The sequence below is a fragment of the Rhinolophus hipposideros genome, assembly GCF_964194185.1.
Source record: "Rhinolophus hipposideros genome assembly, chromosome: 9".
NCBI lineage: Eukaryota > Metazoa > Chordata > Mammalia > Chiroptera > Rhinolophidae > Rhinolophus > Rhinolophus hipposideros.
This window is the reverse complement of record NC_138055.1, coordinates 37,415,991-37,476,938: the sequence shown is the minus strand read 5'-3', so window position 1 is coordinate 37,476,938 and position 60,948 is coordinate 37,415,991. Positions and strand designations below refer to the sequence as shown.

The following is a 60,948-nucleotide window of genomic DNA, read 5'->3' as shown; positions in this document are numbered from 1 at the left end:
TTTATCCACAGGTACAATTTTTGAGTCCCTTCCTTGACAGAAATTCATATAATTAAATCCAAACTACAAAATAAATGTACCAATTATCTTAGAATCCCTTGGCCATTTCTATTTTATGAAATGAAGCATTTACTTCATTACATAAAATTAAGATGTATTTAATTTTGTATCCAAAAAGTTGTTTTACACACAATGTTTCTAAAAAGAAGATTCTATCACTGCAAAAACAGAGGTATGAACATGCACCTTGTGGCCGCAGATACCTTTTGAGAGCCTTGTATTGCCTTCAAACTACATCAACCTTAACCACCTACCCATAGGGCCTATGGCTCTGCAAAAATTCACCTGACAATGGAAAGGGACAGATAACTGAAAAGCAAGCACTTGCTCCCTAAAAGACTTCCATTGCAAGGCTGCTCAGGAAGAGTGGGGAGAAAAAAAAAAGTGCATGAAGTTTATGAAACAGTATTTGAATAGCACCTCCATGCCTTTTTGTCATGTGTAAATATCACTGTAATTTATTTTTTTCATATCCTAGCTACCTTGTTTATTGCTTTATATGTTGTTACAGGATGTCTTGGCTGAGCCAAGGGTCAGATGTGGGTAGTTCCAGAAAGCGAAATTAAGCAACAGCCCTATCCCCACCTCCCCAGTTGTATTTATTAATTTACTTATGTGTTGAAGGGCATCTTGGGGAAAAGAGTTGAACTCTACGAACCTAAAATTTTTGTTCAAGTACATTAATCCTCATTATCCATCACTTTTTAAAATTTGTGGGATAAATTTGCACTGTACATTTAAGTTTTATTCTTGTATATTACTTAGATTTGTATGCTTATAAGTAAAAGTATGCATTTTAAATACTACTTTTTAGGTTGAATCAATCAAATCTTAAAAGTTTAAAGTTTATTGAGTTTATTGCCAGTAAATAAAGATTATGATTCCATATGCCTCACTTTGACATTTATCATGTCTTCTGTTAAAACATCCTTTATGATGTGGAGAAATTGGAACACTCATACACTCTGGTGGGAATGCAAAATGGTGCAGCCACTTTGGAAAGCAGTTTGGCAATTTAGTCACCATATCACCCTGCAATTCAACTCCTACGTATATACCCAAGAGAGCTGAAAGCATTTGTCTAAACAAAAACTTATACATGAATGTTCACAGAAGATTATTCGTAACAGCTAAAAATAGAAATAACCCATGTTTATCAACTGATGAACAGATAAACTATGGCATATCCACACAATGGAATATTACTCAGCAATAAAAATAATGAAGTGCCAATACATTTTACAATACGGATGAGTCCTGAAAACATTATGTTAAGTGAAAGAAGCCAGTCACAAAAGACAACATATTGTATGATCACATTTATATGAGATGTTCAGAACAAGCAAATCCATAGAGACAGAAACCAGATAGGTGTTTGCCTAAAGCTGGGGAAAGGGAAGTGTGGGAGGGAATTGGGAGTGACTGATAATGTGTAAGGGGTTTCTTTTTTAGGTGATAAAAATGGTCTAAAACTGATTGTGGTGATGGTTGCACAATTCTGTGAATATACTAAAAACTAATCATACACTTTAAATGGTTGGATTTTATAATATGTGAGTTATATCTCAGTAAAACTATTATAAAAAAACTTACAAACTGTAAGTAAGAGAGTGAGTCTTAACTCACTCTCTGCATGGTTTTAAAAGTTAATAGTATGTATGGAGAGGGTGAGGTTCTTATTAGTACAGGTGAATTGCATTTCCAGGAATCATGCAGGTAACTAAATTGATACCAAAGAATCACTCCTGGTGGTACAATTTAACAGCATGTGTCCCTTACACCTCTTAAATTGAAATGGCCCCAACACAGGTTGGAATGAGGGTGAGATGGAGGGTGCTCCATGAATTCATTCTAAGAATGAAGGTCACTAGCACAATCCTATACCTGCAAGTCACTTGGAAAGTGATACCAGAATCCATTCCATCTCAGTACACCCACCACGGTTCTGGAGGAGTTTACAGATATGGTTTGGAAACCAGCACCCCTAAAACCTACTGCATTTTGTTATGCAAGTGGAAAGGTACCATCCATTCTTCTCATGTCTCACTTGGGGGGTGGCAAGTGCCTCTCTGGATTTAGGCTACCACCACTCTAATTTAGCTAACATCAGGAGAGGCTGACTTCCAGCTCCACAAGCAGTAAAAATGCCAATGTCCCCAAAGATACATGGCAGCAGCTGACAGAGTAACAGGAACGGAGTCCCAGCCTCAGAGTGGCAAATGGGTGAACCATGTGCATGTGGGTCTACAAAGTCCTGGCTCAGCCATCTGAGCACTGAGCCAATGAACTGTGCCATGAGATCGTGGGCACATGGAATCTTGTGCATTCCTTCTCCCCACTCTTAGGAAAAGCACTAGTTAGAAGGAACTAATTCATGACAACAGTGACAACTGTGGACTCCTGGTATAGGGACATGGGGGTAACATTCCAGCTTTGTCTTCATGGAGAGTGAACTCACCTCCATCACTGTGCAATCTAAGCCTGTGGCAATGGTGCCATTCTTGCCTCATATGAGGCGTTTCATGTCCAGGAGTGTGGGATCCACAGTAGAGAGTGAAAGCCAAGACTGAGTCTTGGATACTTGTGGGCATCCTAAGGATTCCCAGAAGTATTAGTGGACAGAGCCTCTGTACAGGAGGTCCTCAAATAATATTGTTTCATTCAACATCATTTCATTATAACGCTGATGAGAAAAAAAAAATCAATTCCCTGCCAAGGCCACTGTCTGTATGGAGTTTGCATGTTCTCTCCATGTCTATGTTGCTTTGCTTTGGGACTCCGGTTTCCTCCCACATCCCAAAGATGTGCACATTAGGTGAATTTGCTGTCTACATTGTCCCCGTCTAAGTACGGGTATGTGTGAGTGTGCCCTGCAATGGAAGGGTGTCCTGGCCAGGGTGGGGCCTCACCTTTTACCCTCAGCTGCCAGGATATGCTCTGGCCACTTGTAACCCTGAACTAGAATGGTGGGCTGGAAAATCATGATCTTACTTGTTTTTATTGCTTTTTAAAAAGTGATATATATATATATATATATATATATATATATATATATATATATCACATTTACTTAAATATTTAATCTCAGAAGTGTTTTGGGTCTTTATTTAGAAGTTTGGTGAGGTTTTTGTGACCAGAAATATGCCATAGGAACTTTAACTCTTGTTTATATCAATTAGCCTATGGTAAAACTGGTTTCCTTATACATCATTTCACTTAAAGTTTCAGTTTCCGAGAACCTGTGGAGACATTAAGTGAGGACTAATTGTATAAGACAGAACTTCCTGCTGTCTACTCTATGGGAGCTCACAGCCATCTGGGTATGAATGCCAATGTCCTGAGTGTGGTGCACACCACGGTTTTTCTCCTGTCCTGCCCTCCTCCCCACTCTTTAATACAGATCCCATCTCACCACCAACCATAAAGGCAGACCTGTTATCGAGGCTAGTGGATCAGAGCCTCCCACCAGTACTTCTAGGACACAAAGATTGATCAAGTGCCCCAAGAGGAGCCAGTCAGAGTCCTTTCCCAGCCTTTCCTGAACTGAAACCGGAAGCGTTAACCTTTCTTCTCTCTGGTTACACGTCATGAAGATGTGCCTTTAAACTGCAGCCCCCACCCCCCACCCCTCACCACCACCACCACCACCGCCTCAGTTTTAGCCGTGTGGAAGAAACTGGCTTGAGAGGTTAAAGCTAATTTGCCGAGAGAACTCAAAGGTGCAGAAAAGGAGGTGTAGTCATGTTCACGTCTGTAGTTCTGTCACCTTCCCCTCCCGCTCATAGATTACAGACCAATAATCTCCTTCACTAATTCAGTTCATTTCTGTTTGTTCCCTGCCACTTGCTTTGGGGTGAATACTGAATAATACAACGGTGCTGTCTGGTTGGTGAAGTCTAAGATACTCTGATTACACAGATATAGATGTTTGACAGATGTGTCAATTCTAGTTTTTCTTAAACCGAACAACAGACAGACTATATACATTCATGGAATATGGGTTAGAGTTGGTGGTGAATTCATTATGAATTCATTATTAGAATTCATTTTTTTCTCCAATAACATAGCAAAATAGTCAATCGTTTAAATTTTTTCTATTATTCAAATAGAATAATGATGGATTTAGGGCAGAAGGTGGACTTTAAGATGTATCAGGCTGAAATGACCAAGTCAAGTTTAAGACAACTGTAAGATATCCAAGGGAAGTCCTCAAGTAGGCTTTTGGATTTATGAGTCTAGAGCTTGCAGTAGAAAAAGAGAGGTAGAAACACACATTTGGGAGTCATCAGCATACAGATGATGTTAAAGCTATGAGCCTAGATGACACCATACAGGGAGGAAAAGCAGGTACAGAACAGGGGAAGAGCACATCCTGAAAGGCACAAATATGACAGACTTATTCAAATGTATAGCCTTATCACTTAGTCCTGGCAAAGAGTAGCCCTTCAATAAATTGTTGATGAATATAGGACTGATCCTAGAACTACCCATTATTAGAAATTATATTATATCAACTTGTAACTAAATAAATTATATTAAGAACAAAAATTATAAATAATCACAACTCATTGCTTCTGAATTATTTTACTACATTGTACTATAACCTATGCTGTTGAGGTTAGTTATGTCTATTTTAGCTTCTCAACTCCATTTATGTTGCATTGGCAGCTTGAAATTGGTCATGGTGAGAATATTTACACCGTGGAAATTGGCAAATGTTACATATTAGGACTTGATTTGTTATTTTGTCATGTGTTAGACTCAAGAAAGTGATAATGTTAATCATGTGAATTAGACTTAAAAGTATCATGTCTCTAGTCATTATATTGTTAATAGCACAAAAATTGAGGAATTTTTTTTCCAGTTGTGTGAAAACTATTATCTGATTTAGTAAAAAAGTTGCTCATATCATTGATGCGTAAGTAGGATCTAACAAATGACTTCTTTGCTTCACTGCCACCTTATTTGTTAATATAAACAAAGATATCACTCAACACTTACGTCAGAATTACACTTGTGAATTAATTGTAACCACAGGTTGGCAAGAAATAAGAGTTTGGTAAAAATCAACAAAAGCATTAATTGAGAATCAATTGGGTATATGGACTTTACAGGAGTAATGTGTATTTTATTATTATGTGTGCTGTGCTACATATACTTCATAATAGGGAAATATAAACTACACACACACACACACACACACACACACACACACACACAAACTCACATGTATTTTTCTCAGGGGACCAGTTAAACATTTACCAGCATACCACAGCCTACATCCAAACCTAATAGACATATGGTATTTTATATACAGTATTAAAATTATTATATTACTATCTATTTATGGGAAGTGACTAAAATATTCATAGAAAATTCATGATCAGTATTTTAGAATGCTGATAACTTATGTCATTTGGGTTCCAGTAAAATTTAAATGGATCTGTCAAATATCATAAAACTTAGAGAGGTTGATGGCTATAGTTTCTCTTTATTTGCCTGAATTTATGCTTGATAATTGCTTCCTACACAGATACTCAGCATCATAGACATCTTAGAAAAAGAATAAGCTAAGAAACTTTTTTGGTTTTCTTAAAAGAATTATCTGCTGATCAGCAAGTATTTGCATCTGATTAAAGCATCTAGGCTTTATCTGTGTAATAGGATAGCCACTAACTTCATGTGGCTATTTAAAGTTAAATTTAAATTAGTTAAAATTAAATAAAATTAAAGATCCAAGATGGTGGAGTAGATAAATGCTGTTCTTGCCTCAGCTTGTGAACACATCAAAATTACAACTAAATTACAGAACAATCAGCCTGGATAACCATCTGAAGTCTAGCTGAACGGAAGTTTTTTAACTAAGGATATAAAGAAGAAGCCACGTAATGATTGGTAGGAGGAGCGGAGAAGCGAAACAGGCTGGTCCCAAACCCACATATGGTGATTGAAAATCAGGAGAGATATCCCAGCCACAGAGGTTCTCCATGAAGGAGCAAGAGACACCAGCCACCCACAACAGGCTTCCCAGCCTGGAGTACTATTGCCAGGAAGAGGAGCCTCCACAACTTCTGGCTGTGGAAAACAGTGGGGATTCCAACCATCTGGGTGGGGTGGAAGGCTGTGGGAAAACCAGACATCCTCTTAAAGAGCCCGTGCAGGCACTCACCTTGGGCTCCAGAAGAGGGATGATGATTCTGGGGGCATCTGAGACTGAGTTGTGTAACTTCAGGGCGAGAACTGGAGGGACAATCCCCATTTTTCCTGTGTGGGGCCTTTCTCCTGTGCCGCCAGCAGGCAGGCACCATCTTTCCTGTGTTGAACCCACCCGCACAGGCCAAATCTGAATCTGATTGGCCTTGGTGAGCTCTGCTGCTCTACCTTGCTGACTCACTGAGACTCCACCCAACTTATATACTGCATGAGTCTTTATCAGTGACTGACCCTTATGGGAGCTGGGAGGCTGCAGCAGGCCTCAGAGTGTCCTGGCTTTTTGTGGAGCTACCCCAGACCCAGTACTGGTGGCAGCTGTCCTCAGTTCACAGAGTGGCCTCTCCCAGATACCTCCAGGTACAACACAGGCAGCAACCAACCATAGGTCACTTTGTAGCTCCTGCCAGGTACTCCCTGGTCAGTTGCAGGCAGTGGCTGACCTGGGCCTCCACCTGAAACTTTCTCAAGAGGCCTCAGACCAACATACTTGGAGGTTGGCTCAAACCACAGCAGATCACTACCCAATTAGGCCTACAAGAAGTACATCCAAAGGAAAATCTCAACAGGCACCGTAGTCCACTAGGGCAAATCCCACTCAGTGGGGTAAGCCTCCCACAGAGCAGCCTATAAACTGTGGATGTGGCCAAACCCCACAGCCAGTCAGCCTGAGGGCCAATACCACCCACTGACATGCCAACAGCAATCAAGGCTCAACTATGACCAGGGGGCACACACATCCTACACAAGGGACACTCCTGGAGCACCCTGCTCAGGGAGACTGCGCCACTGGGCCCCACAGGGCACCTACTACATAAGGTCACTGGCAAGACTAGGAGACATAACAGCCCTACCTAACACATAGAAACAAACACAGAGAGGCAGCCAAAATGAGGACACAAAGAAATACATCCCAAATGAAAGAACAGTAGAAAACTCCAGAAAAGAACTAAGCAAAATGGAGGCAAGCAACCTACCAGATATAGAGTTCAAAACAATGGTTATAAGGATGCTCAAGGAATTTAATGAGAACTTCAACAAAGAGATAGAAAGCATTAAAAAGACACAAAACCATGCAAAAGAACCAGTCAGAAGTGAAGAATATAATAACTGAAATGAAGAATGCAGTAGACAGAATCACCAGCAGACTAGATTTGGAAGACAGGGTAGCAGAAAACACTTAATCACAACAGCAAAAGGAATCCAAAAAAAATGAGGATAATTTAAAAGACCTCTGCAACAACATCAAGTATAACAACATTTGCACCACAGGGGTACCAGAAGGAGAAGAGAGAAAGCCAGGGATTGAGAACCTATTTGAAGAAATAGTGACTGAAAACTTGCTTAATCTGGCAAAGGAAATAAACACACAAATCTAGGAAGCACAGAGTGTTTCAAACAAGATGAACCCAAACAGGTCCACACCAAGACACTTTATAATTAAAGACAGAGAGAATCCTAAAAGCAGTAAGAGAAAAGCAGTTAGTTACCTACAAAGGAGCTCCCATGAGACTGTCTGCTGATTTCTCAACAGAATTTTGCAGGCCAGAAGGGATTGGCACGAAATATTCCAAGTGATGAAAAACAAGGACCTACAACCAAGGGTACTCTTCTCAGCAAAGCTATCATTTAAAAAAATCAAAGGACCGATTAAGAGCTTCCCAGACAAGAAAAAGCAAAAGGAGTTTCTCATCATCAAACCAGTATTACAAGGAATGTTAGAGGGACTTATTTAAGATGGAAAAAGAAAAAAAAAGATAAAAAATATGAATAGTAAAATGGCAATAACTACATACCTATCAACAATTGCTTTCAGTGTAAGTGGATTAAATGTCCCAATCAAAAACATAGAGGTGGCTGAATAGATAAGAAATCAAAACCCTGACATATGCTGCCTGGAAGATTGAGAGACACACACAGACTGAAAGTAAAGGAATGGAAAAAGTTATTTCATGAAAATAGAAACAAACAAACAAAAAAACTGGACTAGCAATACTTATGCCAGACAAAACAGACTTTAAAACAAAGGCTATGACAAGAGACATGGACGAACCCAGTAATCCCACTTCCTAGTATTTATCCAAAGAAACCCAAAATGCTACTTCGAGGGGACATGTGCAGCCATATATTCATTGCAGCACTGTTTACAATGGCCAAGATGTGGAGACAGCCTGGGTGTCTGTCGATAGAAGAATAGATAAAGAGGAGGTGGAGTATTACTCGGCCAGGAAAGGAAATGGGTTCTTTCCATCTGCAGTGGCATGGATGGACCTGGAGGGTTTTGTGCTGAATGGAGTATGTCAGACAGTGAAAACTAGATGCAATGTGATTTCGCTTATGTGTGGAATCTAAAGAACAAAATAAACAAACAAAACAAAAACAGACTCATAGATACAGAGAATATTTTGATGGTTGCCAGGAAGGGGTTTGGGGGTGGGTGAAAAGGGTGAAGGGATTAAGAAGTACGAATTGGTTGTTACAAAGTAGTCATGGAAATGTAGGGTATGGCATAATGATTATAGTCAATAATATTGTAATAACTACGTATGATGTCAGGTGGGTACTAAATTTATTGGGGTGATAGATGGGAGGAGGACTGGGGGCAGGGTGAAAAGGTAAAGAGATTAGGAAGTAAAAATTGGTAATTACAAAATAGTCATGGGGATGTAAAGTAAGGCATAGGGAATATAGTCAGTAGCATGGTAATAACTGTGTATAGTGCCAGATGGGGACTAGACGACTCTAGTCAGGGGAATCACTTCTTCAATTATATACATGTCTAACCATATGAGGTACACCTGAAATTAAAATAATATTTAATGTCAACTATAACTGAAAAATTAAAAGGGGGGGAAGGTAAAGGGGAGTGACAGTTCCAAATTTCCACATATAAAACAAATAAGTCAGGGGGATGTAATGTACAGCATAGGGAATATAGTCAATAATATTGTGACAGCGTGATACAGTGTCAGATGGTGGCTGGGATTATCATAGTGATCACTTGTTTAGGTGTATAAATGTTGACTAACTATTGTGTACATCTAAAACTAACATAATATTGTATGCTAACTATATTTTTAATAAAAATCTTTTAAAAATTAAATACAATTAAAAATTCCGTGCTTTAGTTAAACTAACCACATTCCAAGTGCTCAATAACTACATGCAGCTAACAGCTACCATGTTAGACAGTACAGATTATAAAACTTTTGCATCACCAAAAAAAGTTCTGTTGGACAGCACCCACCTAGAACATGCCTTCCACATAGAAGATGTTCTACAATTATTAACTTAGTGATGAAATTCACCCTATTTTTTTTAAACAGCTGAAAAGAAAAGAAATCAAAAATGTTATTTTTCAGGAGAAATGAAACCACCAATAATTGCATATTTGGATATTTTTAGATATCTACTATTCAGGGTAGGTACTAATATTTCTTGGGCATCTCCTGTGCGTCAAACATAATACTAGTCCCCGTCACAACAGGTGTATTAGTTCCCCTCACAACAGGTATATACTGTCTTCACTTTCTAACTGAGAATGCTGAGGTCTGCAGAAGTTCAATACTTGCCTCTCATGGTCAGGCAAGCAGGCTGTGGCGGAGCTTAGCTTTGTGCTCAGAGTTTCAGATGTTCCCTCTAGCACCATGGACCCTCACTTCTCTAAACATAATCACAGATGGTGAATAGAAATGGTCCATTTTTGTCTGGATATTGAGGATGTCATTACAGTAGAGAGGCAGTAAATTGAGAGCTGTGGGCACTGGCTCTGCAGTCACAGTGCTTGGCTTGGAATCCTGGCTCTGCCACTTACTAGCTGTGTGACATGGACAAATTACTTCATCGTGTGCCTCAGTTTCCTCACTTTATAAATGACATTATCCCAGTACACATCTCAAAGGGTTGTTAAGCAATTAAATGAGTGAAGACACTAAAACTGCTATAAAAGTGCTTGCAATTATTGTTAGAATAACTGGCATAAAGAAGCAACAAGTCAGTATATCTCCCATGGCCAACTAAAAAAGTGTGAAACTTAATTCACGCATGCCTTTCACCCGAATAAGGCTTGGATTTGTGACAAAGCATGGCCTGAGAGCATGTCCCCTCATTCGTGCACAATTATGGAACTGTGTGACCTCTCAAAAGAGCTGTCTGAAGAGTATGATTTAAAAGCATAAAGTTGTGGCCAGTATTGCCCATTTCTAACTAGCACATGAAATAAAATTATATCTCACACTGACAGGTCTGACCCTCTGTTTTATTATTATTCACCTATTAGTTGGTAAAAGAAAAGATAATTGAAAGCAATGGGTTTACCTCTTGAGTTTAAAATATGTTACTTAATCTACCAATTATTTTCAAACCGTATTTTGTGACACTCATAATTTTGAACAGGCAACTCAAATGAGGAAAACAATAGTAACCATTTACTGCTCGCTCACCTGCTATATTGCAAGTGTTCTCTACGATTGTCACCAAGCCGCACAACAACCAGTCAGAGGTAGGCACTGCTACCTCTGTGTTGCAATTGAGAAAAAAATCAACACTAATAACTTGGCCAAGGCCACACAGCTAGTCAGGGGGAAACAGCATTTGAACCCAGGTCTGCTTGACCTTAAAGCCAGAGCCCACATCATTCTGCTGCCATATACAGGAACATGAAATGCTATGAAACAGGACAGAAATAGGTAATGTGTCTATTTCATTACCTGCAGTGCATTTGAAGCAGAATTTCTAAAACATAATAAAAAGCAGAGGTTACAGAAAAATCGTTAGTATCGCTATCCTAAATCACAATAGACTCACAATGTTTTCTGCTTGATCACCACAAACAATGCAGGACGGTTGAACAAATGCAAACTCAGACCCAGGTCTGAGGAAGAAGGCTCGCCATCACCAGGACTGCATTTGGTAAGCGCAGCCTTATTTTGGAACCTCATTATCAGGAAAATCAACAGTCTGTCTGAACACACAATTAGGGAAATAGGAACTCTGGTTTTGCAAGTATAAGTGCCAGGAGCAAATGTAAAGCTGGTTTGGGGATGAGAGCTGAAGTGGTCCTGACCCCGTTTTCGGCCTATCAGGAGCATGACTGACTGACTACCCCAAGCAGAATTCCTGCGCAGCAGCAGCGTCTCATCCAGATCAGGTTCCTGCCGCCCACGTCTTGCTCCAGCTCTCTGCTGTCTGCACTGACCACTCATTTGTTTCCTCCGTGCCTATCAGTTTGGCATTCTGATGGATTGGCTTCATTGGCTCTCAACCATCCTCCTTTGTGCCACAGTCTGAGGCTTGACTCGTACACCCTGGCACAGTATTCATTTCTTGCTGCACTCCTGGTAACCGCGCTCTTTGGCACTGCCCCAGGACTCCCTCTTGTGATGCACTGAGCCTAGCAGACGTGTAAACACAGCTTGCCATGACGAACTCTGCACCCCTCCCCACGTCTGGCCTTTGAGAGACGTGCCCTGGGTGTCACCTCACCAACCCATGGTCTCTAGAGCACCTGTGGAATTCAGCTGGACGACCTCCAGCCCTGAATTCCCTTTGCCTTGCTTATGCACGCTGTGAAAGACAGTAAAATTCTGTGAGTGAGAAATGCCAACTTACCAAGACTGTTAGGGAGCACACTGGTGGATTTCACTGCCTTCTGGGCACAGAACATGTCCATCCTAGCGCAGTGACCCACAGCAATTCCAGAGGCACAGGTCCTACCCCCATACCCCAACAGAACTGCCCACCACTTCAAAAAGACCCTGTCAGCCTCCTGGGTTTCCTGCTATACCAGGAGCACTTAACAATCCCTCATGCTATCTGCTGCCTGATTGTCCCATGCCAGGTGAGGCCAGGGTAGAAGTACGCAGTACCCTAAGAGCATGAGGCACACGAGTATAAGAAAGACATAGCAGCAGGATGGGAGGGTATCAGCCAACATCACATTCCGCACCTCAGGCACGTACGAAGGCCTTCAAACACTATGTGGCAGGGTTAGGACTTGTCATTTAAGCCTTTTCCTGAAACAAGGCGTCAGTTCATAGGTGATTTGGTGGAGCACCTCCAGGAGACATTCAGAAAAACAGCTAGGTGTCTGTTCTGTGCTCAGCACTCCTGGGCACTAGGGATATGGCAGTAAATAATTCAGGCGTCTGTCCTCATGGGGCTTACAAACTAGCATGAATACAGACACTGAAAAGTCTAATGAATCTTTCAAACAGTATAAATGTTATGAAAGAATGACAAGGAACAAAGGAGCTTGTAGAAGGAGACAAACCTGGTCTAGGAACTCTCCTGAAAAGTTTCAGGAGAAAGTACTGTAGAGGACACCTGAAGGAAGCGTAGAAGGAAGAGAGTTGACGGGAGTTGGGAAAGTGGGGGGGACATGGGGGGGAAAGCATTCCGATCAGTTGGGACAGCGTTTGTGAAGTCCCTAAAAGAGCAAACTATATTTAAAAAAGAAAAACTGGAAGAAAGCTAGTATGTTAGAGTGTAGAAATAGGAAGAGAAATGAGAGATGAGATGAAAGATGTAGGCAAGGGCCAAATCACATACAATGTCTTTCAGGCCACTGAAGAGGTTTTATTTTAACCTAATGGAAATGGGAAACAAATGATTTTGATCAAGGGATTGCATGGGCAGAAAGATTTCTCTGGTCATAATATAGGACTGAATTAGGTGTGGTGCAGGGAGAGGGTAGGCGTACACAGTAGATATGGGGTGTGAGATGTCTGTTGTCAACTCAGCCCCAGCTCCACTGCCTTCTACACTCCACTCTCACTGCAGGCGAGAAGCTAGGGAGTGACATTTTCTATTCTCCCTTGCCCACAGGGTTCCAGCTCAGATTGTGCCAATAAGAAGCCCTGGTGCAAGATGTGGAAAGTGGAAGAAACACCCCAAATCTCTGCAGTGGCAGCCGTAGCTGTGTGCCGATGTGAGGTTTACAGTGGCTTCCAGGCAAGTCAGCCTTTTCAGCAAGGCAGGCAGCTGAGCTCACTGGCCTTCAGGCTTCCCTGGAACTCGTCAAAATATCCTGAAAAGCAGCAGCAGTTCTTCCCAACCTTGTTATGCCAGCTTATGCATGCTTTTAATTCCCTCTGTTAAATCCCTATTACTGATATATCTACAGTGGTTCCTGTTTTCCTTACTGAACCCCAACTGCTAAAGGCAGTTAAGAAGTTCTTACAGTAGTCTGGTGAGAAGTTACAGGGGCTTGGTCTGGAGTGTAGGCAATGAGGAAGGGGAAAAAAGAGAGAATGAATGTGATGTATATTTAAGAAGTGGAATCTACAGGACATTGTTATTCATTGGAGGAGGTGAAGGGGTCAAGAATGACATCCACGTTTTTTATTTATTTATTTATTTATTTATTTTTTGCATTTAAGGCATCTTTAAGTTGAATTACTGTCTTTTTTAAATTTATTGGGGTGACAATTGTTAGTAAAATTACATAGATTTCAAGTGTACAATTCTGTATTACATCATCTATAAATCCCATTGTGTGTTCACCACCCAGAGTCAGTTCTCCTTCCATCACCATATCTTTGATCCCCCTTACCCTCATCTCCCACCCCCCTCCTCCCTTGCCCTCCACGTTTTTTATTTTAAGGTGAGGCAATCTTGATAAATTCGCCATCAGTCCATGTAGCTGGAAGGGATGTGACCATCAGGCTGTTCCATGCTGCCAGCTCTGCCAGGCCTCTTTCCAGACGAAGAACTGAAGCCAAAGAAAAACTAAGGAAGTCAGTGTTGTTATAGACGTGTCCTTTTACAGAATGTGAAATTCTGTACCCTACAGTTTATGGGCCATTTTAATGAGCTATTATCTTTTTCAAAACTATGCCAGCCTGCTCTGGAGCAGAGAAAATTAGTTAAGCCAACTTCTGTCCAAATCTAAAAGAAACCTGGTAGGGCAATAACCTAGCAGCTGGGGTGAGGGTGAGGGCTGAGGGCTGGGGTGGATCAGGAGCTTCTTACTAGAGACTACAGAGGACATATTGCTAAAAGGAGGTAAACCAGCTTATAATCCACAGGGCAGAGTATAGATTCAAACACCGAAGAGACCAAGTTCAAACACTAAGTCATAAGGAGAGAAGATCGCGATATGTGTCACAGGAGATGGCAGAATCAGAGTCAGAGAAGATCAAGAGCATATAAAATGAAGTTGTATATATGTAGAGGGGGTGGGTGTTGAAGGGGCATTCCCACAAACCTCAGGGAATTAGGGCAAATTGGGGGAGGGTAGACAGCCTATGGGAGCAGGGCACACAGCATTTTCTTTGCCCATCTTTCCATCCAGGGATGCTTTGATTACAGCAGGACAAAGCTTACCCACAGACTGAGGTCACTGACTGTACTTTCTGGAATAATGTCTAAAGTGCATTACTACAGAAGCAAAGCTGTAAGTGTATCTCAAATGCACCAAAGAGGAGACATCTGAGTACTACCTTTGGAACATGGAATGGCATTAGAATAACTGTTCAGCTTTCTTAATGACCTCTCCTCTTTGAGAAATTATGATCCATTATATTGTAAGGTCATTGAAGGCAAGCTTCAGAACTGGACAACATCTATAAGGACAGTAAATACCCATTTAATAGATGAGGCCTGGATAGCAGATGCCAAGACATTGGGCAGCTTTATGCAGTGATCTAACTGCAACCTTTATCCATGTGTCCAGCTGTGAGAAAATGCACCCAGAATTCCAACTCAAATGTCAGGAACACAACTCCGAAACTAGAATGGTATCAAGAATGCCCCGTCCCACCATCTTCCTCATCTTGGAACAATTCCTCTAAACAGCGCCTGGTGATGGCTCCCATATCCTGGAGGGACTCCTCGAAGGGAGATGAAAGGCTTGGATGGGGGATCACCTCTGGGACTGAGAGGAGAAGGGGTTTGTTGGAACCCTAGACTCTGCAGGTGACAACACCCAGCAACACACCTCACTCTCTTCCAGAGTTCACCGCCTTAGGGATTGGCCCCTCTGCTCCCATGCCACTGCACTCACCTACCTCTTCTCTCCTTCCTCATTTAGTACAGAATCCAACTCAATAACAAAGCTCTTCTCCTAATCTTCTGACGCTAATGCTATTGGATCCTACATCAATGTGGCTCCAAATAGAACAAAATAGTAGCTACAGGTGGGAACAATCAGAGTGCATTTTTGCTGGAAGTTGCTCTCTGCAACCCAAATGCCAGGGGCAGAAGGCATAGCTACAGACACAGAACTACCAGAGGACAGATGCCGCTACATAAAAAGGAAGACAATCATTTCCCAGAAAACATGCAGTTGTAATTTGCATCCTACAGGAAGAAGAGCAAACTCTGTTAAATCCCCTCCCTAAGCAGATTCCTGCAATTATTGGAACTTAAAAATACAGATGTTAAAGAGCATGTGCTTAAGGAGTTAGTTAAAGTTTGTGCAATTGCAGATGGAAAGACTGAAAAATTTCTGAAATTGGTATTAAATACTCTCATAAAATAAAGGGGCACTGCCAACACATATGGCATAGCAAAGAAGAAAGACACAGGGATGAAGAAGAGGACCTGAACAAGCCATTTTCTTTCATCAGACCACCACAGAGATGGCTAGTGCCAACCCAATATCTATTATCTTCTCCCTCTTTACTGAAAGAACCCCTACATTGTTGAGGGAGCCTCGGCTAGAATACTATTTTTAGCTCCCTCGTAATAGGATTGGAGACAAGATGTAAGCAAAAGTCATTGAGTAGAACTTAGAAGAAAAGCTCTTTATAGGAGACTTGTTCAGCTAGTAGGTACTCTTTTAACCTTTCCTACAGAAGCTCCAGCAGCCATCTTACGACCATGAAGCAATCTTGAGGATGAATGGAAACTAGTGGCGAGTGGATCAGAAAAGCAGAAGTCTGAGACACTGACAGCATTATTATTACTTCACATTACCTCTGGACTCCTTTCCTCCAGACTAATGTGACTGAAAAAGAAATGCCTACGATATTGACATGCAGGGTCTCTGGTCCCACTCCCTGCAAAAGAACACAGGATGTGGTGAGGCCAAAAAGGAACACCCACGGAGCCACAGATAGGGGAGTCACACCACAATATTCTCTCTGGCGGCTGGGTTGGAGACACAGGAAACAGGAGCCACACAATCCGCAACCTGTCGTCCACTTCTCTGCCAACCAACAAACTCAACCACCTAGCCTAGCTACGGCAGTTATATCAGTGGCCAATGGCTAACTGGTTACAGCTGATGGCCATCTACTATCCGAGCCAGCACCTTTACATGTGAGATCGAAAGCCTGGAAATTGCTCTCTTGGCTCTGTCCCCACAGATGTTTAAGCTGCTATTACTTTGGCTCAAATGCAGTTCCTAACTAATACTTACATCTACCCTAGATTTCCATCAGTTTCCTTGTGAAAGAGGATCATGAGTTAGTATCAGAACCATAGTACCTTTCTTGGTAATTATATTTCAACTCTTGCTTTAAGTTAGCTGTTAAATAAAATTTATACCAATAGTTCTAAGTGTTGGTTAAATCCTCCTTAACTAGTCTTTTCATTGCCTGTATAAATTACTAGACTCTGTTATAGATATATTATAGATAACTCTCTGCACTGGGTGGATACCATCTGAAAATTGATTCAAGGACCATGCCCATGATGAGCAAGTGAGGTAAGTGGCTGTTTAGCATGTCTTTTTCCTATTTGTGTTTCACAATCCATAAATATGTATCTTTTTGAAGACTTTCTAAGGATTTTCATCAGCAGTAACAAGAGAAACACAGGAGTTAAAAGACCCCCTCTTTATGCAGCCTTTCTGGATTCCAGTATCCAGCTAGTCTGGGAGAATTCAAAAAAAGGTAGGAGTCGTTTTGTGGAAATCCTTATGGATTTGTCATGTGCTGCTCACTCTACTTTTCCAGTCTTTCTGGATCACCCTCAGTCTGTATGAGAATCACATGGGCACTAGGAGGGACCAGGCATAACTTAAGGAGAGAGGAGCCAGGGGAAACCCCTCGTAGCGGTCTTCGGCTTGACTCTCTCCCACTTGTATTTTGTATGTAAGAACTCCAGGAACTTTGAGCATGTGTTATATTCAGGACCACCCATGTGAGTGGTTTTGATAATCACATAAATACAAAAACACAATGATTTCAGCAGTAATAAAATGCGTTCCCTATACCTAATATCACCTGCTCCTTGGTGCTATGCAAAGGCAAGTAATTGTATAAACTTCTTGAGCAGTGGTACATAAACATAAAATGTGATTTATATGTATGTTCAAACCACAAAGACACATTAACTGGTAGTCTACAGAAAGACTTAAGTTCTTTTCCAAATTAAATAGGGACACCTGTACTATTCCTGCTAATTCGCTGATAACGCAACTGGAAAACCCAACCTTCTATGTTGGGTTTTCAATCTAGTACTGTCAGCAAATAGCATTATCAATATTTTCAAGTCATATTTGGCTTCTGTTGAGTAGCAGGGGGTTTCCCTCCCTCCGAAGATCCTTCTATGAGGTAGCCTTCTTTCAGTGCTGTGCCTGACAACATTAACCTTTCTCCTCTGAGAGCAGTGCGCGTGCCCAGAGAAAGGATTCCAAAGGAAGCTTCCATACATCCCGGATCTGTCATCCCACTCTGCTGAGCCTCCACCCCGCCTTGATTTTAGTGTCAACCCTAAACTTCTTTTAGATTTTTATAAAATACGCTTAATGGGGTACATTCCCCTTTTTGATGTAAAATGATGTAGAAAGACTGTAAATTCTTGTCCACCCCCACAGAGGTGATTAAGACAGGCATCTGCCCATCTGATGGGCATTTTCACAGCAGTACAGGCAGGAGGCTCCACACCCACGGGTAGATGGATCGAAGCCTTTAAGGCCATTGGAAATGCACAGTTAGTATGAATCAGACCAGACCAGGGATCCCAAAACACACTAGTCACCTCACTGCTCCAGGACAGCAGTAGGGCTTGCAGAACCCTAAAGAGGCAAAAAAAAAAAGAATGAAAGAAAGAAAAGAAAACTTTTCTCTGTGGAAACTTTAATCCTCTCAGGAGAGTTCCATTTCTGTTAGAAATCCAAGACTTTGCAAGCAAACATGATAAGACTTTCCAAAGTCACTAGGTGAATATAATGAGCATAGGGCTTAGAATACTTAGATGGGGTGAGAGGAGGGAGGTGGGAACTGGGATAAGTATTCCCTTTCATTAGAGTCTCTATTGGTAATGATTTCCCTACTTAACCAAAGAAAAGCAATGGAAGTTGCTTCCCCCTCACCTATTAAAAGAAGAACGATGGGTATCTTTAATTAAAAAGCAAGGCATCACAAAATTCTTTAATTATAGGATCAAAGGGGCTTTGAGCTCATCTGATATCTCCTTGGCTTTCAGTTGGACGGCGTTAAACCTTCCTAAAAAGACTCAACCTACTTTTAAACATACCCAAAGAGGGCATTCTAGTCTTCTGTTCCTTTGTGAGACGAGAGAATTTTTTCCCTTTCTAACCTCACCACATGTGAACTTTTCCTATTACTAACCTGAGCCTTCACTTTAGAGTTTGGCTTGGTTTGCTCAGTAGAAACGGTGACCAGCGTCACCATTAGCCTTTTCTAAACTGCACTTCTGTCTGTCCCTCTATATGAAATTATAATACTTAATTAGGAGATTTGAGTTTAAATCAATAAATATGGAGCTAGATGCCAACTGAATCACTCACTGATGAAAGACTACCACCCTTCTTTTTTCTCATACCTTTTTATCTGCCATCACCTCCAATGCAAACATCTCTCCTTCCCCGTCTCTCTTCCAAATCGCTCACACACACATGCACACTACAACACATGTGCACATTCATACTGGTAAATTAAAAAACAAAACAAAACAACAACAAAAAAACCCTTAAACAGCAAGTTAACTTTTAGCTCTTGGCCCTCACTGTTCACAATGGGTAGTAGTTAAAGGCACAGAATCTGGGACCCTAAAGGCACAGACTCTGGGGCCCACTGTTAGTACTTAAATCCTGGCTCTGGGACCATGGACACATTTTGTTATCTCCCTATATATCTATTTTCTCATCTGTAGAATGGGCACAATAATCGTATCTACCTTAAAGGGTTGTAGAAAGGATTAATGAGATAATATAATACATGAAAAGCCCTTAGAATGGTGTTTGGTGCTCTAACTGTAAATGCTATATAGTTAGCTGTTGTTATACCCTTCTTGTAGCAAAGGGAAATTTGGAGGCATTAAAGTATGCCTGATGTTCCAGACGGCATGAGTTTAAGAAAGAAAAGGAGGAGGATTCAAATTGAAAGGAAGTGGATAAGCAAGGAGAGTCATCAAGGTGAAAGATTAAAGAAAAAAGACAAAAAGCAAGTAAGAGATAGAACAAAAGGGGAAGAGTAACAGCAGACATTTAAGAGGGAAAAGCAGGAAGAGAAAAGCCATAGGGTAAAGAGAAGAAAGGAGAAAACAGAAGAGTAAAAATGTGGCCATAAAAATTGAAGAAGAAAAGGATTGAGAGTAACAAAGGAGACCAAACGTTAGAAAAGACTCCATTTACAGCTTGGTATCAGAAAAAGGAGTGGAAGAGAAAATATGTTGGATATAAAAGTAGGGAGGATCAGACAGAAGAGATAGAAGTGATAACATACAAGGCTTCATTCGCAGCAACAGGCCTTTGTGTTTTTAAATTATGGGAAGTTTACATCCAAAATTAACACATCTATGAAGCGATAGACTTCTTTCCCTATTTCTCTTATTTTAACTTGCTTCAGTCTGTCCCAAACTTAGCCCCTAAGGTTTGCCCTGATCAGATGTCTGCCATGTCTCGTCTGCTCTACCTGACAAGGCCCAGAAGCAGTGATCCAGTCATCATTTCATTTTCACTCAATACTCCAGCCATCCTTTTCAAGGGAAAATTTAGCCCTGGAGAAAACATTTGCACCCTATTCCTTTTCCAAACATTCAGAAATCTCTAAGGTAAGCTGGTATTTTAATTTTTTATTCACCTTATAGGCATTCTCTTCACCCCGTTTGTTTGTTTTGTTTTATTGTCAATTTTGTACTGTGGAGATACGTTGCTTTTAAGGCTCCAAATTGTCCTCCCTACCGAAAGGAATTCATCACCCAATTACTTGGAAATGAGAGAGAGAATGCATCGAGGTTTACAATAAAATCAGTATTGCAAAAATACTTTTTAAGTATTATCATTATTAAACTGCCTGTTTGGTGCAAAATAAATCCCTCTATTTGAGGTAGTCGAGTGACCTTAAGGAGCCCTCTAAACAGACGAAGTGAACGGACCGCGAGCGTCTCCTCACGCGGGGGTGAGCTTGGGCCGCCGCCGCTGCCGCCAGAGTCACGAAGCCAGACGCGGCGCGCGTCTCCGCCCCGGACTCGGGAGACTGCGGCAGCGCGCACCGCAGCCGCGGCCGGGCGGCTCCCGGAGGCCGGACGGAGACGCGACTCCTGCAGACACGTGACCGCCTCTTAGCCGCCGCTTCCCGCGACCCAGATCCGTCCCCGGAACCCGCGTTCGGCGGGGAGGGCCAGGAGACACGTAGCGACAGCCCCAGTCCCTACTGCGTCCCGGTGCGTGTGCATTCGGTGTACTTCTCCCCTTGCTTCACGTACCACTGGCAATAATGAATGTTTCGGAGCTTACGCAGGAGAATGTAGATCTTCCTCTCGGTGCCAGAAAGAAAAACCTTGTGTTTCCTATCTACCTATGATACAGAGAGTTTAATGTATATTCTTTCCATCCCACTCCCCGCAAGCCCCAGTAGCGGCAGCGGGGTGGGAGACTGGGGGAGTCCCGCAGGACATGCTTGCTCCTCCCTGGCCTCCAAGGTCCCTTGCCGCCGGCTGTGACAGATGACTGCGCATCTCTGGGCACCTCCCGGTAACTCTCACTACCAATGAGTCATGCTCCCGGGATGGTTCTAGGGAAAAGGTAGCCCGGCAGCCGCTGGCCTGTGCTTCCCCGCGCGGGTCGCAGTGGCTGCAGGGCGAGCGCGCGCAGGCGCGCGCACGGATTCCCCCGCGCAGTGATGTGGCAGCAGCGGCAGGTCGGATCACGTTGCTGGCCCTGTGCTGGTACCCGTTTGAGACAGGATTAAGGAGGGAGGCTTTGGAGGTGCCAGCGGTAGTAAACGTGGGCTCTGCACACTCCCGGTGTCGCTTATCGCATGAGGGGGGGAGGGGAAAGGAAGCACGCAGCGCCACCCCAGGCGTTGAGGGGCGGCGGAGTTTAGCAGGCGAGTGACAATACTGCATTGCTTTTCTGCGGTAGCCCCTATCGTGCCACCCCCTCTTCTACCCCTCCTTCCCCGCCGAGTTCCTCCAGGAGCACCAGAGGCCCCAAACGTCGTCATCTGCTGCTGTGATTAGTGATACCGCAATTCCGGCTGCTGCGGGAAGTTTGGGTGGCCCAGGGACACTGTCTCCAAAAGACACTTAGATTGCGACATTCTGACCCAGTGACATTTTCATTTATCTTAAATCGTTCAAGGAGAGGATTTCAAGTTGCCCCTTTTCGGGGGCAACCTCCAACCAGGGCCTAGGGGTTCCCCCAGGCCAGTGAGCAAACAAGTCTGCAAATTTTCCTTCAAGAGTGAAGTTTACCCACCGCGAATTCTCTTTCTCTTTCCTTTCTCTGGTCCAAACCAACAACATAGTCCGTGGTAAAGCAAAAAGCCACGTTCACGTTCCTGCACCGTAATGACGGACAGACTGAGGGAGTCACATTTCGGAGCCGAGGAAGCCCTGGCTGCCCCGCACCCCCGGCACCCCCTCCTCCTCCCCCAGCTGACTGCATTGCCTTTGGGAAGATGAATAGCTTGGCTGAAGTTGTTTTTCCTTTCCGGTGGCCCCGATCAGGTGCCCCCGCCCCCTCCCGCCGTTCGCTTTCCCTCTCAGCCTTCTCCCGACGCCCCCTCCCGGCCCGGCCCCTCCTCCCCCGCCCCCCTCCGGGCTGGACCGCGGATGGTACGTTCCGCACGTGAGCTGGGTGCTGGTCTGGCCGGCGACGCGCGTGCCCTGTGGCCAAACACTGCCCGGAGTGAGAGCAAACTACCAGCGCAGTGGGGCTGGCGCGAGTGTGCGTGCGTGTGTGTGCGTGTGTGTGCGAGAAAGCGAGCGCGGTGGGAGGGGGGGACCAACTGCTTCACACTTTCAACACTGCACTGAAGAGGGAGAGACTGGAGACGCACAGATTCCCCCCAAGATCTCCCAAAGCTACCGTCCCACAGATTTTAAAACAGAACCCCAAAAATCGAAACAGAGGAAACGGACAGCGATTGAACATGGACGAAGGAATTCCTCATTTGCAAGAGAGACAGTTACTGGAACACAGAGATTTTATAGGGTAAGGTGCACGCACCCTTGCGAATATCTGCCTGGGCTTCAGTTTGATTTTTTTTTCTTTTCCCAAAAGTGGTATGGAGCGGCTGAGGGCAGAGCCCTTCACGAATGGGTGCCTGATGCTGATTTCTGTTTTGCAGACTGGACTATTCTTCTTTGTATATGTGCAAACCCAAAAGGAGCATGAAGCGAGATGATAGCAAGGTAAGAGTAAGTTTCCGATGTTCCCCATAACCTGCCTGGATAGTTAATTAGGGCCATTGGTTTCACAGCGAAGCTCTGCCCGCAAATATATTCCAGCTCTTAAGCTTCCCCAACTGTGAATTTTAAGTGGTTTGCTGGATACTCTCAGGGGGAGATTAAACATCATACCTGAATTTAAATTGCATTTCAGAACAGCCCAGAGGAAAAAGGTTTCATGGGCATAGTTTATCGCATAATATGTTTTGGGGGCTTTTGGGGGCATAGTTTATCACATAATATGTTTTGGGGGCGGGTGGGGGATATTGTTCTATCCAGTAAATGAATGCTTATCTTATTGTTTTCTCTCTTCCATGACTCTCATATATTAAGGATACCTACAAATTACCGCACAGATTAATAGAAAAGAAAAGAAGAGACCGAATTAATGAATGCATTGCTCAGCTGAAAGATTTATTGCCTGAACATCTGAAGTTGACAGTAAGATGCACATTTTCCTTCTTTGCTGCTCTCCAAGGGAGCGTTAATAGCCTGGTACTACTCCCAGAGATATAAGAATAAATGTAAATATCAGATACCTTACAACTTGTGGTATAGTGTAGAGTTTCTCACAAACTCAAGAGTAGGTGCTCACAACTGAAGGCAAGAAATCATTATAACCTGTCTTGTGGAAAGCTCAAGAAGTATAGGAATAATACTTCTTTCAAAGTGTTTGCTTAAGTTGTTGTGCTGAATGGAGAGCCAGTCAAGCCAAATGTGTGTGTTTAAATAACCAATTGCCCCCATTCTCTTTTGCACCACTGCAGACTCTGGGGCATCTGGAGAAAGCGGTAGTCTTGGAATTAACTTTGAAACACTTAAAAGCTTTAACAGCCTTAACCGAGCAGCAGCATCAGAAGATAATTGCTTTACAGAATGGTAAGTCGGTTCAGGAAGGCCAACCCACCCTGTTGAAGCCCTGCAGCCCACAGAGGAGCAGTGTTAGGACTCTAACCCCGCCCCCACCTCCTTCCGTGGGCCCACGGGTTCACTCTCATTTGTGAAATTGCTTATAGTTCCCCTTCATTGGAAAGTGCCCGTTTCCCGAAGCATCCTAGAAGCTTTCAGCAGAACTCAGAGGAATCAGATTTTTTATTTAAAGTGGCGGTTGCACCCTCTCTACTTTAGTTCTTCAGCTGGGAGCACAGCGCCCCCCTGCTCCCCACCCCCGCCGCCACCACCACCACCACCACCCCCGCAACCGGTGGATTATATCACTCGAATACAGAGGAAAAACCGAGATCACTTTAGTCAATGCAGGGCCCACGTGATAAGCAGATGTTTTAACGTCGGTTTTTTTTCCCCTTGCCTCCATTCCTCTGTCCCCCACCCCCCTCCTCATCCTAGGGGAGCGATCTCTGAAATCGCCCATTCAGTCAGAATTGGATGTGTTCCACTCGGGATTTCAAACATGCGCCAAAGAAGTCTTGCAATACCTCTCCCGGTTTGAGAGCTGGACGCCCAGGGAGCCGCGGTGTGTCCAGCTGATCAACCACTTGCACGCTGTGGCCACTCAGTTCTTGCCTAACCCCCAGCTGTTGACTCAACAGGTCCCTCTGAGCAAAGGCACGGGCGCGCCCTCCGCCGCGGCCCCCACTGGGTCCGCGGCCGCCCCCTGCCTGGAGCGCGCTGGGCAGAAGCTGGAGCCCCTCGCCCACTGCGTGCCGGTCATTCAGCGGACTCAGCCCAGCGCGGAGCTCACCGCCGAGAACGACACGGACACTGACAGCGGCTACGGCGGCGAGGCCGAGGCCCGGCCGGACCGCGAGAAGGGCAAAGGTGCGGGCGCGAACCGCGTCACCATCAAGCAGGAGCCCCCCGGGGAGGACTCGCCGGCGCCCAAGAGGATGAGGCTGGATTCCCGAGGAGGCCCAGGGGGTGGCGCGGCGGCGGCGGCCGCCGCACTCCTGGGGCCCGACCCTGCTGCCGCGGCCGCTCTGCTGAGACCAGACGCTGCCCTGCTCAGTTCGCTGGTGGCGTTTGGCGGAGGCGCGCCCTTTGCGCAGCCGGCGGCCGCCGCGGCCCCCTTCTGCCTGCCGTTCTACTTCCTGTCGCCTTCGGCGGCCGCAGCCTACGTGCAGCCCTTCCTGGACAAAAGCGGCCTGGAGAAGTACCTGTACCCGGCGGCGGCCGCCGCCCCGTTCCCGCTGCTGTACCCCGGCATCCCCACCCCGGCTGCCGCCGCCGCCGCTGCCGCCGCCGCCGCCGCCGCCTTCCCCTGCCTGTCCTCCGTGTTGTCGCCCCCTCCCGAGAAGGCTGGCTCCGCCGCCGCCGCGACCCTCCTGCCGCCCGAAGTGGCGCCCCCTGGGGCCCTGCACCCGCCTCACCCGCACGGCCGCACCCACCTTCCCTTCGCCGGCCCCCGTGAGCACGCGAACCCGGAGAGTTCTGCTCAGGAAGATGCCTTGCAGCCAGGAAAGGAAACCCCCTGAATCCTTGCGCCCCTTTCTTAGGAGGAAGGTTCACGAGGAATAATATTTATAAAATACCCTTAACGTTTTTTAAGGGGGGAAGTGTAATAGATGCACGACAGGCTTTAAAAAAAAACAAAACAAAACAGGTGTTTTGTGTACATTTGGAGTTCCTGTTTTGCTCATCCCTCACCACCCCAACCGCCAACACACTAGCCTCCCTTTCTTCCCACACCAGCTGTAAAAGAACCTCCGCGCTAGATATTGATTCTTTTTTCTTTAAAGAGCTCCCCAAAATTAAGTTTTGCCGTCCTTTAGGCCATGTTCCATTATCTTTTAAAATGCAGAACCTAATTCTCGAGGAAGTAAGAAGGCTCTGGTCTGTGGGTGAGCTAATTGAACCAGGGTAGAGGAAAGGTGGCGGAGGAGTTGACGTCGAACAGCAGGTCAAGTCAATGACTCAAAGCTGTCCTGCCTGCTTCAGGAGGCTTTCCTCGAACAGAATGAGGATCTTTCAGAATTGAATTTACTCTTCAGTATTTTATAATGTTCAGCTCCTTAAAAGGCCTATGTTTTTCAGAGGAAGAGAGGATGCGGTGGCTGTCGTTGCAACCTATTCTGAAGATGGGATTGAATGGTATCTCTTAGTTGCACTTGTTTAAAGAGACACTGAGTTAGGCCCTCATCAGAACTAAGTGGGGGAAAGAAATGGATGAGGAAGGCCAGAATCATTCTTAGTACATTTGCTGGCACTTTATTGAGAAATTGACCATGAATCAATTTCATTACATATATATATATGTTATATATGTATGTATGTATTGCATCTATTCCCACCCTGCCATTTAATCCTCATGTTCCTACGTTTTTATAATCTTGCTGTAAAAAACATAAAGAATGTGCACTGAACTTAAAACAAAAAAAAGAAAACAAGTCCAAACTGATTTATCATACATTCTGTTAAATCACAAAAGTGGAGGAAAGCATTACTCAGTTTTGATTGGAAATTCTGTAAAGATGTGGAATGAAGCCCTGCGAGGCCTTCCCATCTCCAAGTCTATGTATTTTCTGGAGACCAAAACAGATACGAGATAATCACAAAGAAAGCTTTTTTTTTTTTTTTTTAATAAGGCTTAAACCAAGACCTTGTCTAGATATTTTTAGTTTGTTGCCAAGGTAGCACTGTGAGAAATCTCACTTGAATGTTATGTAAGGGGTGAGACACAACAGTCTGACTATGAGTGAAGAAAATATCTGGGTCTTTTAGTCAGTTTGGTGCATTTGCTGCTGCTGTTGCTACTGTTTGCCTCAAACGCTGTGTTTAAACAACGTTAAACTCTTAGCCTACAAGGTGGCTCTTATGTACATAGTTGTTAATACATCCAATTAATGATGTCTGACATGCTATTTTTGTAGGGAGAAAATATGTGCTAATGATATTTTGAGTTCAAATATCTTTTGGGGAGGATTTGCTGAAAAGTTGCACTTTTGTTACAATGCTTAATGCTTGGTACAAGCTTATGCTGTTTTAAATTATTTTAAAAAATAAATAAATACTGTCTGCAAGAAGCCAGCTGGTTTAGAAAAGTTTAGTATGTGAAGATAAACTAGAAATTATCTTTATATTCTAGTATTTTCAACACTCCATAAATTCTATTACTTAAATATTGCCACATTATTTTGTGATCTTAAAATTCTTACTAAGGAATAAAAACTTTAATACATGATATGAAATTGTCTAATAATTAAAAAGGCAGAATGGGTGCTCCATTAATTTTAAAAGATCTCTGACTATAGGGATGAAAGTCATGCAGGTTCTCAGATATATGACTTTATTTGTCATTGGCTTGCTATCACACATTTCTAGTCTCTTGCAAGCCTCCAGGCTCTGGCTGTTTACCTGCTTGTTCCCAACGTAGCTTAATGAAAAATGGAAAACCTACCAATCACTTGTGTGGTTTGTTTATATTAGACCCAATTTGGTAATGTTCTTATGATTGATGCATTTTTCACTTTTGATCTTTGACACTGGATAGCCTCTGTTGTGTGGTCTGGTGTGTTTCTCTTTCACTGGGTCCCGTATAAATATACTTAGGGGTGCTCAGTTTCTCAGCATATTTTAGCTCCTTAATGTTCATAAAATAATTCTCTTGTGAGAATTATTTATGGGACTTTATCATGGGATTCAAGAAACAAATCATTTCTAGACTTTTCTCAGATTTATAATCCAATTTGTGTTCTTATACAAACTGAAGGATTATCAGTTTTTTAGTTTCAATAATTTCTTCACAAACCCCTTAATTTTTGAAAGGTGTTGAAATAATAGTCAAAATTTATGAGATGTAGATAAAGTGCTCCCTCTGCTGACTTTATGGCAACAGAACTGCAAGTCATAGAAAGTGGAGCCAGAAGGAACCTCAGCTATCAGCTTGTCCAGACCCCTGCATTTTACATTATGAGGGAAATTAAACATCTTCCCAAGGTCACACAACTACCTGGAGGCAGCACTAGAGGCCAGATCTATTGTACGCCCCAGTCAGTGAACTACTTCCTACTGCAGCATCTTGAACCAAGTAAACTGAATTTGATTGGGTAGTATTCATGAAATGTCATGAATAAACCACAGGAACAAAGGAAAATTAATGTTAGAAAATCATGTAGAATTTTTGAGGGTTGTAGTTTATTAAACTTTAGAAAAATATTTTATCCACCTAAATCAGAATAATGAGAAAAAAATTGCATTTTAAATATTTTGAGCTACATTTTAATGCCATATTATAATATTAGTTTCATAACCAAAAAAGATTCAAAGTAAATCAGAGGATAATGAAATGTTTTAGTGTTTGTATAATTTTGATACAATAAAAACCTTAGGGTTGGACCAGAGGTATAGATCAGTTATTCAGTCCAAATGCCTACATACTAACATGGTAATAAGATAAAGTTAGGACAGAATTGCAAAACAATATTATATCTTAAACAATATTATATCAATATTGCTTTATTTTAATTAATTAAAAGACGAGTCATTATAATTCACTAAGGAGGGTTCTATACCTGCAGTGGTAAAATTTTAGCCAAAATCATTTGTAGTATGTGTGATTTTTCAATTTAAGACAAATATGAATCTTGAGTCAATAATGCTTTTTACATATAGTATTACACCAATTAATTTTACATCCATATATTTCTCAGGAAACCTCATATTGAATTGATAAATGGCCTTTTCCCCCCAAAGAGCTAAGCACATTTTTAAGGCACTAACAACTACAATTTAAGAGCTATTTAAATATGACTGGAGTTTTAGTTCCTGTCTCTGTGAAAAATATTTTTCATTTAGTTATTTGTTGTTGGTCATACAGGCCATAACTTTGGTTATTGCCCATCACTTGAAATTTGTTCAAAAATACACAAAAGAAGCCTCAGCCTCTTTCAGTCTTTGTCACAGGTCAATTCTGAACCTCTCCATGGGAAGTGATTGGCAATTGAGATCCTGGGGAGACAAGGTTGAACAAACAGACTAAGGCCTTTTAATTTAGATAGAAATGAACAGAGACTTCATGAACCAGTTAAAACCATTATAATGCCAAAAGCTGGCTGTACTATTGTGAAAATAGTATTTTACTTCAGATAAACAATCTGATGTTTTTCTTTAAACAATAATTCTTAATCTGTTGGACCTTCAGATCAATATATTTAGGCTCACCCATTGTTCTTTGTTGTTTTAAGTAACTTTGAAATGGATATACAGTGCATGCTAAAGTCCAGTAAAGGTTCCAGTTTTTCACAGGATTTAATAGGGGATTGACATGGAAAATTATCACACGTTTTCTGTGATTAAGATGGGATTTATACTAAAACGTGTAGCATGTACTTTTAAAATATGCTCCTAGAAAAGAGTTGGACATTTGTTTTAAATTGGGTTTTTTGTACTTGTTCAGTGATTCCACATTGAAATCTCCAAACCAATGTAAAACTATACCTTTTTTAAAATTGGTATTTAAAAATTCTCAACTCAGTGACCCCTATTTATCTGGCCTCAGGGAATGAATGATATGTGCCCCATGAAACAATGGTTCAGAACACTAAAGCTTCTATATTCGAGTGCCAACATTGTTTATCTTTTCTTTTTTTTTTCCTTCTTATTTTGTTGGAAAGCTTACTAAAATGTGTTACACATGTCCTCGAAGATGTCTTACAGATGTCTTAGGGAAAAAAAAAAAAGCCCTATACATAGTTAACCTTGCTCAATTCAGGGTCATCTTTATAAACATCACTTTTGCACTATGCATGTCATCTGGGAGTATTGGCACCCAAATTAAATTCTTTTTGAGTTCTTATATCTGCTTTTTATAGGTTTCTCAGTCTCTACTCATGGTCAGGCTGCCAGCTGTCACTTTTTGATGTGTCAGAGAGCCTGCCTCTAACTCTTATCTAATTTGCTACCTCTGACTTATTGTGGCCTAGGAAACATTTAACCAAAACCACACCCATTTGAAATGTGTATAAAATTAGAATAAATAGACTCCAACAGAGTACCTGTTGGGCTCTTCTCTAAATTGTCTGAGCTTGTAGAATCAGGAACATTTCTCCTCCCAAATGTTTTTTCTTCATTTCTTTTAACTTCTACATTCTTGGCAATGTTTTATATCAGGACACTATGCAAAAGCCTTCAAATACTTTAAATATTTTTTATCATTTCATTATATAAAAAACCAGCTTGCTAATGGTTTTATTCCACAACTAACTACAAAATAAATTTCTGTGCCAGAAACAAATTATTTGATTTGATGGACACTTTTTTCTCTCAGGTTGATAGGAATAGGGAACCAAAGGCCGTTAGTGAAAACTGATTCAGCATTTTGATTCATGGATGACCCTGTCTCCTGCTTCTAGTGTGTAATTTCTCCACCTCCAGTTTTTGAACATCTTGGGTGGCAGGTCCATAAAAGCATTCTAGGGAACTGGCAGGGAGGCCCAGATGTTGTATCTGAATTTAGACACACCCATTGGAGAGCCTCTGGTAAGAGTTTTCAGACTCCCCACGGATTCCAACACACCTGTTTTCTCCTTGAGACTGTAGATTCAATAAATAGTATGGGGATACAGATATTTGTTTTGCTCCTACTATAAGTGAGGAGTCGTGGTAAATGCTGGAGAATCAAAGATTAAAAATCTCTGAGGACCTCAAAGTGCAGTGGGGGGTGACAGACTAAAATGGATTATAATGAAACACGGTAAGTGCTTATGTAGGGATGAGTACAATACTGAAAGGTAAGGGTTGCTAACTTCAACTGGGTGGGTCAGAGAAGGCCTTGAGAAACAGCTGGATTTTACAAAATGAACAGAAGAGTGAATCCACAGGGCTCTCTCCAAGGAGAAAGCTCTGCACACTCTGGTCCTGTTCTAAGAACCAGGACAGTTTATTATATTTGACTTGAGGTCTGAGCAAGAATTTCCTAACTTCAGTCTTTAGAACTTGACTGCCATACTGGCTCTCACCATCATCTTCTCCTTAGGATCTGAACCATTAATTGGGAATAAGGGATCATGGTATTTCCTACTGCAGAGGACAGCATTCATAGCATCATAATATTGAACGCAGTAGGCAGGAAAACACAAAACCCCAGTGCCTCAGCTCTGTCTCACCTCAGCCATCTGTCTTACAAAAGAAGCTAAGGGTGACTTCTTTCCCTTGTAGTAAAGGGTAACATGATCCATGTTCTCCACTCACTACCCAAAGGGGAAGTGTGTGTGTGTGTGTGTGTGTGTGTGTGTGTGTGTGTGAGAGAGAGAGAGAGAGAGAGAGAGAGAGAGAGAAATAAAGAATCCTAAGGCCTGTTTTCTGAAACAAGCAACTAGTACAAGGTCACAAAGCTCAGTAAGTAGCAGAGTCAGGATTGGAACCAGATTTTTTGGTTCTGAGTCTACTGCACTTTATACTACTACCCCATAGTAATAGTAATGAGGGGACAGGCTGAGGTTTTTCTCATGGAATGAACTGAGCTAGTCCATGTGAGGTCCTAAGAGGCAGAGGATACTTTGTTGGTGGAGAAGGAGAGATTATCACGATAATAGTCTTCCTACATTACGGCATAGAGCATGTAATAATTATGATAAAGAAATTCTGGTGAAACAATTTTCAAGGTCCCTTACAAAGAACCACACAATTTTTCTGTCTACTCAATTTGGAGACATCCAGAAAAGTGCCTTCACAGGGTTTAGAAGTCCCCACGTTATCTGGTGAGCTTTCCACTTCTACCTGTCGCCTTCTCACCTTTGTGGTTCTGGTTGAACTCTAAAGGTGCTCCATGAAAGAAGGGATCAAAGAAGTTATGAAGCTGGACAGAGGGAACTTTTAGAATTGAGGAAATAGGGAAGAGGGCGATTCGTTACAGGTTTTATATGGAGTATTTTTAGGGCGTTGTAAATTTAGCTACGGTTTCAATTTGAAGCCTTTTACATAAGGATATGCACATGTGTATATACATAGAATATGAAATGCTTCACAACGGAGGTATTGAGTATCCGCCACACGGCTCTTGAATAAACTTTGCTTCCAAATGCGGCTTTACAGGTTCCGTACTGTGTTTCGAAAATTAGTTTTAACAGGGAAACTTCAGCCTGGATCCAATTCCTGAAGACCTCAGTTACATAATCAGAAAAGTCCCTATAATGCGACATCTTAAAGAAACCAGCTTCTCTATGATCCCGTCAGCAGGGCTTGGTTTTTGAGTATGTTGCACAAGGCTCACATGCATAGCTATAACGGACCTGCGTGATCCACATTTCACCGAACAGGTGAAGAAACCTGACAAAACGCGCGCACCCCTGGAGAGCTCCGCAGACAAGTGGGCGTGGGTAAAGGATTATTTGGTAAAGGATCTATTTCCGAGCTCTGTGTTTGAAATGTACTGCTTTAAAAATTGGCAAACCAACCCTCGCTGCTTAAATCGCCCTTCGAGCACTGCGTGGTGGGGGGATAGCAGGAGGAAATAATGTCATTAGCCTTGAGATCGTCAAGGAGCTCTAGGGTTGGGAAGAGAAGCATTCTTGTTGCCCGGAGATAAAACTGCAGATGATATCATCCTTGGGGAGGCCGGCCTCGCAGCTCCCATCCCCTCGCCGCCCGGCTTTCCTTCCTCCCTCCCCCCACTTCTCCCTCCCACGCCGGGGTTCAAAGTACAGCCGCGCGGGGTGAGGGAGCTGGAGCCGGACGCAGAGCTGTCACATGCGTCCGCACATGCCCGGGCGCACGCTGCGCGGCACGTGAGAGGGGGCGGGGCGGGGGCGAGGAGGTGCCTGGTCCCCACCTAACGCGCGTGCGCGCTAGCCCCTGCGCTCACCACCCCCACCGGAGAGCGAGGACGAGCCGGCGGGCGGCCGGGTGGAGGGTGGAGGGTGGAGGGTGGCGGGGCCGAGGGCGGGGCGGCCGGGACCCGGACCAGCCTTCCCGACAGCTGCGCCACACCCGGTCCTGCTGCATCTCAGCGGGCCGGCCCTTGGGAGTCATTCCTCCCAAATTAAAGCTGGCTCTGCCTCCGGACTCCTCGAACCATTCTGACACAGCATTTTCCGAGCGGTCCTGGGCGGGGGTTAGGGGAAGGTGACTGCGGTCCGGAAGGGCTTTAAGGCGGGAACCTCAAGCCGAGGCCAGCCGCCGCCGGGAGAAGTGACAAGATGGGGCGGGGGGGCGGGGAGGGAGGCAGGCTACGGGACACCAGGCGGCGCCGGGACGCGGGCCAGGCCGGGCGGGTGTAGGTCCCTGCACCTGGCGCGCAGGAGCAACCCCCAGCGGTGGGTGGGTTTGCGGAGACAGTCCTAGAGCTGAGATCCGGGCAAAAGAGGTGTCGAGGTACCGGCTGGTGGAGGCACTGCATCTCTCGTTGGTCTCAGTTTTGCCAGTTGAATTCCCACTAAGCACTAGGGGATTTATTTAATTGTGATACACTATATTGGGACTTGCTGTGTGAGGTGTAAAGTAAAAAGTGATTTTATGGCACTAATGGATTCTGCGTGGTGCAATAAAGTGCAGAACATTAATGTAGTCGGGCTGAGGGATGGCTTTTTTTTTTTTTTAAAGTGGTATTTAAAAAACTATTTACAAACCCCGTCTCTTTAAGAAAAATGATCAGGTCTCACACTTTAACTTTTTGAAGTAATCACGTGATTTGATTTTGTAGCACTTCCAGAAACATGCGTGTTTATAAACCACCTAAAATGAATAGTTTGGAGGACTTTAGAGTTCATGCTGCCCTTTAGATAACTGAGAATACCCAGTCGTGTTACAAAAGTAGGGAAGCACCACAACCCCCTGCAAATATGGTTTTGGTCATGTGATGGAAAGCGATCTCGGGCGTTGCCAGTAATATTTAGACAGGTCAGGTGCCAGTATTTGCTAAGACACAGAGTGGTTGTAAACTCTCCAGTCTAAAGGGCACAGTGAGGGCCACCCTGGAGACACACTGCCATAAGCTAACACATCCACAGAGCCCAAGACAAATTCATTGTTTCTTGTTTGTCTTTTAATGATATGTATGCATAATGTCCTATGTTTGAATTTAAATAACACTCCCCTACTTCCTAAATGCTAGGCTTGTTTGCATGATACAGCTTAGTTATTAGTAATGCACTGAAAGTTGAAAAGTAAAGATAGACTTCAAACATTCACTGAATGTATATTGAGCTCACATTATGTCCCAGGCACTGGGGATACAGCAGTGACCCATACATATTCCTCACCCATCCTTGTGCTCAAAACTTGTAATAAAGCCTCACAAGTTCCCAGGCATTTGCCAACCAATTATTATATTTGTTAACTACTGATCATATCCCTCTGTACTGGTATTTTTCAGTTGATGTGTGTGAAGAAGAAGGCCAGGTGAAAGGCCTGAATCTCCAGTCCTGTCAATCCCCGTGCCCTTTCTCTTTTCCCCTCTCTCCTTCTCTCACCCCTTTGGGGCCACACTAGCTTCCCTGCAATTTTTCTAACAGAACAGGCTTGATCCTTTCCCAGAATATTTTTACTTGGTTTTGTTTTTCTTCATAGGAGGTATGACCCCTGACAAAGTGTGTGTGTATATTGATGTATGTGTATGCACACCTGTATGAATACATTGTTACATACTACATTATCGATCTCTCTCACTAGGATGAACAGGGACTTGGTTTTGTTCATTGCTATTTGTCCAATGCCAAAAAAAATTTGTCTTTTATAAATAAACGTGTTGATCCTCAAAAAATATTTATTGGATGAATGAAGGAACATCTCTGGCAAGCACTTCAGCTTGATTACCTTATCAAAGACAACCTCTGAAAGCATCTTCTTCCATATTATTAATCCGTTTCCTCAACACTTACGGAGTACCTGCTGTGGTCCAGGCACTGTGTGACACAGAGAGTCAACAAGTGGTACGGCCTCAAAGGCAGTTAACATCCCATACCTGCAACTGGGAAAAGACTCAGAGTGATTTGGAAGCTGAATGAATTTTATGGTTGTAATAAAATTATAGACGTGGTATTAGCTTTAATAGAATGCCTCTCACAATACAGTTAATACCAATTTCACCTTAGTCCAAATGATTACAACCTATTGTGTTAAAAAATTCATTTAGCTGAAATACTTTCTTTGAAATTTAAAATTAAAAAAGATTCTGATCATTTTTCCTTCCCTAAGTCAGAAAGAACAAGCTACAGTAACCCTGTAGAAGTAGTGAGTTTCAACCAACTTGGCTCTCATATGGCCCCTGAACTTTTATAGAACTGAGTGGGACCCTGTGAATGTGACTCATGATGGAATACACAACACATGTGACTAGGGCTTGAAGATTCCAGATGCTTCAGCTCTTTGCTGGTTCTCAACAGGTGTGGTAAACTTTGTCCCTTAGTCAGTGATTTTCTTCAAGACAAGAACCACTATTTATCAGTGTATCCTCAGCACACAGCACAATGCCTGGCGCAGAGCAAGCACTCAAGTACATGGATGTTGAAATGCGAACCCTCCTCTCCATTCCCACAATCATTGTGCTAGTTCCAAGCTTTATCATCTCTCACCTGTATTATTGTAAGAACCTGCTCAGTGGCCTTTGTCCAGTCTTCCTTTCCCCATGCATTGGCCACACTACCAGCACAATTGACTTTCTAAACAGCAATAGTATACTAAAGAATAGAGACTCCCCTTCACATGAAGAAGGCATGGAGGTGTAAACCTTCCCTTATAGTTTCACCCTCTTTTTTTTTCCTTTTGCTTTTCTATTTTATTAACTTTTCGATTACAGTTAACATTCAATATTACATTAGTTTCAGGTGCACAGCATAGCGCACCCACCCTCCTTCTACTCTCCCCCTGCTTCTATTTCCCCCAACTGGAATATAGGCATCTAATGCCCTACTTGCACTAAACTACCACAAGTTCCTGAATATGCTTTACACTTTCAAATATTTGTCTTTGGGTGGATTAACCTCCATTTGGAGGCCTCCTACTCATGCTACAAAACTCAGCTCAAATTACATCTCCTCTGTGAAAACTTTCAGAACTATCTTAGTCAAAACTTAACCTCACCCACTTCTTTCCTTTGTGTTCTGTTAGCCCTTTCTATAAATCTCCACTTGGGTGTTTAAAATCTTATTCCCCAAATATTTGTGTGCAAGAAGTAATGAGTGTCCTTATTTTTTCTCATTAAAGTCTTAACTTCAAGACAATTCCCCGAGACCTGGTGGAAAATAGTCTGTCATTGTTGTCTCTCCCACTCCCATCACCTTTAGGATTTCACAAGGACCTGGGATTCCAGGAGAGCCAGGGAAAGACTCCTTTATTCTTAGACTGTCCAAGATAATTAATTGTCAGTGTTCAAGTCTGCTGCTTGGTATCCCTGTCTCCTCTGCCCCTTTCAGGATAGGAGTCTGCTGAGGGTGGAAGACCCAAGCCTTATGGGCGATTAGTCCCCATTTCTCTCTGGGCCTTTGCCACACCCAAGGAACTGCAGATGTTCGACCCCACTGCCTTGTTGCTTCTGCCTCTACTCCTTCCTCCTAACATAATCTCCAACTCTAGGGAGGGCTTCAGGGACCAGGCAGTTAACCTAATTGAGTGATTTGGGCTAAGTGTGAGACCGCAGAGAATGGTAAGGATCACAGTGACCTGGAAGGTTGTGCCCTCAAAATGGGTAGACATTACTGAGCTCTAACAAATTGTAGCCAGGTTAAAATGTGGTTTAATATTGCCAGGTCATCTGATTTTTCCAGGAGAGACTGAAATCTAGATTCTAATGTGAAATGTACTTTCAAAATGTTGGCAACTATTTTTAAAAACTTCAAAACACTATTCATTACCAATGAAGCATATCTGTAAAAGTATTAGTCAGCCTGTGGAAGGCCACTTTGAGACCTCTGCTTGAAAGGAGGAAAAAAAAAAAAGTAAAAAATACCAAAAATCCAAACAAACAAAAACCTGGCAGGAGGTTTCCTTCAAACATTTTTAACCTAAAACTTCCCTGATGCAAGGAGCCCTGCAATCATTCTCGAAAATAAGTGGAGGGAAAAACGCATTGAGAACAGACACAGATTAATGTCTCAATAAATTATCCTGTCACACTGGGACTCTTTACATTGTATTGTAATTAACTATGTGTGTTTCACACCTGGACACCCAAATGTTGCTGCTACTCAGATTGGCACCACCTCCAGCCTCAGCTTGGCCCTCTCTTCTGTGTGTCAAACTGTTTACTTATTCTTAGCTCTTTCTAAAGTTTCTTTTATGACTCCTCCAGACCTGTCTCCCCCACTTACTTCAAGACTTCTGCATATCTCCAGACTCCTCACTCTCAGGAAAACCATCAACTTCATCAGGAGAATTTAGCCCATCAGACATGATCTTCCTTTACTCTCATCCCTTTCTATCTACCTCCTCCCACACCCTTACTTCCCTTCCTACCACTGCAGAGGGAAAGGTCACCTCCTGTCCAGAGTCAACTCTTCTATTTGTGCCATTGATAATGTATGAAAACACCATTATCCCTTCCATGCAGTGAGTCTGGATCTCTGTGGACGGAGTTCTGTTAGTCATTCATCGTTGTACTCTTAGAGCCTAGTACACTGACTAGAGATGGGGAAGATGCCCAACAAACATTTATTGAATACGTGCATTTTTCCCCCTTTTTTATTTTTAATCGGGGGGCTATACCACATTTCGTAAAAATTTTTCTAGAGACATAAGACAAGAGTTGACACCTAATGCTTCATAGGTTATTGATCTGGAAAGAGTAGTTTCCTCTGACTCTGAGCATGGACTAAATTTGGAGGAGATAATCCAGGAGGGAATGTAGCTGGCAGGCTAAGGAGCTTCTCCTGGGTCAGGTTGGTGCCATCCAGCTGTGAGTTTGCTGTATTAATACCTCCTATCTGTCATCTCTGATTACTGTTGGTGACGCTGGCCTTTGGCAGTTGCTGAGGGGAGAAAGGGGGAAGCCTCTCCACCCAAGGTGTCACATTGCTCCCTGTCCCCTCAGGTTCCACCCCGAGACAGCACTACTGCATTACCAGATAGTCTCTTGGAAAAACACAGATAAATGCCAAGCCCTCATACTCCTTGTATGTTTCAAGACTTTCTTCTCTTTCTTTCCCTCTCACCTTTAAACTTTTTAGTTTTTTATATTTTGATGGTATTTTTAATCTATATAAATTATCTAATTATATTTATTTCTATTCCTACTCTCATGTTTTAAACAAGACTCTCATATTCTATTTTATATCTTCTTTATTACCATTGGCTTTCAACATTTACTTAATTTGAATTTCATCTGTTTAAAATTATTTCATAACTGACTTCATTTTAATTTTCACAAGTTATCTTAACTTTCTGGTTTTTGTTTAAATGTTATTTTCTTGCTCTAATCTTTATTCCGCTTATTTTATAGCCCCTGTTGTACTTTTGTTTGAGTTTTTATAGTTCTCCTCTTTTGAAATTTTGCCTTACAATTCCTTTAAGATTTTATTTCTCAATTTTCAGTTTTTAATTGGTTTTAACTCTTCCACAATACTTTAGTATCACATTTTAATCTTTATTCTCTTTTCTCTTCCTTTCTGACACTGTAACTTTTCTACCTTTTCTCTTACTTATTACCTATCTGCCAATAGGTCTAGTTCAAATAATGACTTGTAAGAAGCACATTGAAATTAGAACTTCTCTGCCCCAGCCCTTCTTTCTGCCAGCTGTCACAGGAAATACTTTTCTTTTTTTTGCATAATGTTGATTTTGATGCAACGTCTATGTAGTCATTATTTTCACATTGCATATTTTTAAATCTATAGTTTCGAATTGTTTCCATCAATTTCTTTTGAATGCAAAGAAAAAACTCATTCCAATTAGCTAAAGCGATGGGCATTTTATTATAAGAATGAGTGTGCAAAAGAGGAAAAGAATCTCAGCCACTCTGTGGGACAAACATCATGCTAACACTGTAAGAAGTCCTCAAGAGCTGGGACTGCTTTGGATTTGAGCCTCATAGGCACTAAAACCCACCCCCCAAAATTAGAAGCAGATGAATTATTAATGTGGGACTCCTCATTCTGTATTTTGCTAATACATCGTTGCCTCACTACATCTAAATTTCAAAGATAAGAAGAGAATCATATGAACACCCAAGAAGAAAAACCAAGCCACTCAAAAGGCAAAAATAGGTCAAGATCAGGTAGTTCCAGATTCCTTCATAGCAATTTTCACTACAGGAGACAGAGGAGTAAGGTTTATACGCCGTATAAAGTGTGGTCTACGAGCCAGCAGCATTGGCATTACGTGGTCGCTTATTATAATAGAAATGCAGAATCTCAGTTGCCATTCCATATCTATTGAATCAGAATCTGCTTTTGAACAGATTTTCAGGTGATTCCTATGCATATTAAAGTTCTGAGGGAACAAAAATGTGATGCAATTTTTAAAAACACCCAAGGAGTCTTTGAGATAGAGACAACAAATTAACATTCTCAAATCTGAAAGAACTAAAAGAGTGCCTCTTAACCAAGGCTGCTGCTTTGAATCTTGCTTGCAACTTCCTTTGGTCCCTCCAAAGATAGCTTGTTTAAGTACTTTCTTTGAGTTTGAGATTGCAATTAGTTGTCTGTACATTAGAAGCACTTGAGGATTTTTTTTTCAATACTGTTGCATGGATCACATCCTCAGAGAACCTGATTGAATTGGTCCAGGATGATGGTCAGAAGTCAACAGTTTTTCAGAAGCTCCCAAGCTCATTATAATGTGCAGCTAAGGTTGAGAATTGTTGAGTCAAGGGAAACCGAATCCGTGAATTCTTCTTGAAAAATTACTGAAAGATTGACACCAGACAACAAAGAAATGAATCAAAATAAAGAGCTCAGGCTGCAGAAGCTGTGATGAGAGGTAATTATTGAAACAATTTAAAAAGAAACCACAACCAAATAACTTGGAATCTTGGTTAAAGAAAATAATGATTGGAGCTCTAGAAGGCAAACATGCTATTGTCTGCCCCATAAAGTTCTATTTATGTTGGGTGCACTCTCTTACCAAATCCATTATTTTCTGGATTTTACATCATTAGTTCTCAGGGTGTCATACAGTGATTGTTGTTCCATGACCCTCCTTTTGCCCACCTCACCACTGGCAGGCTTTTCCTCAAGTGGAAGAGTCAACAATGAAAATGGTGACTTACCTTACCAGTTTGCTTTCAGACTGGGTTTCTAAAAGGGAGCCAGCCAGAAATATGGAATAGAAGAAAACTTGGAGAAGCCTTGTGATGTTGGATCAGAATTAGAGGGATCACTATGAACTCATGATTATATTTATATAATCTGCACAGCTCCTGCCTTTCTGGGGCCTGCCTTGCAGATTGCAGCACATCAGCTGCCCCAACTCCGGATCTCTTCCTTCTTGGCTCAGAGGACTGCCGTTCTCTGCTTGGATTCCATGTTGCTACACTGCAGTCAGGAAAATTTCCCCAGGCCGACAGCCAGGATCGTCATGAGGCTCACCTCTTATGTTTCCCTGCCTTCAGGGATTGATTGCAGTCTTTCGTTGTGTACTCTACCTTGTTTTGCTTATTCTCCAATGTCTGAAAACACTTGCCTTAGACACTTTGTCTAGTTTTATAGTTAAGGCAACAGGGCTCTGACCAGATAGACTCCATCATAGACAAATGCAGAAATTCTGGGCCAAATATTTGATAATAGTATTATATTGATATTAAATTGTTGAACTTGTCATCATATTGTAGTTATGAAAGAACTTTACTTAGGATATACATGCCGAAGTACTTGGGATAAAGAGTGTGTTATCTACAACTTACTCTCAATTGGTTCAGTCAAAACAATAATACAAGTAGCAATAATACGGAGATTTGTAGAGGGAGCAAGAAAGAGTGATAAAGTATGTATGGAAAATGCTATCAGTGACAAATCTAGATGAAGTGTGATTGGGAATTCATCACACTTTTTCTTAACTCTTCTGGAAGTTTGAAATATTTTCCAAATAGATACTAAACAAAACACCCCTTGAGTGTGAACTGGACCTAGTGATTCACATCCAAAGTTAGAGTACAGAAAGGAAAAAACAGTAACTTTTCAGTGAAGAAAACTGGCTGACACCACCTTTAATTAAGTTATCAAGGTTAACATCACCCGTAGTAAGTCATGTGGATATCGTGTATGCACTGCTGTTATGTGACGAACAGATTTTCTTACTCAAAATTTATAACCCAAATTAAGAACTGACGGATATCCTTAAATACACCTTTCCTTAAATAACTTTCCAAATTGGGTAAATATTAGCCATTTCATTTTATGTCTACCTAGTTTAAGTAGTATATATCGCTAGAGAAATGAGGATGATATATGTTTAGTTATCAATTTTATTTAAATTTTATAGTTCAGAGAAATTGATGACATTTGTGTAATACAGTGCATTTTCTTTTTACTTGTAGTTCTGTTTTAATACAAATGCCAGTATTACTGAATGAATACCATTCATAATATTTGAATGACACTTAAGACATCTTTATTTAAAATTTATTGCATATATATATATATTTGTATACACGTATATACTTCCTGTCATTAAGAAAGGAAGAAAGAAGGAATTTTTTATTTAAAAAATATATATATTTGGATTCTCTAAAATCATTCCTTGCTAGTTATGGTAGAAGGCGATAGTAGGAGTGTGGGCGTTGGAGATTGACTACCTGGGTTCATCTTTGCGTTCATCTTTTGGGTTTAGTAGGAGTGCCTTCATCATACAGTATTGTGAGTATTGACACATGTGTATGCAATAGATTTGGAGCAAACTGTGCCCACAGAGTAGAGGTTAGAAAGGAGCTGTCACAGGCTGGGCATATGATAACAAATTCTGAATAATATTAGCTATTATTATATTATTGTTTGTCCCTTACTCTTAGATCTTGTTTGCTCTAATTGGATTGGTGGTTCTTGGATAAAGTGCCTCTCCTTCTCCAATCAGCTGTGACCGAGAGAAAAGGTCATAGGCACATGACACAACTGACCCACTCACCAATTGCTGCATGAGGGGAATTTTCACTGGAGGCCCTGCACATAGGAAGGGTTATCACTGACATATCTAATGCCTTGAGGTGTGTGTTACATCAGGTTTGGGGCAAACTCTGACCATTGGAGTGGGTGGATAATCCTGAATTGGGTTTTTAAACAGAGTTAGTTGTTCTCCTGCAGGTGACTCTACTAAATTGTCATAAATTATAATGTTTTAATGCCCCCCCAAAAGATGTCCATGACCTAATTGCCCTAATCCCTGGATCCTGTGAGTATGTTACCTCACATGGCAGAAGAAATTTTTCATATGTGAACTGAGGAGATTACCCCAGATTACCCAGATATGCCCAAACTAATTATATAAATCTTTAGAAATGGAGAACCTTTCCTAGTTCAGTGACAAGAAGAAAGAAGAAGCCTTGAAGTGGGAGAGGGACTCTACCTGTCGTTGCTGGCTTTGAAGATAGAGGTAGGGGGCTACCAGCTAAGAAATGCAGGAAGCCTCTAGAAGCCAGAAATGACACAGAACTGAAAGCCAGCAAGGTACCTCAGTCCTACAACCACAATGACTTAAATTCTGCCAGAAACCCAAATGAGTAGGAAATGAATTCTCCCCTAGAACTTTCAGAAAGAATACAGACTTCCAACACCTTGATTTTAGTTTAGTGCTACTCATACCAAACTTCTGACCTTCAGCGGTATAAGAAAATGAATCTGTGTTGTTTTAAGCCACTACATTTGTGGTAATTTGTTGTGGCAGCAAAAGAAAACTAATACAGTAGGCCTCATTGAGAAGGTGAGATTTCAATAGACTTGAAGGAGGTGAGAAAGGGAACCATGAGAAAATCTGGGGGAAAAACATTCCAGGCACAGAGGACAGCAAGTGTAAAGGCCCTGACTTAGGAATGTGTGCAGCATGTCCGAGGCAGAGCAAGGAGGCCAGTGTGCCTAGTATGAAGTGAGCAAAGAAGAGACTCATAGGAGATGATTTCAGATCAGAAGGGCTTGCCATTTCTATTGTGAAATCAGACTGGCTGCACTTCCTACCTAAATTTGGAGAAAGATAACCACCTTGACCTTTTTCTGAGAAATTACGTGCTCAGGCCACTGTCCCCCACCACCCAACTCCATTCATCTGAAAGATATTTTGGAGCAACTCACTGTTCGGCTATTTTACCTATCGGTGAAAGCCAACTCTCATACAATTGATCTGTCTAGAACCCAGATTGTTCAGTTTCAAGGAACTGACTATCTGGCCTGATGAGTTGGCTTGGCATAGTTTGGGGCACTTTGAAGGGTAGTGTGGCTCTACTCCTTTATATCCAGTACACTCCCTGATACCTGCCTATGGAGATTAGGATACCTTTCCCGGAAAGTTGGTTGAGATAAAAACCCTGATGTGCTAGTTATCCACAAGATTTAGCATCAGTCCTGAAGACACCTAGAATTTTTAATACTCATCTCCTCTCCCCACATTTGTACCTTTACTCATTTTATCTTTATGGCTGTTGCAGAATATATATTTTGTCAAAGGTCAAGGTAAATTGCCAACCTTTACATCTGTCAAGCTTCAAAGCACTATTATCAAGCACCCAAAGCCACATTTTAGGAATTTCTTCAGTTTTGATCTAGGCCAATAGATCAAAATTGAACTTTACATGAACAAATCACATAACTAAACTTTATGTGATTTGTTTTCACATCAACAGTTTCTACCTAAGGCACATATGGTTGTTTTGGGGTGTATGACACCCTTTCTGCTCACAATGGGAGGATATATGCTTTCCAGCTCACATAGAGAAGAAAGTAACTGAACTAGAATGAAACAGAAATAACATATCCTAAGTTCTATTTTTGATTCTCCTCAGTAGTCTCCAGTTAAGATACTTCTGATACTTACATTTCTTGTTCCTGCTCATGAAATTATATTGATTATATTGATGTCAAGGATGGGTTATTGAGTTTTGGTTAACTATTAACTCAGGTATCAACAACAATAAGAAAACATCCAATTAAACAATAAGAAAAAATCCAATTAAAACAGGCAGATGACCTGAACAGATACTTCTCCCAAGAAAACATACAATGGCCAACAAATATATGAAAAAATGCTCAACTTCACTAGCTACTAAGGAAATGCAAATCAAAACCACAATGAGAGGGGAGAACTGGTGGTTCAGTTGGTTAGAGCGCGAACTCTGGGCAATGGGGCTGCTTGTTTGATTCCCATATGGGCCAGCGAGCTGCGCCCCTCCAACTAGAATGAAGTCAATGAGCTGTCGTTCAGCTTCCAGGTGGCCAGAGGCTCAGTTGGTTGGAGCACGGGCTGTCAACCACAAGGTTGCTGGTTCGATTCCTCAACTCCCGCAAGGGATGGTGGGCTGCATCCCCTGCAACTAACAACGGCAACTGGACCTGGACCTGAGTTGCGCCCTCCACAACTAAGATTGAAAGGACAACAACGTGACTTGGAAAAGTACACACTGTTCCCCAATAAAGTCCTGTTCCCCATACCCCACAAAACAAACAAGAAAAACCACACACACAAAAAAACACACACACAATGAGATACCACCCTCACACCTGTTAGAATGACTATAAGATATAAGATGAGTAATAATAGGTGATGGAGAGGTTGTGGAGAAAAATGAACCCTCATACACTGCTGGTGGAAGCGTAAATTGGTACAGTCACTATGGAAAACAATATGGAGGTTCCTCAAAAAATTAAGAATGGAATTAGCATATGACCCAGCAATACCACTTCTGGGTATCTATCACAAAAATCTGAAAATATTTATCCATAAAGATATATGAGGTATGATCAAAACTTACGGTGAATGCTGCTGCCGAGTGCCGACCAATGGAAAGGCAGGGATCTTCAAAAGGGGAAGCGGTGCTTCGAACCTTAGTAACAGTATGTGACAAGTTTCCACTTGTTCGGTGCAGTCAGTCAGGTGTGAACTATGGTTGAGAGAAGGCGTGTTTTAAAGAGTGTTGTAAATCATGGATCACAAACAACACGTTAACATGAAATGGGCAAATGCTCTCATCCTCCATCATGACAACGCTCCGGGTCACACATCGCTTCTGGGTATGGCAATTTCTGTCAAATACACAACATGGTGTGCAAAAAAACTCTAGCTGCCTGGAGAAACAATCAACATGGTGCTGTAGGTAAATGCTGTGTTTGCCTTCTCTCACAACCACATCAAAATTACAACCAATCTACAAAGCTACCATTATTGAGAATTGCCTAAAATCAAGCTCAAAAGAAGCCTTTCAACTAAGGACGTGCAGAAAAAGCCACCTCCAGACTGGTAAGAAGGTTAGAGACGCGGAACAGGCTGGTCCCACACCTGTGTGTGACCATTAAAGATCAGGAGGAATATTTCTGTGTGGGGGTCCCCCCATCTCCTAAAAAAAGTGAGAGATACCAGCGCTACCGCAGCCCAAGTTTCCAGTGCTGGGGAGAGAAGTCCCCATAATTTTTGGTTATGAAAAACAGCGGAGATTGTGACTGAGACAATGCAGCTGCACTCACAGGAGCGTCTCTTAAAGCAGGGGTGTCCAAACTGCGGCCCGCGGGCCAACTGCGGCCCACAATCCATTTTTAATTGGCCCACAGCGAATTCAAAAAATATATTTAGTTTACTTAAATAAACCAGGTGAGGTAATACGTACTTCACCTCAAGTGAGTGGCCCGGCTGTTTGTGTATTCTACCGCATATGGCCCTTGGTAAAAAACGTTGAAAAAAGTTTGGACACCCTTGTCTTAAAGGGACTGTGCGAGACTTACCCACCAATGGAGTCACTCGCTCTGAGCTCCAGGGCTGGGGCAGTAGCTGGGACAAACAGTGGGGACAAAGGCATCAGGGACAAACGGTGGGGAACTGAGTTGTCTGGCTTGGGACGGGGGCTGGAGAAGAGGCCTTCTCCTAGATGGGGGTACTGGTGGAGGCTGTTATTTCTTGTGGAGCCCGCTCCCTTCCTGGCAAGTGAACACAGATGGCTGCTATTTCTGAGTCTCCTCCATTGGTTCACCCTGCTCTGGGTATTTGAGACCCAGCCCCACTCAAATTTTGGGCACACCCAGGCTGCTTTCAGTGGCTTTCTCATGCAGAGCACCTGCTTTGACTCAAAGTGCAGACTTTCCTAGGATGTCTCAAAGGTTTGCGGAACCCAGACGAGCAGCATCTGGCTTGAGCATGTCCTGAAGCTCTGGCTGAGCAGCCCTCAGCCAGCACTCGCGGTAGCCGGCTTTGGTTCCTGGCTTGATTGCTCAAGGCACTTCCAGGCACAGCACGGGCAGCCGCCATCGGCAGATTTCTTTCTGGCTCCAGCTGATATAGCAGTTCTACCTAATACATAGAAACAAACACAGGCAGGCGGCCAACATGGGGAGACAAAGAAACAGGTCCCAAATAAAAGAACAGAACAAAGCTCCAGAAAAGGCACTAAGTAAAATGGAGATAAGCAATTTGTCAGATGCAGAGTTCCAAACACTGGCTATCAGAATGCTCAATGATCTCATAAAATTGGAGATGGAAACCATGAAAACCATAAAAAAGAACAGGTCAGAAATAAAGGATACAATAACAGAAATGGAGAATATAGTACAGGGAAACAACAGTAGATTAGATGAAGCAGAGGATCCAACCAGAGATGTAGAAAATAAGGTAGTAGAAAACACGCAACCAGAATAGCAAAAAGAAAAAAGAATCCAAAAAATTGAGGAGCGTTTAAGGGGCCTCCGGGATAATATAAAGCTATCAACATTTGCACCATAGGGGTACCAGAAGGATAAGAGAGAGAGCAAGGAATTGAAAACCTATTTGAAGAAATAATGACAGAAAACTTCCCTAATCTCATGAAGGAAATGGACATACAATCCCAAGAAGCACAGAGAGTCCCAAACAAGATAAATCCAAAGAGGCCAACACCAAGGCACATCATAATTAAAATGGCAAGGGTTAAATATAAAGAGAAAATCTTAAAAGCAGCAAAAGAAAAGCAGTTAGTTACCTACAAGGGAGCCCCCATAAGACTAGCAGCTGATTTCTCAACAGAAACTCTGCAGGCAAGAAGGGAGTGGCAGGAAATATTCCAAGTGATGAAAAGCAATGACATACAACCAAGATCGCTCTACCCAGCAAGGCTGTTATTTAGAATTGAAGGACAGATAAGGAGCTTCACAGACAAGAAAAAGCTGAAGGAGTTCATCACCACCAAACCAGTGTTACAAGGACTCTTAGAGGGACTTCTTTAAGATGGGAGGTGGGTTAAGGATGGGTGAAAAGAGAAGGGATTAAGAAGAACAAATTGGGTGTTATACAATAGTCAGGGGGATGTAGGGTATAGCATGAGGAATATAGTCAACAATATTGTAATAACTAGGTATGGTGCCAGATAGGTACTAGATCTATCAGGGTGATAGATGGGAATGGGTTTGGGGTCAGGGTGGAAAAGGTGAAGGCATTAAGAAATATGAATTGATAGTTAATACAGTATGGGGAATATAATCAACAATGTTGTAAAGAGCATCTAAGGTGCCAGATGGGCACTGGACTTATCATAGGAATCATGTCATAGACTGTGTAGAAGCCTGACCAATGTGCTATACACCTGAAGCTGAAGTAGAATAATATTGAATGTCAACTATAACTAAATATATAGGTATATATAGTCACGGGATGTGGAGTACAACATAGGGAAGATAGTCAATGGTATTGTAACAGCTATATAAGATGTCAGAGGGGTAGTAGTTTGGGGGTTGGGTTATCACTTTATGAGGGGTTTAAATGTCTAACTATTACATTGCTTTGTACACCTGAAACTAATAAAAGAACTAACACAACAAGAACAAGAAAAAGTCAAGAACCATCTGACTTCACTCATATATGGGATTTAAAACTGAAACAACCAACCAACAAACGAAATCATAGACACAGACAGCAGTTTAGTGTTTACCAGAGGGTAAGTAGGGAGAGGGGATGGTAAAAGAGAATACAAGGGGTCAAATATATGGTGATGGAAGGAAATCTGACTCTGGGTGGTGAACACACAATGCAATATCTAGATGATATATTATAGAATTGCACACTTGAAATCTATACAATTTTACTAACCAATGTCACCTCAATAAATTTAATAAAAATTTTAAAAATCTGGTATTCTCAGTACCTAGCACTATGCCTAGCATTCAGTAAATATTTTAAAATTGATTAGTTCATCCATTCACTCAAAGTGAATCACCCTTCTAAATTTTTAACATCTCTAATATTGAAAATAGGTAAAATGTGTTGATACTGACAATTTATTATGTAGCTGAGAAAAGCATTACATTACTTTTTACATCATGGGTTGAAAATAGTTTGCAGAAGTTTTATCTCATGAGAATAATATACTGTATATTCATTGAGTTGACAATAAATTAACTAGAGAAAGTTAAATGAATTTTACAATTGAGCCTAAAGAGATAAACTGAAGAAACATTTTATCATGTTTTGTAACTGAAAAAAAAGTAGTACTCTCGACGAATAGATTCAGTGCCCTGTAAGGTGAAGATGTGGTAAAATGGGTGTGAGGTGGCTAGTCCCAGTGACTCTCTTCTTCTTGTAGTTGCTGAGGCCTCTGTATGATTGCAGACATCACCAAGTTCCTTGTGAAGCTTGCTAGTGTTAGGAGACCAGGCAACACAGGGTGTCAAGAGCAGTTCACTGGAGTAAACTTTGACAGAGATCTACATAGGTTATTTCCGTTCTCACACTGAACTTGTATCAGTCCAGCTACTCTCCCATCAACTCAGCTACTGTCCGTTCATCAGACCTCCTGAAATCCATAATATGCAACAGGTAATTAGATAGAAGTTGTGGAGTAAGACTGTAAATGGCATTCCACCCCCACGCCCCCGCCCCACCCAATCTAGAGATGTTTGTCCTCTGGAGAGATGATCTTATGATCTCCTTGTGGGTCTTAGCATCTTGGACAGACAGTATTTGCTTATTAGCCCTCGTAGGGGGCGGAGGATTTCCACATGGAGCTGAGTATTCTTGACCTGTTTCTTTAAATACAAAAGTGCTTTCTTCAATATTTTTCTTCAACAGAGGAACAGTTCCAGATTATACAACTCCTACATATCATCTAGAGAAAGGTAATATACCTAGAATGAACAAATGCAGTAATTGGGATGCAGGTTATCATCAGATAATTCTGTTGATTTATGAAAAGCATTGTCTGGATCGACAAAGCAAAGGCAAAAATAGGCTAAGTTTCTGACCTCAGTACTCTTTCCTCTTAAAGTGAGTGCTCAGCATAGCTCACTCCGTTCTGTTTGAGTATTACTATTGTAAATTTTACTTTGATTCAAAAGATCTGGAGTGCAAATCCTGGCTCTACTACCTAATTGCGTAAACTCGAGAAAACCACTTACATATCTTTTGTCTGTTTCCATATCTATCTAGTGAAGATGATGATGATGATGATGATATAAGATCCATGAATATTAAACCACTATACAAACATTAGTTGTAACTGATTCCTAGGAAACAGTCCAGGACAGAGATCAAGAGCATGGAATCCAAAGTGAGACAGCCTGGTTTGAATCTCACTTGTCAGCTTTGTGACCTTGTGTTACTTCTCTAAATCTGTTTCCTTGCCTGTAAAGAGGATAATTTTCAGGAGATAGGATAGTTATGAGGATGAAATGACAAAATCTAAAGTCTCCTTGTATTTGCATGGCTTTCTGGTTGAGTTCAGTGGTCATGCAATGAATGCTGTGGAAAGACCAGAAGGCAGGCAGGCAGCTGTAGCTTCTGTTTGGTACAACAGGCCTGCATGTTCCAGCTGCGTTAGATCCCTTCTGGGGATCTGTGCAGCCACAGAGCTGCACAAAGTTCTGGAGCCCGTCCCCACAGTGTGTCCTGTGCAGATGGCCCCTGTGAAATGTAGTGGCACTGCTCTTCCTGTTCTCCCAGACAGTGTGACAAACCTTGAGCCACCTGATAGGTTGTAAAACTTGTTCTTCTGATGTCTTGCCACCTAATCAGTTCTCATGTGAGTTTTTTTCTGGGTCAGAGGATCATGAGTTCTTGGGTTCACTGGGGTCAGAGTCAACGGCCACCTAGCAGGAAGTTGCTTCACTAATGAGACAATTCAGAATTTCTTCCAGAACTTCAACTGGTTGCTGGGGAATAAACTCCAGCTCTAAAGTCCACACAGATCTTCTATTTTTCTACCTCAAACAACTGAATATAGCTTAGTGGGGAACATCCTAGAATTCCGAAGCTGTCAAACACTCTTAATTACATTTGGACTGGTTAGCATCTGTCACATCTGGAGCCCTGGAGTACTAAGCAAATCATATGATTGCCTAGTCAGGTCAGGCAATTGTTCCCATGAACAGTCTTCGTGTTTCTAATGTGGAAAAGAGATATGATAATGGCTGTTTGCCGTGTGCCTCTTGCTATAGCATATGCTGGGCACTGTGCTAAGCACATGACATGCACTAATTCATTTAATGGATGAGGTAGGTGCCACCATATAAGGAAACTCAGGCACTGAGAGGTTAAGTAACTTGTACCTTAGTCACACAGCCACCCTTTCCTAGGCTGTTTTGCCTTTTGCTATTCCATACTTGATTTTAGCAACCCGCCAGAAGGAAGGAAAAAAGTAGCATTGATTATAATAATTGCAGAAGACTATTTCTTTTTTATTACTAAAATTACTATAAAGAATTTGATTCCAGATATCATACAAAAGAGCTTTAAAAATGACTAATTTCATAGTAATGTAATTCTGGTTCTTAAAAATGTATATTTGGGTGAAAAGTGATGAGGAGCTCACTACTTTATTTATCATATAAAAAAACCTTAAAAAAGGTTTTTTTCCCCTCACCCTTAAAAATTGCTTTATTCTCCCTAACATGAATTTTTTTAAATGTTGTGGCTTTATTTTTTTCTTGCATATCTACTCTTATTTGGCTTACTGGGAGCTAACCTGCCTAATATGGATAGGGTACAAATTAAATACTTCCAAAACATCCAGTTGAAAATTTCACCCAGTCAATTGTTTTGTCACCTATTGTAATATCATTGTTAAATCAATGTTTGTTTGTTTGTTCGTTTTCCAAAGATTTTCTTGAAGGTAGCAATGATTTGGGTGCTTTTGGATACTATCTGTTTAACAGCAAAATGCCTTATGTCTAGTAGGTACTTAATAAAACTTAATGAATAAAATAATTAATTAATATGTACTTTTGACAATTCTGTTTATATCCATATCATATAAGAATGTTCAACTTACAACTTGCCGCAGAGTCTATTTAAAAAACAATTAATCAGAATAAGATTTTCTTCATGGGGTAGTTATTGACTGTTTCTTGTTGCTGTCCATTTCCTTCTGTGCAGGTAGCAGGGGTAGAGTGGGGAGGGTGGGTGGGAGAAATTGTGAGGTGCCACACTTGGATGGGGTCCCCCAGTGTCTTGACTCTCAAACCTATGAGATTCAGTGCCCCTTTTTATAACAATTATTTCGTTATGCTCCTTTACTACACTGAAAGGAAATCCATAGAAAATATAGTCTATAATATACATAATTTAAAAATATATATAATGCCTTAACTGTAGTATAAAGGAGAAATAAAAAGAAAAATATATATATATTTAAGTATGGAAATACATAGGTATAGCTATACTATAACGTACAATGGGGTGGTCAGAAGCTTATACTGAATACGTTGGAATTTAATAGGTGCAGGAAAATCTTCAAGGCGATTCTATTTATATTTGACATTTTGAATAAAGACAAATGGGATAGTTAAACGTACACTTAGAACCGCCACGCATCAAAAGCTATCAGCACAGCCTGTTGCCAGTGTGTTCTGTTGGTAACTCCGTTCCACAAGCTGAGATGCCACTGATGACACTATCTTCAGAAATGGTTAACAATTCTTGGTAAAGTTCTGAATGAAGTAAAGCATAGTCTTCCTTTGACTTACTTAGTGGTTATATATCTGGAACACTCAATTTTAAAACTCAATTTTAAAACTGTGCTAAAAATAATTTGTGCTTATATGCAAAATAGACTTAGTTTCTAGGCTCTAAAAATTAAAGTTTTGCACCTGTAAATTTAAGTTGTAAGATGTGTGACGATACTTTTTCATTGTTAGGACTGCTCTACGCATTATAGGAGGTTTAACATCCCTGGCTCTCCACTCTAATAGATGAATGAAAAGTTGTGTTCTAATAACTAGGACTCCCAGAAACACCTTTGCAAATTTCCAAATGCTCCTAGCGGGTAGAACTGCCTCGGCTGAGAAGCACCTTTGTGGAGATTTGTGATAAACTGGAATAAAAGGAACTTTTCTTTTATTGTCCTGCCAGACAGTCTGGAATTCACGACAGTAGTTTCTTAGAATATTGCTTCATGGAACTTTCAATTCACTTTTTATAAAATTTTTATTGGGAAAATATTGTTGGAACAATCGAATACAATAATGCAACCTATGTTTTAGCCAACTCGTCTGTAAGGCGATTCCATTCTCACCTTTTTAACTGAGTAACTTTCCATATCTTGGCAAATGTAGTCATCTTTGCAATTATTTCCTTTAAAATATGGACTTCCAGATTCCTCTTTCTCTTTAAAACATTCTGACTCTTCAACAATTCAGGTCAAGTTGAGTGACTGAGTGTGGATTTTGTAATGATTAACTAATCCCTTGATTTGGCAGTTTCCCTCTGAAACCTACACACCCTTCACAAGTTACAAAATTATCGCTTGATTAGCTGCTAAGTGGCCTCAATGAAATGAGTTGTTCCTTTTGATCAAACCCATACTAGATAAAAATGACCAATTACTACCAGAATAACTAAGAAAAACTAAGTTTGAATGATCTTTCAGGCTGTTATTTTGTCACTTTAGAAATGAGTCATTGAGTGAGAGCAGATAAATATATGTTCATTGCTATTTCTTTTTTGGCAAAGAAATGCCTTAAATACTTGGAGTAAGAGGCCCGTCCTCTCTTAAAAACAATGCAGCAAAGCAAATTAATATAAAAATAAACAGCAAACTTCGTAGGTAGTGAGTATCTTCATTTTCTCAGGGTCTCAAGTAAGGAATCCCCCTAATCCTGCGGCTTTGGAGCCCCTAGAAGGTTGGCGGGCGGTAGCTGCTGCCCCCTAGTGTAGGACTCGTTCCTGCAGACGAGGGGTTGAAAAAGCTAGGAACCTTCTGCCAAATGCATAGGAAATAAACAAAGGCGTTTTCTTTAAATGATGCAGATAATTGAGAAATTTTTAGCATGTCATTCTCTCAGAATGAGTAGTTATAACACTTTCTTGTCATGCCTGAACTAACAGTCGTTTAAATGTTTTCTTGTCATTGCTTTGAATTTGACTTTCTCATCATCTTTTTCTGCTTTTCCTACTTGGCTATGTGATTTGCAGGGCCTACTGATGAAAGAAAATGTGGGATGCCTTGTTTAAAAAAAACAGGAAAAGAGTTCCATTCATCTTGCTAAAATGCCTTTTCCTTTCTACAATCTCTCTCTTGACTTGTTACGGTGTTTTTATTTGCTCTTGTGGGAGAACAAAAAACATAACTTTCTTCCCACCTTCTAAGTTCTTCTAGCTGGGATCATAATCAAATAAACAGAGACATATTAACAAGAGAAAATGTCCGATGTTTATTATACAAATGTACATGTGGGGTCCATAAGAATGTGGCCTGAAATGCATTGGGCAGTTGAGGCTTGTATGTCATTATAGACAAAGGAGAAGGAGGGCAGCGGGGGCTGGGATTCCAAAAGGAAAGTAGATAACTTACAGGTAGGAGAAAGAGCAAACATGCGGTAAACAAATTCTTGCTGAGCCACCCGTAAACAATGGGACACAGAGGGAAACAGGCTTTACTAGATTTCTTCCTGTCTGTCACATATGTGCTAATCCATATGTGCTGAGGTGAATATGTTAAGGTGATTATGCTAAAGTTCCCTTCCAGACACAGCTTTTTCCTATCTAAACTCCTTTAGGCAGGAAGAGAGAGGGTCAAAGGCTCTTTATGAGTCTTTTGTTTCTTAATAACCAGCTTAAAATCAATTTCCCAAAAAGCACATTTTGGAGTGGCAAAACTTTAGTCCCCTTCACTATTTCATGTTATTTTAAAGTACAAAAAAATTGAAAAATTTAAATCCTAGCATGAATTTTATCATTGATCTTATATTGTGCAATGCAAATTATAAGTGCAAATATAAGAACAAATATAATTGTATTAAGTGCAAGTATAACTCACTGTGAAATTGCTGACATTACACAGTTCATATTTTGTAGCGCATACATGCGTTTGTATTTTGTTCTTTCAAGAAGAGTGAAAATGCTGAACAAAAATTATTTCATTTCTTGATTCATGTACATTCAACCAACACTTTACCTTTGGCTTATTGATGAGTATGTAAGGACTGAAAGGAAAGGGGACTGGGTTGCCTTGTGTTTCCCTTTTTTTTCTATGTTAAAATATGCAGCGTAACTGGTTGGCTAAGTAAAATGTGTAAGAAAGAATATGGTAGCGTTTCCTGATCATTTGTATTTCTTAAAACACCATTGCCTTCTATCTGCATTAGAAGCAAATGATGGTTCAAAAGGAAAAGATGGCTTCTCAGGCAGGACTCTAATGCCCCTGCCCCCATTTACTCAATCAAAGATATAACACACTTATCTTGTACTTGCTTTGAGTCTTGTTGATCTTCCTTGCATTGTAGGCCCACTGGAATTCTGCATTCACGGGACACTGAATGTTATATGTGAATGGGGAAAAAAGAAATAATGGACACACCTGTAGAGTGTATCTCCCCTGCTCATACACATGCTCCATCGTCCCTTCATACTTCACTTATATAACACAAGTTCGAAAATAAAATTATTAAGAATTTCATGAAAGGGACTACAGAGCATCAAACCCAGCATGGAACCCTTCTTGGGCCCTGTGTAACTTTAATCAATTCCACAAAACTTCGACCTAAGTCTGTTTTTCTTGTTTAGACTTCCATCAATTCCAAATGGGAAATGTACAACTCAGGCTCTTTGGAAGAATATGGAAGGAATTTTCTTAGTTGGCAACCACTGGTCAACAATTCCTGGTAAGCAGGGACAATGAAACGGGATTCTGTGTTTGGAGCCATGTGCTTGGGCCCTGCCTCCAGAGTGTCGTGATTTGCACTTTGCTTTGCATTCAGAGCCATCGTTTTGAGGTGGGGATAAAGATCATTCACGTGGGAATCACAGGATAATGCTTACTACAGCCAATGGGGGCATGCTCTAAAAGATTAGGAAGATATTTGCTGTAAAGAAACCAGGAAGAGGTTTTCTGACTTCTCAGCATGAATATGCGACAAGAGCCAATATGAAGTTCACTTTTAAAACTTTGAAGTATTGAAAAATAGACAAGTACTAGGGTTTCTTCAGTTTAACTTTTCAAAAGGTGACTAACTATATCTGGTAGAAGAACTGAATTTTCGGTGAAAAATTATGAAATTAATTTATCAAAGATTCCCTCGAAATGCATTTGTTCTGTGAGCATCAGGTTGAGAGCATGTGCTGAGAGTAAAAGTGGGGGAAGGGAGTCCAGAGGTAGAAGGCAGCTTCCCTGCCTCCCAGGACCTGTCTGATTTGGAAATCAGAACACTAGCAATGAAATTATAAGAAAACATCATAAGATCCAATACTTGAGAATTTTACTAGTTTAACAATAAAATTTTATTTTACTCAATTTTCACAAAAACCTCTTAAAGACACATCTCAGTTTTATGCCTTCTCAAAGAGTATCTTCAATGTGACTTGACTTTTTTTCTTGATGGCCAATACTAGTTGGTGTTAGCCTGTTAGAATTTTAAAATTATTTCTTCTTTTCCACCCTTTATCGCCTCCTCCTCCAGGAAATTTTCTTTTTCTTCTTTTCTTCGCAGGGTGTAGGGCAATCGCTGTCCCTTGCCTGAATGATCACTATATCTGTTTCTAACAGACATCTACTCTCCCTTTCTACATTTGCTGCCTCTGATCTGGTAGAGGCTGGAGTACCAGCTAATAATGAAACCTGTATCCGTTTTAAAGCTCTTTATTCCTTTGTGTAGATCCATATTTCCAACTGGCATCATTCTCTTTCTGCCTGAAGGACTTCATTTAACATTTCTTGTAGTGCAGGTCTTCTGGTGATGAAGTCTTTCAACTTTGTTATTTTTAAATGCATGTGCCCCTGTTTTAATGAAGTGAGTTTTTATTCCACTGATCTTGTGGCCTGGGCCGAACAGTCCATCACTGCAGCTCCAAAACAGACACGGCTAGACTTGTATTTGGTTTTCCTACAATGAAAGTTTTTTTCTACAATGGAAAATTTGGTGGATTTTGCTTCACTTCTACTATATTTTATGAAGTAAAGTCCTGCCTATTAATCAAAAGCATTATGTAACTGAACTATAAGTCCAAACCACAGGCCTGTAAGAGTTAGAGTGACGCTTAGAACCAAGTAGTCCAATCCCTGCCCCAAGTCCACACACAAAATATTTGTATTTTACAGATAAGAAGCTGAGACAGTCCTGTAAGAATTAAGTTCATTTGCCACATGTACACAACAGAGGCCATGTTTTATGTACCCAGATCATGTTCCTCTGCCTTAGATTATTTGTTCACACCAGGGAGTGTAGATTCAGTATCATATACTTGAAGTCAGTATTGGGATAGATCAGGAATCATGAGAAGTAGGTAGCAGTACATTAACTTCTAAACATATGGGAACATTTTCTCTTAGCCTTAGTTTACAAGGTCCAGGGTTTGTTTGTATATTCATAGCACCTAGGAGAATACCTGACACACAGTGGGTGCTCAATAAATGTTTTTATTGTTGGGTGCTAAAGAACATTAACTATTGTCCCTGGTTAAGAGACTGATGGCTGGATCCTAAAAATGCTACCGAGTGAAGAATCATCTAAATTATAAATAATTTGGAAAGGGATCAGTGAAAGAAAAAAAATTGAAATTTAAAATCATGACCACAATGATTGTGTCATTGTTCTTCTTGAAAGATCTATATGTAAAATTATTGATCTCTGTTTAAGAGAATACAGAAAATGCAACAGAGCCATAAATATGACCATCAAAAGGCACAAAAGACAAATTAAAAAATAAAATTAATTTATATGACTTTTAAAAAATGAAATATTAACAGAGAAGGGTGACCCAGGAGTAAACATAAGGTGACTAATTTTCAGAGCTGGAAGAAATCTTAGGAATCATGCTGCCCAGCCCTTTAATTTTACAGAAGATAACACTAAAGCCCAGAGAGGAGTAAAATGGCTTTTCAAGGCCATACAGTAAATAGCCTTGAACCTAGTTTATTTCTCACTACAACTCTTTCTATTCTTTAACTCAGCCTGTTCCTAATGTGTTCTCTTCAATATGGAGGATCCAATAACAGCATAGACTTGCAGATCAAGAACAAAGGAAAAACAAAAAGGTAATTAGTTTTATATGCCAAGATTTTCTTAAGGTAAATTAAAAATGAGAATATTAATAACCATATCATAACTTCCCTCCAAATGTGAAAGTCTACCAAGCACCAGAATTCCTCAGTGTAGGTAAAATTTTTTAGTTAAATTGAGTAGCATGAAAACAAGTCCCCAACTTTAAACAGATGGGAATTTGTGGGTTAATTACTGGCGATATTCACAATGTCACCAGATGAAGCTCTGGTTTGGTAAAGACTGAAAGAGCGTAACTTCAGGGAGCTCTGGATATAATTAGAGCCAAAATAGAGTCCTCCTGCAGAGGGCATCGGATGACCAGGCAGGGAAGAGCCTGCCGCTGTGGTGCAGTGTGTCACCTTGGAAGCAGAAATCCTTTTTAATCAATCTCTGATAAAGAAATGAAGAATGCTGGTGGCAATTGGAGAAGAAGGAAAAATGCAGCATCAGGCTTTAACTGCGTGCTCCACTCAGGCAAACTTTCTCTTTCTACACACATTCTCTGTGCTGCAGCCTGGTTTGGAGAAAGTTAGGCTGTTTCTGAATGAAGTAAACAGTCAACAGAGGTTGAGAAAAGTCTGTTGAGAATACGTTTTCTCTGAGTTGTGATAAATAGAACAAAACAAGTAAAAGAATCGTTAAAGTGCACTTTCAGCCAAATTTTGAGAATCTGTTTTGATGACATTGTATAGTGAGGAAAGATCACTCATTTGGGCAAGAATGAGTTTATTTTGTTTATCTTAAATTAGATATACTAAACGTAATGGGTTTTTGAAGAAATCATTTCATAAGAGGGAGCTGTGGAAGAAAGAGAAGGAAGTAAGCTGATATAGCAGAAGGAGTGGACATGTTAAGGAATGTAGCTCTGGGCAAGAGAAAGGAAACTGAGGCAAAAGAGACCTGGGCTCTGGACATGGGCCTAGAGTTTTGCATGGGTGGATCAGGGGCTGACCTCAGATTGTATAAACTACGTATCTGGGACAGAGATGGAATTGATGCTTTAGGAATGGGAGGTGATCCTGAATTGAGTCTATTGGAAAAATACAAATACCATATACTTCCGACTTGAGTGTTCATATACTGGAGTCCATGATGTAGATGAAGACAGATGAGAGGTGAGAGGTCATAGTTTTGAATACTTCAGTATGGTCCTTCACGTGAGGGAAAGGCCATTGGGTCAAATGCAGACTTCTTCTGAGTAGGTGCCGAGTGCCTATTCGTAAAGTATATACTGAGCGCTGGTGAACAAGAAAAAGCAAGTAAGAAGGGACCAGGTCCATAGCAACATATTGTCATCTCTGTGCTTGCTTCTCCCTCACCTCCTCCTCCAGCACCAGTGTTATTGCCAGGAGATTGAAGTCCAGGAAAGAGATAAGGAAACACCTGGAATGGAGGATGGGTAGGCCATAGAGCCTGTGAGAGCAAATCCATCTTTTTGTCATCTCTCTTGTTAGTGACTTGACTTGCTTTATGAGTTTTCATCTTTTCATATGCAAGATGGTATTCTTTCATTTGTCTTTTCATTCCATTAATATTTATTCAATGCATGTTTTACGTCAGGGCCTATGTTGGGTACTGGGAATAGAGGGGCAGCACAACAGACATGATCCCTGCCCTTGTGGTACTTACAGTATAGTGAAGATAGATAGTAAATGATCAGACAAATCACTGTCTAATTATGATAACTGCTGTCATAGGAAGTAAAGGATGCTATTAGCATATAATAAGTGAACCTAATCAGGGGGGAGGGAAGGGAGGATGTCAGGTTGTTTTTTAGCAAAAACCAGCAGGATGGGCATGAGAATTGGAGATGCAGAAGCCTCTTCATGCAGGATCAGTCTTTACGAGCAAGTAGTAGGCAGCCTGATGGACCTGCAGCGAGGGTGGGGGTGCAGGCAAGTTTTAGCCAAAGGAGGTTCTGTCCAGCCATACCGAGTGTGAGGACTGCATGCCCCCATTCTAGGCACACGTGATAGAAATGATTGACATTTCTTTAACTGATTATGTCTTAACTGTGCTGTCATTCCTGGTTGCGTATATTGTGGACACCGTTCAGGAAAAACTCTAAGGAGATTGAATTAACTGACAAATTAAGGTGCTGCCATATTTGTGATTTATGTTCTAACCTTTATGATTTCCCAACATTTCTACATTTATCGTCTTTGTTAAACATCATAGAATTGTGGGGTGCTAGAGTTGGAAAAGTTAGAAATCATCTCACCTTAGGTCTTCATTTTGCAAAAGTGGGACCTGAGGCCTGGAGAGAGTTAAATGCCTTGCCAAATGTCATATGGCCACTATGAAATAGAGATGATGTTAAAACTTGGGTCTCCAGACGCCTTTGGATGCTCTACTCATTTCTTTTAAAGTATGTGACAGAATGAGGAAATGGGGAGATCAAACAAACATAAAGTTAACCCATTAGAAACCATCTCCAATAAAAACTATCAAAATGAAGCAACTTTGGCAACAGAGGGTAAACTACCATAGATAAAACAGGCATAAGTTTCTCCACATTAAAAGTTAAAGAAATGTCACATTTGTTTTTTCATAATTACATACAATATCAGTCAATTTTTTTGGCATCTTCCCTACCCTCCTTCTTTCCCAATCTTTGCATGTAACAAAAACTCAGAGGCCTAAATCATTCAGGGAAAAGGAAAAGGAGCCCAGTGTTGAGGGATAAGCACTCAAAGGTTATAGGCTGTGCCAACAGCTGTTGTCTCCCCATTTCCAGAGATGCCCACAAACTCCAGCCAAGCATGTCTGTGCCCCATGCTGCCCTGATGCCTCAGAAGCCTGGACAAATGTGTCTGCAGCCCACAGCCCCCTTCCCTGCTCTTAGTCTTGGGCAATCCCATCTCCAGATGTTGGGTTCCTCCCCTATTCAGCCCTCGCTTCTCAGGCCTAATCCAGTCTATTCGTTTTGTTGGCCTGTTATCTTTAAAATGTAAAGTTTGTTTTCATTTTTGTTTTCAAAGGCAGTCTACTCCCATTTCAAAATTTTCTTCACTTATAGAAAGCAATTTTCCATCCTAAGAGGTAAGAGGTAAGAGGTAAGAAGAGCCCAGAGGTTTGGATATGTCATGATCTTTTCTCCTTTCTGGACTGTCAATAGTCTCTAGAAAATCTGGAGTTGCTAAAAAACAAGCAAACAAACAAAAAAGAAACTAAAAGTGAAAAGACATTAAATTTGTTCTCATATCACCCATCCTGTTACCTACATACAGTTCTGTTTAGACTACTGTTCTCTGCACCTGCTTTTAATCAACGACCCTGCTCCCTATATTTTGGCTTCTAATTCCTCATGGTCTTCCTCTTTGGTCTCTTCTGTCAGCCTCATAAATGCAGATGTCCCTCTAGCCCCTGTCCTTGGCCCACTTCTTGTACTCTAGTACTTCTCCAACTTGAACGTACATAACTTGAGGATCTTGCTAAAATACAAATTCTGACTTATTTTTTTTTTATTTTTTTTATTTTTTTTTTTTACCTTTTATATATTTTTTTTATTTTTTTTTAATTAATTAATTTATTTATTAATTTCAGGTGTACAAAACAAGGTAATACTTAGACGTTCATCATTTATATCCCTCATACTGTGAACCCCCCTCCCCCCATCCACTATCCCTCCGACCTCACACTGAAC

At 41.4% G+C, this 60,948-nt stretch overlaps 1 protein-coding gene across 1 annotated transcript; it reads left to right on the top strand.

Moving 5' to 3' along the window:
- The first annotated feature begins 21,260 nt into the window (after positions 1-21,260).
- BHLHE41 (basic helix-loop-helix family member e41) lies at positions 21,261-26,837 on the top strand. The gene is made up of 5 exons (XM_081058566.1): positions 21,261-22,621; positions 22,758-22,821; positions 23,191-23,298; positions 23,625-23,736; positions 24,205-26,837. Exons 1-5 carry the CDS (start codon positions 22,560-22,562, stop codon positions 25,287-25,289), a joined length of 1,431 nt encoding a protein of 476 aa, XP_080914692.1. The 5' UTR covers positions 21,261-22,559; the 3' UTR covers positions 25,290-26,837.
- Positions 26,838-60,948: the final 34,111 nt, after the last annotated feature.

Bases quoted from the DNA above. Each gene is read 5' to 3' on its own strand.
- BHLHE41 (XM_081058566.1), top strand. From the start codon at position 22,560: ATGGACGAAGGAATTCCTCATTTGCAAGAGAGACAGTTACTGGAACAC. The intron at 22,622-22,757 runs GTAAGGTGCACG...TCTGTTTTGCAG, and splicing joins GAACACAGAGATTTTATAGG to ACTGGACTATTCTTCTTTGT. The intron at 22,822-23,190 runs GTAAGAGTAAGT...TCATATATTAAG, and splicing joins TGAAGCGAGATGATAGCAAG to GATACCTACAAATTACCGCA.